The sequence below is a fragment of the Nothobranchius furzeri genome, chromosome 9, assembly GCF_043380555.1.
Source record: "Nothobranchius furzeri strain GRZ-AD chromosome 9, NfurGRZ-RIMD1, whole genome shotgun sequence".
NCBI lineage: Eukaryota > Metazoa > Chordata > Actinopteri > Cyprinodontiformes > Nothobranchiidae > Nothobranchius > Nothobranchius furzeri.
Genome location: NC_091749.1, coordinates 20,074,883 through 20,146,971, shown reverse-complemented (window position 1 = coordinate 20,146,971; position 72,089 = coordinate 20,074,883). Strand labels below are relative to the sequence as shown.

At 42.5% G+C, this 72,089-nt stretch overlaps 2 protein-coding genes and 1 long non-coding RNA gene across 3 annotated transcripts; 2 read left to right on the top strand and 1 right to left on the bottom strand.

Annotated features, from left to right (window-relative positions):
* The first annotated feature begins 15,498 nt into the window (after positions 1-15,498).
* Positions 15,499-16,372, top strand: LOC139071660 (uncharacterized). Its single transcript, XR_011521486.1, has 3 exons — positions 15,499-15,823; positions 15,891-16,222; positions 16,301-16,372. It is a non-coding gene; the product is annotated as an uncharacterized lncRNA (long non-coding RNA).
* Positions 16,373-37,641: 21,269 nt separating this feature from the next.
* Positions 37,642-66,750, top strand: LOC129156188 (cytochrome b-c1 complex subunit Rieske, mitochondrial). Its single transcript, XM_054735795.2, has 2 exons — positions 37,642-37,908; positions 66,361-66,750. The coding sequence occupies exons 1-2, from the start codon at positions 37,698-37,700 to the stop codon at positions 66,429-66,431; spliced, it is 282 nt and encodes a 93-aa protein (XP_054591770.1). The 5' UTR covers positions 37,642-37,697; the 3' UTR covers positions 66,432-66,750.
* On the bottom strand, positions 44,524-48,633 carry LOC139071736 (uncharacterized). Its single transcript, XM_070554704.1, has 2 exons — positions 45,626-48,633; positions 44,524-45,585 (listed from the first exon to the last, which is right to left on the bottom strand). Exon 1 carries the CDS (start codon positions 48,357-48,359, stop codon positions 47,427-47,429), a length of 933 nt encoding a protein of 310 aa, XP_070410805.1. The 5' UTR covers positions 48,360-48,633; the 3' UTR covers positions 44,524-45,585; positions 45,626-47,426.
* Positions 66,751-72,089: the final 5,339 nt, after the last annotated feature.

Here is a 72,089-nt window from a genome sequence, read left to right as displayed (position 1 = left end):
CATCACTGAGATATGACCAAGATACACCCTATGTTGTAGGTGATGCACACATGTGAACAGGTGGGTGTGGTCATCTGCATTACTGAACACCCGGGGTTTGAGCCTGTGGCTCTGAACCCATATGTGCTACAGGCTGTGTACGGCACATACCTGTAGCTCTTTGGACAGATGCAGGACACGATGCTGAACAAGTTAGTTACAGGACTGAAGTAAAAGTGCATGATACACTGTAGTAAACAACAAAACTCATGCACCTCCTATTTTACAGTTGTTACAGACATCTTGCCTACAGGAATGTTCTTAGGTGGTGCTGGGGATATCTGGCCAAACATGTCCGTGTGGCCATACAATCTTGCATGGTCCCCCAGATTAGGCAGGAGTTCCCAGAGGATGGACTTTACCGGGGATTCCTTCCCCCTCTGGATTTTAGTGATTAGGTAACTGTCACGATCTGCCCCTGCCTTCCTGACTGTGTTCCTCTCCTGCCCTGATTAGCCCTTATTGTTCTCACCTGCCCCTTGTTAACCTGCCAATATGGCAAGCCAAATGAGCATTTATTCTGATATCAGGATATCAGCCAGAATTGTCATGAACATGTAAGCCATTTCTGTCCACTAGTTAACTAGTTAGCCATGTTTGTGTTAGCTAGTTAAATAGTGACAGCCTAAATGTCAACTAGTTAACTAGTAAGGCCTAAATTTTCTCTAGTTAACTAGTTAAAATGTTTCATATCTTACTAGTTAACTAGTATTGCTCAGTGTGTTCACTAGTTAACTAGTGGACAAATCAATGTCCACTAGTTAACTAGTTAAAACACATTTAGTTTTTACTAGTCAACTAGTAAGGTACAAAAACTCGTACTAGCTGACTACTGAATGTAAAAATCCCACTTGTTAACTTTGCCCAATTTGGCCAGCCGCTTGAGCATTAATTCTGATATCTTGTCAACAGGTCAACTAGTTAACTAGTGAGGGTCAAAATGTACACACTAGTTAACTACTGAACACATTTTGACCTTCACTAGTTAACTAGTTGACACAAAAATGGCTCATTAGTTAACTAGAAAAGGCCAAAATGCATACCAGTCAGCTAGTTGAAGGTATTTGTGTCTCACTAGTTAACTAGTCAGGGTCAAAATGAGCCCACCAGTTAGCTAGTGGGAGACAGAAATGTTCACTAGTTAACTAGTGAACACATTTTGGCTTCACTAGTTAACTAGGTGACACAAAAATGGCTCACTAGTTAACTAGTAAAGGCCAAAATGCATACCAGTCAGCTAGTTGAAGGTTTTTGTGTCTCACTAGTTAACTAGTGATGGCCAAAATGTGCACACCAGTTAACTAGTGACAGAAGAAATGCCCACTAGTTGACAAGTGAACACATTTTGGCTTCCTAGTTAACTAGGTGACACAAAAATGGCTCACTAGTTAATTAGTAAAGGCTCAAATGCATACCAGTCAGCTAGTTGAAGGTTTTTGTGTCTCACTAGTTAACTAGTGACAGTTCAAAGTGTCCACATGTTCACTAGTGAAGGCATAACTCCTAACTAGTTAACCAGTTGGAGTAGGTCAGTGCCACTAGTTAACTAGTGAACCATTAATGGCTCATTAGCTAGCTAGTTGATTGTAGCAGGCTCACTAGTTACCTAGTTTATGCATCCATTGTCCAAACTAGTTAACTAGTGAGGACATAAATGTATACTAGTAAACTAGTTCAAGCCTACATTCACACTAGCTAGCTAGTTGCACAGAATTCTAATTAGGAGGTGGAGAATTTTTCAAATCGAGGCTTTCTATTGGCTCACTATGTCAAAATAAAATATGACAACCAATCACAGTGCGGAATTTCGCAAAATCCCACCCCAAACATTTTCATGCGGCACACAAGTTAACATGCTGGTCAGAGGAACCTCAGCTAGTGAACTAGTGGCTTCAGTGTGACACTTACATGTAAGCTTGTGAAGGCAGAACTGCTCACTAGTTAACTAATGAGGGTACAAATGTCCACTAGTTAACTAGTGAGGTGCAAAATAAGTGTCACTAGTTCACTAGTAGGCCCCAAACGCCCACAAGTTAACTAGTAAGGTGCGGATATGCTCACTAGTTAACTAGTGAGGTGCAGATTTGCTCACTAGTTAACTAGTGCGCCCTAAAGCGCCCACTAGTTAACTAGTAAGGTGCAAAAAAGCATCACTAGTTAACTTGTAAAGTGCAGATATGCTCACTAGTTAACTAGTGGGCCCCAAAATGCCAACTAGTTAACTAGTAGGGTGCGGATTTGCTCTCTAGTTAACTAGTGAGGTGCAGATATGCTCACTAGTTAACTAGTGAAGTGTGGATTTGCTTACTAGTTAACTAGTGAGGTGAGGATATGCTCACTAATTAACTAGTGAGGTGAGGATATGCTCACTAGTTAACTAGTGAGGTGCTGATTTGCTCACTAGTTAACTAGTGAGGTTCGGATTTGCTCACTAGTTAACTAGTGAGGTGCAGATATGCTCACTAGTTAACTAGTGAGGTGCAGATATGCTCACTAGTTAACTAGTGAGGCGCAGATATGCTCACTAGTTAACTAGTGATGTGCGGATATGCTCACTATTTAACTAGTGAGGCGCGGATTAGCTCACTAGTTAACTAGTTACACCTAAAAACACATACAAGCTGACCATTTTTTCCACTAGTTAAGTAGTGGAACAATTGAAGTTTCACCAGTTTACATGTGTGGCAGTGCAGCAGCTCACTAGTTAACTAGTGCCTGAAACACAAATTATGCATGTTCTAATGAGAAGGTGGGTAGAAGACTCCTATTGGGTATAAGAATTCCACCCAGTCTAAAACGTATGTGCTGTGGCCTCGCAATCACATACTGATGGGTGCCCCTGAGCGCCAAGACTTGCACTCATTAGTCATGGTTTGACACCTACTGGTTGGTTGTTGCGGCGGGTTCCAATCCCGCAGATGGCATTCCGCAATTGCTGTAACATTATTTATTTTCTCTTTGTGTTGTAATGTTCAAAGTTTTATTGTTTTACTGCTTTTATTACCCCCTCCCGAATCAAGTAAAGCACCTCGTTTGGTGTTGTGTAAGGGAGATCAGATGGCGAGTTCAAGTCCCATTGAGGAGAATTGGAATTTAGTGTGCCAGTTATCTATTTTATTGTAGTTCATTTTTGTTTGGTATTGAAGGTTTGGTATTGAAAAAGGCTATATTAAAAATAATTATATATATATATATATATTTTTTGTCAAAATCCTTCAACCCATTCAGGAGATATTGCACACAAAAGCCACATTTTCATATATACGGCCTCACACAACCTTGACGTTTGACCCTATGAGGTTTTGTACCTCAAGAGTTTATTTACCTTTGATAGGGAGTTCTCACCTGCGATTTGGTCAACATATTTCAACCCGTTCAGAAGATATTGCACACAAAAACCAATTTTTCATATATACGGCCTCACATGACCTTTACCTTTGACCCTATGAGGTTGTGACCTGATCAGTTTATCTACCTTTGATAGGGAGCTATCACCTCTGATTTGGTCAAAATCATTCAACCCGTTCAGGCAATTTTTGATATATATGACCTCACACGACCTTGACCTTTGAACCTTTTTCCTTGTGTACCTGAACAAGTTAATCTACCTTTGATAGGGAGTTCTCACCTCTGATTTGTTCAAAATCCTTCGATCCATTCAGGATATATTGCACACACAAGGCAATTTTTGATACACCGTAAATCCTCTAATACAGGCTGGTATTCAGGTAAAGGCCGGGTCTCCAATTTTGGCCGGTGTCGGCGGAGGTGATTAATGGCCGGTCTCTTATTGTGGCCGGGTGGAATGTGGTAACAAGCAAGTACGGGGGTGATTGTGTCATCGTCTCACTTTTGATTTGCGAGTGATAGACCGCGAGGGTAACTTTAACCATGCGGAGACAAAGAGGAGGCGAAAATTTGATATCAAGTTCAAAGAGAATGTGTGCTGCAGAACACTGGGGAGCAATAGGGGTTGTATGAACTAGTCGACTTCACTATAGTGACTTTTTATGCCTGTCGTCGACTAGTCGCTGTCACGTGATAATGACCGGCAAGATGCAGCCCTCGGAAAAGACAGCAGCCTGCTGTCAGCAGGTGACAAGCTCCTGCGCTCGGGGGGTTGGGTGGGGGGGGGCAACGCGCTCTGCCAGAGCGTCGGTACTGACACGCGATCGTTCATGTCGGTTCATTTCCTTTGATGTTTTCTGTCTTTTATTTGTGCCTGATGCGTTTCGCTGCTGTGGAGCGGGGCACATCACCTTGTCCTCCGACGCACTGATCACTGATGCGGCCGCCAAGCAGGGAGCACTCCGCTGTTTTTGCGGTCGGTAATCTGCCTCCTGAGCACGGCCACAGTAACAATCCAGTATTGCCAAATTATTTAACACGCGATCGTTCATGTTGGTTCATTTCCTTTGATGTTTTCTGTCTTTTATTTGCGCCTGATGCATTTTGCTGTGGAGCGGGGCGCATCAACTTGTCATCCGGTGACGCACTGATCACTGATGCGGCCGGCGAGCAGCGAGCACTCCGCTGTTTTTGCGGTCAGTAGATCTGCCTCCTGAGCACGGCCACAGTAACAATCAGGTGTCGCCACCTCAAAAACTAATTTAACACGCGATCGTTCATGTCAGTTCATTTCCTTTAATGTTTTCTGTCTTTTATTTGCGCCTGATGTGTTTCACTGCTGTGGAGCGGGGCACATCACCTTGTCCTCCGACGCACTGATCACTGATGCGGCCGCCAAGCAGGGAGCACTCCGCTGTTTTTGCGGTCGGTAATCTGCCTCCTGAGCACGGCCACAGTAACAATCAGGTGTTGCCAAATTATTTAACACGCAATCGTTCATTTCGGTTCATTTCCTTTGATGTTTTCTGTCTTTTATTTGCGCCTGATGCGTTTTGCTGTGGAGCGGGGCGCATCAACTTGTCATCCGGTGACGCACTGATCACTGATGCGGCCTGAGAGCAGCGAGCACTCCGCTGTTTTTGCGGTCGGTAATCTGCCTCCTGAGCACGGCCACAGTAACATTCAAGTGTTGCTAAATTATTGAACACGCGATCGTTCATGTCGGTTCATTTCCTTTGATGTTTTCTGTCTTTCTGATGCGTTTTGCTGTCGAGCGGGGCGCATCAACTTGTCATCCGGTGACGCACTGATCACTGATGCGGCCGGCAAGCAGCGAGAACTCTGCTGTTTTTGCAGTCGGTAGATCTTTTAGAACTGCAGTTCAAATGTAACTCATGAGGTGAATATATATGAACCCAGGTAGCAGTTTCTCTTTAGGATTGAGAGGAGATGCAGGAAAATAATAAACAGGCAGGACAGAAAAATAGTCAAATAAAAGCAAGTTAGTTTTTGTACCTGCTGGTTGCAACAAACAGACACCATTGAAGGTAATCAGAAGTGAGGAACAGAAAATGAAATAATTATTTTAATGTTTAGAGCAGCAGGAACTCTGAGAGGCTGCAGGCGCATCAGTGAGTTTGCGGCCGCTGCACAGGGGGAGGGGGGAGATGGCTGAAGCAGAAACTACCGTTGTTAAAAGAATTGTGTTTAACTTTGAAAATGTGGGCTCAATATTAATTGTCAAAAACTCCAACGAACCATTAGTTCATTTTGCTCAAATAGAAATAGAGGCCTGCCTCTAATACTGGCCCTCCTTCCAATAAAGGCCTGGAGCTTGATGAGCTTGAGTCAAATACAGGCCCGGGCCTGTATTTGAGGATTTACGGTATATGACCTCACACGACCTTTACCTTTGACCCTATGACCTTGTGTTTCTAATCAGTTCATCTACCCTTCATAGTGAATTAGTAGCTCTGATTTGGTCCAAATCCTCCAAGTCGTTCAGGAGATATCGTGCACACAAGATATCTATCACGCACGTACGTACGGACGTACGGACGCACGCACGCATGCACAGACAACCGAAAAACAGTATGCCTCCGGCCTTGTTGGCGGTGGAGGCATAATGATCCAGACTGCACTACTGTACAATTCTTTGTAATAATCATTCTGTACAATACTTTATTCATTATTCTTTAATTGTACTACTGTTATAACATACATAGTATACCTGTATATCATATTACCGCATAGTTTTTGTATTATTAATAACATATTTCACACTGTGTACGTTATAATAGACCCATTCTGTAATATACTGACATATCAATACTATTGCTAATACATACAGTATTTGCAATATACTTTATCACTGGTTTTTTACTGGTTGGTTCGAAATGGATTGAAATGTTCACATTTCTTCTTTGCTTTACATGCTGATCACTAAAGCATGCTTTAATTAATATTATGTTTTCGTAAAACGTAAGAGCAAACAACGGGGATTATAATTGACAAAAATAATAAAATCAGCACATTTCCAAGCCAACTACGGTTAACATTGGCACGTCTGCTTGAAAAATATCTCCTTTTTGCCGTAAATAACAAACATTTCATAGCTGTTGTGGGTTATTTATGTGTTCATCAGTGCTTGAGAACTGTAACTTTGGGGAGTGGGTCGTAAATGTGGGCTTTTAATGCGGTGCTGTCTGTGGCGAGGAGTTGGTAGGGTCTGATCGGAGCTGCAGCCAGAGCGTTTCTCCCGACCAGCGGCTGCTGGGAGCTGGTCCACAGTGAAGCAGCCCACGCAGCCGAACGAGGGCTTCCCGGCTCTACCTAAGAGCTGACCGGAGCGGCCCCGACGACCGCGGGCCAGCGAACTGAGAAATGACATGGGGAGTGCTGCTGCTGCTCTGATCGTCCGGCTGGGGACCGTAGCAGCAGAGCAGAGAGAGCCTCTTCCCTCCAATGAGTGCGTCATGGGTCTCTGGATAAAAGCTGACCGCGGCCGCTGCCTGGCTGGGGGACCGCCACCAGCCCGGGAGTTTGGGGGATTTAAGGAAGGACCGTGTTGATGCGCTGTGTTGCCCGTCTTAATTCTGAAATGCAATAGTGCTCCTTACAAGGTTAACGACAGAAAATTTCTCCAATCACAATATTTGGGGTTTGTGCCTGCGATTATTTGGGTATATGATGAATATGGAATATAAACATAATAAAAATGTTTTTTTTCCGTAGTAAATCCCTGAAAATGCAGAGACTCAACAGGTCCAATAGAGCCTTTTTTATTATTATAAACTTGTCGCTTCCGTACAAATGTGAAACAATATATCTGACGGAGATTTCTGCGGAGTTTCTGCACTTTCCTGTCAACAGAAACAGACATGCTGTCTGCCGCTGCCTTCCGCCTCCAGGCTTTTTCAGACTAATAACTGAAAACTAAAGACTGTACACGTTAACTGAACAAAGATTACAGCAATACACCACAACTTTCTCGCTACAAATGTCGTCAAAACATATTTATATGCTCAAACGATCTTAGTTTATCAAATTTTCTCTTAGAACAGCCTGAACAGAGTCCGCCATACTTTCTCTGTTTCTCAGTCCTAAATGGACCAATCACATTGCTGTTCTGCATTTCTTCATTTGCATGTAAAGGCCGGATTTGCTCACTAGTTAACTAGTGAGCAGTATGGCGGTCGAACTAGTTAACATGTTACACAGAATGCCAGCAAAGTGTGTATTTATTCAAATTCCACTAATTTACTAGTTTTAGGGGCATTTTTCTGCAGCTAGTTAACTAGTGACAGTGTTTTGTGTTCACTACTTAACATGTAAGGCTCAGTTTGCCCTCTATAAGCTACTGAGAAAAAATTATAATGCAGATATGCTCACTAGTTAACTAGTGAATGCGTCCTGTCCCATTACAAGTGAACTAGAAAGGCCAAATATGTCAACTAGTTAACTAGTGAAGGTAAATTTGTCACTAGTTAACTAGTAAGAACACATTTTTACATAGCAAGTAAACTAGATTGCTCCAAAAACAGCAACTAGTGTGCGTCTTGTGCGCACTAGTTAACTAGTGAGCAAATCAGCACCTCACTAGTTAACTAGTGAGCATATCTGCACCTTACTAGTTAACTAGTGAGCATATCTGCACCTCACTAGTTAACTAGCGAGCATATCTGCACCTCACTAGTTAACTAGTGAGCAAATCCGCACCTCACTAGTTAACTAGTAAACAAATCCGTACCTCACTAGTAAACTAATGAGCATATCTGCACCTTGCTAGTTAACTAGTGAGCAAATCCGAACCTCACTAGTTAACTAGTTGGTGTTTTGGGGCTCACTAGTTAACTAGTGAGCAAATCCGCACCCTACTAGTTAACTAGTTGGCGTTTTGGGGCCCACTAGTTAACTAGTGAGCATATCTGCACTTTACAAGTTAACTAGTGATGCTTTTTAGTCAGCATATCTGCAATTTACAAGTTAACTAGTGATGCTTTTTTGCACCTTACTAGTTAACTAGTGGGCGCTTTAGGGTGCACTAGTTAACTAGTGAGCAAATCTGCACCTCACTAGTTAACTAGTGAGCATATCCGCACCTTACTAGTTAACTTGTGGGCGTTTTGGGGCCCACTAGTGAACTAGTGACACTTATTTTGCACCGCAGATTAGGTGTGTGTGTGTGTGTGTGTGTGTGTGTGTGTGTGTGTGTGTGTGTGTGTGTGTGTGTGTGTGTGTGTGTGTGTGTGTGTGTGTGTGTGTGTGTGTGAACTGAACCACCCCCCACGGGTTTTGGCGCATCCTATTTGTTCCCGGGGTGGTCAAACCCATTCTCCTCTTCTGCTGTTTTGCCCCATCCTGTTTTTTCACTGAAGCTGCTTTTCCTGGAGTTTTTGATGGATGTAAAAACCCCTATGCACGCCAACATTCTCCGGGGTGGTAGGGCTTGTCTTCCTGCTCCATGACTGCTTCCCTTCACCCGAGCCTCCGTCTGTTGGATCCACTCGAGTCACGGTGTGCACCTGCTCAAGACTGTTGCTGAGTACCTGCTACCGCTCCTGGTTTCCTTGCGTCGCTCCTGCTGTTTCGTCCCACTTCCTGGTCCACGCCTGCAGGGTCTATTCCTGCAGGTCCTTCATGCTGCAGTTCCTGCTGGGTCCTATGCCTGCTGCTGCAGTTTGTTTCCTGTCATGTCTTCGTGTTCCAGTCAAGTCTTCGTGTTCCTGGTCAAGTCTTCGTGTTCCTGGTCAAGTCTTCGTGATCCTGGTCAAGGCTTCGTGTTCCTGGTCAAGTCTTCGTGTTCCTGGTCAAGTCTTCGAGTCCGCCCCAGGTCAAGTGTTCGAGTCCGCCCCAGGTCAAGTGTTCGAGTCCGCCCCAAGTCAAGTGTTTGAGTCCCAAGTCTTCCCAGTCCTGTCTCAAGTCGAGTGTTCCCGGTCTCCTGTGTTGTGTGGCCTTGCGGGCGTCTGGTATCCGCCCCTTAAGGGTGGGGTGGGGGGGGGGTACTGTCACGATCTGCCCCTGCCTTCCTCACTGTGTTCCTCTCCTGCCCTGATTAGCCCTTATTGTTCTCACCTGCCCCTTGTTAACCTGCCCATGTGTTCCTGATTTCCCTGTGTATTTATACCTCCCTCCTTGTGCCAGTCTTTGTCAGATCATTGTTGTTTGTGTTGTTCTTGTTCCTGCCGTATCCTGTCATTAAACCCATTTTTACTTTATCCGTGCCTGCATTCCTGCCTCCTGGTCAGCTCCACCACACTTGGTCCATCATCTCCACCATCACAACATGACAGTAACAGCTATTGCACAAATTAGTTTAAAACAAGCAGAATAAATATAGTGATTTGTGTGATGTTCTGCAATAGTACAAGAAAGCCCAGAGACACTTGAAGTAAAAGTTTATTTTCCATCAGTGGGACAAGTACAGTAAGTGTTGGTTGTTCTGCAGGTGAAACCGCAGCAGCAGGATAAGTCCAGCAGGGGGTGAACAAACAGTGGATTCTGAATAAATGATGAAAAATCATTGCGGTTGGTTGTTGCCTGAGTTCATTCAGTAAAATGTAACCACAAGACAGGAGAACATATCACCAGTGACTCATGGGAGCAGGACACGTTGGAACAGTGGCCACTGTGCCTCGCCACCTCCAGCTCAGATACATCCAAGGCTTGTAGAGCATAGTCTCCGCTGCCGGACACCCTCTCATCCCGAGTCTGGGCTGGTATCACTGGAGGATGTCCAAGCCAGACGATCCGTGCTGAATCTGGGTCAGCTGACCCGCTAGCCATAACTCACTCAGAACCACATGGAGGGTCGTCTGAACACAGCAGCTGGACTCTGGCCCATTCTGGTCCCAGATGTCCTCTTCATCCTGTCCTGCTTCAGAAGTAAAGGATGTTTAGGTGCACCCGTCTTCATCCTGGCATACATTGGTTATTACTCCAGACAGATTTCATTTTGCAAACGTGCATGACAAATCGTCTTCATACTCCAGGGTTCCTTGTGGAGTACCACAGGGTTCAGTGCTTGGACCAATTCTTTTTACTATATATATGCTCCCAATTGGTAAAATCATTAGACAGCATGGGATAAACGTCCACTGTTATGCTGACGATACTCAGTTATATTTATCCATTAACCCTGATGAACCTAATCGGTTAGGTAGATTACAGGCTTGTCTTGAGAACATAAAATATTGGATGACTCTAAACTTTTTGCTTTTAAATCAAGACAAGACAGAAGTTCTCATCTTTGGACCAGAAATCCAGAAAAGGAAATTGCTTAGTCAATCACCTGACCTGAATGGCATTACATTAATCTCCGAGAACAAAGTAAGGAACCTTGGTGTTATCTTTGACCAGGACATGTCATTCAAATCCCAGGTTAAACAGGTTTGCAGGATTTTCTTTTTCCACCTTCGGAATATTGCTAAGATTAGAAGCATCCTTTCCAGGAGTGATGCTGAAAAACTAGTTCATGCATTTATTACATCAAGACTGGATTACTGTAATTCATTACTCTCAGGAAGTCCACAGAATGTAGTTAAAAGTCTTCAGCTTGTCCAAAATGCTGCAGCTAGAGTTCTGATGAGAATTAAAAAGAGAGATCATATCTCTCCTGTCTTAGCTTCCCTACATTGGCTACTTGTTAAATTCAGAATAGATTTTAAGATCCTCCTTCTCACATATAAAGCTCTTAATAATCAAGTTCCACCATACATCAGTGATCTGATTGTTCCAAACGTTCCTTACCGAGCACTTCGCTCTCAGACTGCAGGTTTACTGGTGGTTCCCAGAATATCTAAAATTAGGATGGGAGGCAGATCTTTTACTTATCAGGCTCCTCTCCTGTGGAACCAGCTCCCAGCTTTAGTCCGTGAGGCAGACACCTTGTCTACTTTTAAGACTAGACTTAAAACATTTTTATTTGATAGGGCCTATGGTTAAAATCTGATGTTAGCCTAAATCTGGATGTAGCATTCAGTCAGTATTGAGAAGGCCGGAACTGATGGTGAATGATGATTTATTGAGCCGTCCGTATCATCAACCAACCAACGGTTCTGGCCTTCTCAATATTGACTGAATGCTACAGTAAGAGCTTGACCGCCCCCTCTTGCCGAATGGTGTGGTTTCAAGGTTCAACGGCAGTACCCGCAACGTCCAGCAGAGGGCAGAAGTTGGTCAGGAATTGAAACGGATCAAGACAAAGTAAAATGGAAGACTTACAGGCTGCAACAGTAAGTCAAACGGCCCTAACTGAACAGATTACAACTCTGCAAAGGGAAATTCAAGACTTAAAGGACTCACTTCAGGATGAAAGTAATGCGAGACAGGACATTAAAGATTCAATCAAATGCAAAGAACAAATGATAAGTGAACTTCAAGATAAAATTCAAAACACGTCAGATCTGCCAAGACGCTCTGAAAGAGTTAAAGTACAAAAAGAAAAAATGATAATATATCTACGGGAAGAAATGATCAAAAAGGAAAAAATAATGCTTGTTCTTTATGAGCAATGGAAAGCACAGGCTCGTGAAACGAGAGAAAAATTAAAGGAAGATATAACAGTGAAGGAGATGTCAGAACTTGCTGACATAATAGAAGAAAGGAGAGATGATATATTAAAGTTATATTCAGACAATAGAACCCAAATGGCACCATCATCTGACGTAAGGAGAAAGATCGATGCATGTGAAGCAGTAACTAAGGAGATCATAGGGATAATTCTGGAAAGAATAAGTGGTGTTGATGGAGATTTTGATGCAGATCGTGAAAAAGCTCGTTTACGTGAACTTTTAGAGCATGACTACGCCATTTCCATATATGGATCAACTGCAGCATCATATCGCAGCCAGCGATCCTCAGCTTCCCATCTTACAGCAAAACAAGCTGAAGCAGCAGCAGAACTAGCAGCAAAGGAGGTTGAGTATGAGGTCGCCCTGGAGGAACAAAGACAACAAGAAAAAATAAGGGCTCTAGAGGAAGAGCATAAAAAACAGGTGGCAGTTCAAAATGCACAGTTAGAACGCCTGAGAGCACAAAGGGATGTGAAAGCAGCTCGAGCCAGATTTGAAGCATATGACAGGCATTTACTACAAGTGGGTGATGTACAGTCAATTACAGATGAAAAGGTGAGCCCAAACATCACACCTAAACAGCCGTTACCAGCAGTCTCCTTTGGTTCTGTGCAGACAGCCCCCCCCTGCTGTTACTGAGTTGGCACCAGCAGTGCAGAAAGCTCCCCCCAGTGTTACCCAGCTAGCACAGGCAGTTCAAGACAGCATAAGATTACACAAACTTCCTACGCCAGATCCAACAGTTTTTAGTGGCGACCCAATGCATTTTATTGAATGGAAATCCACATTTACATCACTGATTGATCAAAAGGGCATCTCAGCAGCAGATAAACTGTACTATTTGAAGAGATATGTAACAGGGTCAGCTCGCAAATGCATTGAAGGGACTTTCTTTAGGAGTGATGAAGCCGCATATAAGGATGCTTGGGACAAGTTAAACCAAAGATACGGCCAGCCCTTTATTATACAGAAATCATTCCGAGAGAAGCTATCAAACTGGCCAAAGGTGCAGTCCAGAGATGCTAGAGAGAATTATAAGACACCTTTCGTCAAACTTTTTGACAGGTCTATTGTTCTTTGACCTTTTTGACCTTTCAGTCCTATTGTTCATTTGACCCTTGACCTTGCCCCCCTTTCCTATCATTAATCAAATGGACAGGTGTATTGTTCAATCTTTGCCCCCCCTTCCGTATCATTAATCAAATGGACATGTGTATTGTTGATCGTCCAGATGGCCTAGACCCCCCACGCCGCATCATCAATGGCGTATTGTTGAACGTGTCCAGATGTCCATGATCCCCACGTCATAGGCTAATGTGTGTAATGGCGTGTGAAGTTTCTTTTTGTGATAGCCCATCGGTTCCCACAGCCCCCCTCCCTTCTGAGTGTAATCCTATTGTGTATAACTCTTTAAAAGCTCAGATCTGTCCGAATGGTGAAAAGCCGAGCTCTAAGAAAAAATGATGAACCACGAGGAGCTGAATGAAGCACCAAGCCGCGCTGAAGAAGTGTCTACTACATCCGACGCTTCAACTTCAACTCAAAAAGTGCCTTCTGAGTGTAATCCTATTGTGTATAACTCTTTAAAAGCTCAGATCTGTCCGGATGGTGAAAAGCCGAGCTCTAAGAAAAAATGATGAACCACGAGGAGCTGAATGAAGCACCAAGCCACGCTGAAGAAGTGTCTGATATGTTCCTCACCTAAATTCAACACACAGAAAGTTTTTGTCATCTAAATTGTACTGCAAATGCAGAGAAGCAATAAAAAGAAGGCCAGCCTCACCAGTGAGCAGAACCACATCAGTCTGACGCTGCAGCCTCACCAGTGAGCAGAACCACATCAGTCTGACGCTGCAGCCTCACCAGTGAGCAGAACCACCAGTGAGCAGAACCACATCAGTCTGACGCTGCAGCCCTTACATTTACCAGCCCTTACTGGCACACTATATCAGTCTAACCTCGTGGGACTTTTTATATCTCAAATAATGGATGAATCATCAGAGGCTGTAAACACACATACACACAAACTCTTCAGAGTGACACATTGTCTATGTCATTAATACTCTCTTTGAGATGTTCACGTTGGATTTCGTATGTTCAGTCTTAAACTTTGTGTTTAAATGTGTTATTTACATGCAGCTCTCAGACACTTTTTGACCAGAACTAAAACTATTGTGTAAAACTCTCTGTCCAGCAGCACCTCAAATAATGGATGAATCATCAGAGGCTGTAAGCACACACACACACACACACACACACACACACACACACACACACACACACACACACACACACACACACACACACACACACACTTCTCTAAGAAGTAAAAGGATTACATTCAAACATTTGTCTTTGACTAAACCATTCAAACATTTCTCTCACTTCACAAAAGCAATGGTTTACCATCCTAAACCATTTATGGTCCTGTTGTAAACCACCCTGCATACTCAAGCCTATAAGAACAAAAGTTGATCCTTACCTCAGCGTGATGCTTTTAAGATCTGTTGAGCTTTTTTAAAGTTCATTCTAAACAATTTTGCACGGCCAGCGACTTCTGACAAAGCAAATGACTTCTTTTTTTTTTTGCAGGTGGCGGGAAAGTTTTAAAAACAAAGAACTGGTTGAACCAAATCGTCACAGAAACAACACACAAAAAGCAAATTACTTACTTTTTTTGCAGGTGGGCTGTATTGAAAGAGTGGCGGGAAAGTTTTAAAACAAAGTTCTGGTTCATTCTAACCAAGTCGGCATGGTAACAATTCACAAAAGCAAATGACTTGCTATTGTTTCAAAGAGCTATTTAGGTGAACAGCATCTTTGGTTCGTCAGCAGTGAAAGCTTAACCATCGCCTCCTGCCTTTAGTGTCACATTTTGTTTTCAATGTCACACACACACACACACACACACACACACACACACACACACACACACACACACACACACACACACACACACACACACACATTGCTTCCTGCCTCAGAGAAAAGATTTGATCCATTTTGTAGGACCTATAACAGCTGAAATAAATAAAAAGCTGTTTATGAGGTTTGTTTTTTGGGAGGGGTGGATTAGTAAAGTCTCAGAGCAGACGTACCTCTGGTCAAACCTTTAATGTCATACCTCTCAGAATAGTTAAACTAAGGCACATGCATGCCGTAAACGGATTTACACACGAGTGAAAGAGCTGCTACATTTTAACCAAAACATGAGCGAAGAAGAAGAATAAGAAGAACCGATGGATACGTGTTTTGAATATAGCCTTCCTCTGCTAAAAACAACGTTCGAATTGAGACATGATGAGATTTCAGGAAGAAATGTCCGGTACAAAAACGGTACGGTATTATTTTTTGGATCGTAAAGGTTTTTTTATTTCTGCTCCGGGGAGTTTTGATGAAGCAATGGATACAAGCACACACACACACACACACACACACACACACACACACACACACACACACACACACACACACACACACACACACAATTCTAAACACCCATTCATACATTTGTCTACCTATACAACAAAGCAAATTACTATGTATTGTTTATAAACATTTTTTTTTCGACCAATCGCAACCGTTTTCTATTCAAGATTTTTTTTAAACAGCTGTATAAAATGTAAACCCGCATTTTCGGAGTCGTGATTTGAGGTGTAACAAGCTAAGATGACGGGTAAGTTTTTAACTCAAGACGCAAATCTTTTTTTCTCTTTCTGGTTTAACATCTTTATTTTCAGACGCTATTGTCATATCGGACGGCGAGTGGGAAGAAATTCCTATTGAGGAATTAACTTGTAAAACTCCGGTACCTTCCCCCCTGGATGATTTGTCTAAAATTAATCGCGCGGTCGAGAATCTGAGTGAGTGGATTTTATAAATATATACATAACGTTCTTTTCTTCAGCTGAGAAATATCTCATTTTACAGAAAAGGAGGGGGTTCAACCTTACCCCGGAAGTGATAACTTTTACCCAACCACGCCTCCATCCACCAGCCGAACCGTCTTACATCCGTATCAGCCCAGCCATACCGTCAGATCACACGGGAATGCGAACGTGAAAGCTGTTCGTTACAGGATCATCACGCCGCAGACGATCCTCGAAGCTGGTAAGTGATTACAAAATAGCGATTAATAAGTCAGAGATGTGTCGTTCATATTTATCGTTTTTATTCTCCAGAGCAAAGGCCGACGGCCTACGCACCCCCAATATCTCAGCCCCCACCACCACCTCCAACCCCTTCTCATGCGCAGACGGATGGTAACAATAAAAAAAAACAACTGATTAATAAGTCAAAGATGACTCGTTCACATTTACCGTTGTTTTTTATACTTTCAGAACAACATCCGACAGCCGCTTCAATATCTCCGCCCACACCTCCTCCTCCTCCTCCCCCTTCTCCAGCACAGGGTAAGAGATTTATAAAAAGGTGGTTATTTACTTCAAAGATGATTCGTTCATATTTTTCCTTGTTTTTATTCTTTCAGAACAATCCGACAGCGACTCTGAAACCGCTGAACGTGCTCCTGAGCAGCCAGCCGGTAAGCTGTTTCACAAAACCACTCTGCAGAGTATATTAAATTTTTGAAGTAAAAAAGATGATGTTTTTTATCCTTTCAGAACAACCCACGACCGACGAAGAGAACGCCCCACCTCCTGCACCTGTACAGAGTAAGTTAAATTTATATATATAATTTATTAAAAGCTCGTTCATTTTATTTATTTTTATTTATTTTTTCATCAGAAAAACGGTTGAAGAAGAAGAAGCGGGGCAGATTTACGCCATTGCAGAGATTAAACAGGATGAAGCTTGGGTACTTGCTCCTGCAAGTCAATTCCGGCCTGGTCGATGTGATGCAACAAGTTCTGGCTCTGTAAAAGGACGACGCAGATTTTTTTCTTCATTTTTAGTAGGTTTTTAATGTCTTTTGTATCATGAGTGAAAATTGGTTTGATGACCTTTCAGATTTGTTTGAAGTAGATGATGAATTAAACGTAGTTGATGATGAATTAAACGTAGTTGATGATGAAATGTTAGATAGAATTTTAGCCAGCCAAAATCCCTCAGTGGAGGAGGCCGATAATTTGGTGTTAACTGACTGGTTTGATTTAAGCGGACTGAGTGAAGTAGATGAATTAGCTTCAGATAGTGAGATCTTAGACGATATTTTAGCATCCCAAGCCGTTTCAAACGAGGTCGATCAAATACTAGCAAATTCAGATGAGCCTTCATCAGAAGCAATAAACGAAATTTTGAGACAAATAGAACACCAGCAGCGCGTAAACGAGATCGATCAAATACTAGCAAATTCAGATGACCCATCTCCACAAGCTGTAGATGAAATTTTGAGACAAATAGAACACCGACAGATCGGAGGGAGCGTAAACGCAGCTTTTAACCAGCGTGAAATTAGAGAGAGAGTGTCTTTTCAAGCAATCAACGACCCAGCCGAGTTTTATATTAATCTGATGGAAATATTAAACAGGTTTGCTGAAAGAGAAAGCCAGATCGCGCATCCCAACGATAGAGTCCAGTTTGAAATTAATACTTTGCACACGACGCACCACGTTAATTTTAATTATGACGGATCAAATATGTTAAATCAGCTTCAGTATTTACTGGATCTGTTAGTCCAATCAAATGAAGCATTAGAGGCCGACAACGAATTTAATTTCAGACTGCAAGTGATAAATAATCCGTCCGGCGGTGGAAAACGAAAAATCGAAGCCATTCTGGATCACGAATTAGTCAATAAAAAACGAAACCATCTCATTTGCCCTCCAGAGGCCAATCAGCCGTTGTGTTTTGCGCTAAGCATAGCCGGACTGTTAAATCCCTCAGCGAGAGATACAGAATTATTGAATGTGGCTAAAAATATTCATCAACAGGCAGGGCTTCAGGAGCAATCAACCGTTTCATTTAGCGACGTGATTCAATTTGAAAATATTGTTCAAAGAAAAATAATCATTTTTTACAGATCCGACAGAATCATTTCTAAATTTGAAACAGATTTTAGCGATCGGTCAAATCCGTTGTTCATTTTGCTACTGAATCAACATTATTACGGCATAAAAAATATTAAAGGTTTCTTAGGAGCCAAATATTTTTGTTCATGGTGCTTTTCCGCTTATAATAACATGAACGGACATCATTGTAAATGGTTCTGTCGCGTATGTAATTCCGATTTATGCAAACGAACAGAAACGTCTCTCATCACATGTTCTGATTGTAATCGAATATGCCAAAATGTAATATGTTTTCAAACTCACAAAACACCTGTTTTAAGGCCTCAAGCAAACAGGTTAGTTTCTCCTTGCGAAATGTTTAAAAAATGCACCATTTGTAAACAAACTTATTACATCGCCATGGGTGGAAATGGTTCACAGCACGTTTGCTCAGCGACCAAATGCATCGTTTGCAAACAGTCGGTGGTCACGGATGATCATCGCTGTTTTATTCAGCTTGAAAAAAAAGATGACGGTTTAACGGAAAAGGTTATTTATTACGACACTGAAACGTTTACGGATCAGAACGGTGTGCATACACCTTTTTTAATCTGTGCAAAATCCGATTCAGGCGACGTTTGGGAGAAATTTGGTTTAGATTGCATTAAAGATTTTATTATGCAGATGCGTCGTCCTAAATTCAGCAATTATACATTTGTTGCACACAATGCGCGTGGATTTGATGCTTATATAATTTTGAGCGCTATGTGTCAATTAAAAATTGTTCCCAAAAATATACTCATGCAAGGCTGTAAAATACTGAGTTTTCACGATCCAGACTTTGGGCTGAGATTCATTGATTCCTTAAGTTTCCTCATGATGAAATTAGCCAACCTTCCAGCTGCTTTGGGCTTTACAGATAAAACTAAAGGTTATTTTCCTCACAGATTTTCATCGCTTGAACATCTGAATTATAAAGGACCTTACCCAGATGTCAGCCATTATGGGTTTGAACAAATGTCTCCGGAGCATAAAAAAATATTTTTAGAATGGTACACCGATGTGTCTAAACAGCAGCTGTTTGATTTCAGAAAGGAGGCCGTGTTTTATTGTAGAAACGATGTGGAAATTCTGCGTAAAGCATGCGGTATTTTCAGAGAGGAGTTTTTTAATGAAACAGGTATCGACCCGCTGAAATCTGTCACGATCGCTTCAGCTTGCATGCGTGTGTTTAGATCAAAATTCCTAAAACCAGACACATTGGCCATTCCTTGTCCGCTCGGCTATCGACCGCAACAAAAACCATTTTCAAGTTCAAGCATCGTTTGGTTGGAATGGGTTTCACGCAGTCAAAATGTAGACATTCAACACGCTTTAACGCCTTTGGGGGAGTATAAAGTGGGGGATTTTTATCTCGACGGATATGCTGTGATTTCAGGCGTCGAGCAAGGGTTTGAGTATATGGGTTGTTTTTTCCACGGCTGTCCAAAATGTTTCTTACAGTCATCCATATGTCCTCTGAGAAAAATCACTTTTGGTGAAATTTATGACAAAACCGTCGAAAAGCTTCAGTCGTTGGAAACTGTGCATCGATTAAAAATGAATGTCATTTGGGAACATGATTGGCAGGAGATGGTAAAAACTGATCCGGACGTGAAACAGTTTGTCTCAAGATTTGATCCACCGCCGGCTCCTCTCTCACCTCGTGAAGCCCTGTATGGAGGCAGAACTTGTCCGGTTCGGCTGAGGCATTCTGCTCAGAGCGGTGAAAAAATCCACTATGTGGATTTTACGAGTCTGTACCCTTATGTAAACGCCACACAGACTTACCCCATAGGCCATCCCAAAATTCATGTTAAAAATTTCAGAGATCCGAGTCACTATTTTGGTTTGATTAAAGCTGTCGTTTTGCCACCCAGAAAACTGTTTTTCCCTGTTCTGCCTTTTAAAACATCCAAAGGTAAACTCGTTTTTACACTGTGTCGCACATGCGCTGAAATGAATAATCAATCTGATTCTTGTTCACACAGCGCGTCTCAACGTGCTTTGACGGGCGTTTGGGTGAGTGTAGAGTTCAATTACGCTTTGGATTCAGGTTACAGTCTGGTGAAAATGATTGAAGTCTGGGATTTTGAGAAAAGCAGTAAAGATGTGTTCGCAGGTTACATTAACACGTTTTTGAAGCAGAAACAACAAGCGTCTGGTTTTCCTGAAGGATTGATTGACGATGACTCGAAAAGAAAATACATTCAGGACTACCAACTTCGTCAGGGAATACTATTAGATGCGTCTAAGATTCAGCACAATCCTGCTAAGCGTGCCATTTCAAAATTATGTCTCAATTCACTCTGGGGAAAGTTTGGTCAAAGAGATGATCTTGTACAAACCACATTTGTTCAAAAACCTGATGAATTTTTTGACATTCTGTTTTCAGGGAGATACAATGTTAAATTCTTCAGTTTTCTCACTTCAGGAGCCGTTCTGGTGCAACACAGTTTGGCAGAAAAATGCCTAACGACTCCTGGCAGAAGCAACAACATTTTTATCGCTGCATTCACCACAACTTATGCCAGATTGAAATTATTAAATGCGTTGAACAAACTGGGAAATCGCGTCATTTATTACGATACAGATTCTATAATTTATTCTGTCAAAGAGAATGAGTGTGTTTTACCAACAGGACCGCTGCTGGGGGATTTAACCGATGAACTGCACGGCGATTCCATCACAGAATTTGCTTCATCCGGTCCAAAAACGTATGCTTACAAAACCCGGGACCGCCAGCAGGTGGTGCTAAAGGCTAAGGGTATCACACAGTCATTCATTTCATCTGATCACATCAATTTTGACAGCTTAGCGCTGCTGGTTGAGGGGTACGTGGCTGGAGAAAGGGGAAGATTTTTGCAAACTCGGCAGGAGATTGTCAAGAGGGATAAAAAAGGTCTCACTCTCTCGAATGTTTCATTTGTGAAAAGGTTTCGTGTGATTTTTGATAAGCGGAGGTTATTTGCTGACGGCAGTACAGAACCATTTGGGTATTAAAAATGGAAACTGATTTTGACGCTAGACTAAAATTGCCATTCAGTGCACAAATTGCTGGTCCGTCAGGCTGTGGAAAAACCTTTTTTGTAAAAAGTATTTTGGAAAATTGTATGCAATGTTTAACTGAAATGCCAGAAAACATCGTGTGGTTTTTTACATCTTATCAACCTATGTATGATGATCTTTGTAATAAAAGTATTCGATTCGTTCAAGGTCTCCCGCTTTCATTCGAGGATGATGATTTATTTCCATCGGGTCATAACCACTTGGTGATCTTGGATGACATGATGTCTCAAACGTCCAGCCATCCTGGAGTGCTAAAATTATTTACGCAGCTGAGACATCACAGAAATATGAGCGTCATTTTAATCACTCAAAATGTTTTTCATCAAGGAAAACATAGTCGTTCCATCAGCTTAAACACCAATTATTTGATTTTGTTTAAAAACCCTCGAGACAAATTGCAAATTAATGTTTTAGCAAATCAAATATATCCTACCCAAAAAAGATATTTCATGGAGAGTTTTCAAGACGCTACGTCAGAACCGTACGGTTATTTAATTGTGGATTTAAAAGCAGAAACGCCAGAATCTTTCCGTCTCCGTACGGGTTTACTTCCGGATCAGCTCACTGCGGTGTATTTGTCTAAAACAGAGCCATGTCAGCCCGGATAAAACGCAACGCCAAGATTCTACGTGCTTTGTCACGTATGAAGCCTCGCCAACGTCGGGAGTTTTTAAAAGGGTGCTCCGAGGACGTTCTGAAGGCTTTGTGCGAGATAGCTTTAAACGTAATCAAAGGAAATATACGTCTGTCGCCGCGTCAATTTCAAAAGTTGTCTAAAAGCAAAGAATTGCTCAGACAGTTGACTCATAACAAAACTAGCCTTTTTAAAAAAAAGAAGCTTTTAGTCGGCCAGAAAGGCGGATTTCTACCCATACTCTTAGCAGCCGCTGCGCCTCTGATCGGCGAACTGATAGGTGGCTTAATAAGGAAATAAACGATGGCTTCTCAAAAAATGTTTATGGTGACCCCCCAACAATTACGTCAGCTTGTTAAACCTACGATACGGGACGTGGCTGAAGAGAATCTTGACTCTGAAATGAAATTAATTATGCAGGAGACGGGATTAACGCCATATGAGAAAATTAAAAAATACAATGCGCTGCTTCAGCGTTATTTAAAGTTGATGAGAAGCGGATTACACGAAAGCGCACCTCCCACTGAACCGCCCACTGTGACGGCTGAGCCTACGTCAGCTGTAGAAACAGCGGCTGACACACTCATTAATGAAACGCTACAGAATCTTCCTGTACGCGGAAGAAAAAACGCCGAGTACCTGCTGAAAATGACACGATTAAACTGGACTCCGACGGGGGAATTTAAATATAAAGGCGATGTGCAGAAAGGATCGCACATCCTTGACTTGATTAAAAGCATCAGCAACCCGTTAAAAAAACATCCGCAATCAGAACCGACGGGTTGGACTCCTTTCCTAAAAACTCTAGTAGAAAAAAATGTGCCCTTATCTATCGTGTCCAATCCGCTAGCGAAACGTCAGATTACGCAACTCAGGAACGGAGGGATTGTGCTTCCGGATTCTGAAGATAGTGTTTTGAAGAAAAAAAAGAAAAAACCGAGGAGAAATATCATTTTATCACCAAGCTGGAGCGATGTCCCCACTTTGAAGAAATGGATCAGCTTTACACCTTAACTCTCTTGTTTGTTCAATAAAACTTTATTCAAAACAAATTTCACAGTCCGTGACATTCTTTAAACATTTCAAGAGTACAATTCACCTGTGTGAAGTATACATCATAACGTTTGATGCAATTTGAAAATTTTTTAACAAAATGATAAACCATAGCATCATTTTTATCTACATTTTTATGATATTTAGACAGAATTTGTTTCAGAGAAAGTCCACAAGCCTTATGACACAGGAAAAAAACACAATGCTGGCCACAACGGTCGGATGCAAAACTCTGTAGCTGACGATCCTGATATTGTATTCGTGAACAATGTTCTGTTAGAAAATTCAGGATGTTTTCAGGGTAATATTTAAATTCAGGCGATAGACCGTAAGAGTCAAAAAATGTCCCGAGGCCATTTTGTTCCACAGCTAGCGCCAACCAGTGTTCACCGGGTAAATGGACAGGATGAGTGTTTACCACAAAGTAGGCCAGTAGTCGAATGTTTTTTGGGACGGTAGACAGCTGATCAGACGCGTACACGCCACCAAAATAATCTCCCAGCAGGCTCGATAATATGCCGTCCAATTCGTGATTATCCATTAATAATAATCCACCAATACCTCTCTCTTTGAGTTTATCTCCAGAATGGAGTCGTAACACGCATACACAATGAGTGTAGCCGTGGCTCTCAGAGGTTCTCCAAAGCGCATCTCCATCCTCAGGTTGCCGGTGGAAACGGTTGAAAGCGCCTCCGAGTCATCCGCTGTGTTCAGATTAAAGGCAAAGAGTGTATACCCCTGTTGATATTCCAACCTATTAATCGATAGAGGCAAATCTTTCAATTGTCTTGAAGTGGCTGTAAACAGATTATAAAATTCTCTGACCGATGTTCCCTGGTAAAAAGTAGGTTGGAAGGCTTTCGATGGAATCTGTTTTCCGTCTCTGGACAACGCCAGATATTCCACATTCATGTGGCGAAAATTAAAAGGCGAAAGATCTCGACGTCCTGTGTAAGCTTCGTGATCCACTAATCCTAAGACGATATATTTAGGAATGGCGCCGAGAAAGAGGTTCTCCAGATTACATATCCTCGAATTTTGTGGAATGGAATAAGTTTTGACGGTCACGCGTGAGAGCGGGTACATGGCGTTTGCTTTTAGTAAAGCAGACTCGTGACCCAAACGTACGGCGGGTGAAATATTAACTTTCTTCACAAAAAGCGATGCACCTAGCAGTTTCAGCTTGTAGGTGGAATCACGCGCCCCCATCAGGCAAAAAGCATCACACGCGCGTGTCAGTTTAATTCTGAGATCGACGGAATTTAAAAGAAGTCTTTCACAGAAAAATATATCATAATGCAGGGGTCCTATCAGATCCACTTCTCTGGAGTTTTCTGTAAAAGTCGCTCGTTGATTAAGGCCTAAATTGCGTCCGTTAATTACAACGGTGGAATCGTGCGCGCCTGCGGTGTCTTTGAAGAACAATCCCGCGCTGAATTGAGAATTCAAACTCGCTTCAGAAAAGTTCAGCAGGGTTTCGATGATCGCTCTGTAGGGGTGCGTGGCGCTGGATTGTGAAATCAGACGATCGCCGAGAACCACGTCACATTGTGAGAAAATCGTGTTTATCGGGTAATTAATCAGACCGGTGGCAGCACCATCATCTAGCGGGCTGCCGTCATCGTTTGTAATTTTCACCCGCAAAAATAGAAGAGTGTCGTTTAAATCCAAATATTTTTCTCCATCTCCGGGGACAAAAAATTCTACAGGCCCGCCGTCCGTCAGGGCCGCTATGGGTAAAATTTCGCTGTAGATCTTATCTTCGATAGACAACTGCGTCATGGGTACGGTGAAGAGATCCAGTTCACTCAGCGTACATTCTGACGATTTGCTGTGGAGCAGTGACATGATTAAAAAATATCAGAGCCTGTCTGACGAGACTTCTTCCTCTTTTGCTTGCGTTTTGTAACTGGAGCTTTGATGCGTCGGTCGCTTCGTGATGTAGATGTCTTTAAACGCCTGCCGGGGGGTCTTTTGCGAACACGCCTCGACAGAACCATGAGACCTGACCCCTCTTGGGCATTAGGGTCATTGATTTTACCGACGGCTCTCGTCAACACATCTGACACGATTCCTGTAGCGGCCTTTTTGAGATGCGGTTTAGCCAGAGCAAATCCTTTTTTAACAAAAGGTGATATGAATCGAAACAGTCTTGAAAATATCGATCCAAAGCCACGTCCGTACATATAAGGAACACCGCTAAAACCTGGTAAACCATGACCGGCCTGAGTGACGTAATAATTGATAAAACGGTTGGGATCGTTTCTCTGCAGGTGATAAATCATGTCTGCAAGACGTACGAGCGTAACTGACTCTCTCACCCGGTTTCACGAGCGTTATATTATTGTATTTCTCTGATGTGCGGGCCTGAAATGAAGCCTCACCGTTGTTTTTCCGTATAAGAAGTGAATCGGCTCATTCTGATCAGATTTTATTTCGATATGAATGCTTTCTATATGATTCGTAGAAACGCTGATGTAATCCACAGGATTAAACACATGAGTGACCGTGTGACCGAAGGTCCCTTCAACTTTCACCGTACGTAATAAAGGCGCAAAGACGTCCCCGACCAACTGCTCGGTCACGACATCCGTGTAGCAGTAAAACTGATATAGACCGCCTGTTAAATCGGGTGGGTGAGGCGCCGATTTGATCGGTTCATCGAGGCCTGAAGTACCTTCAGGCGTCAACCACTCACCCGCGTTGAAACCTAACAGATAGGCCAGAGGCGCTAAAAATCTAAATTCTATTTCATCACCGATCTGATATTTGAGAATGGGGTCGGGGAATCTGTGAATGAGATAGAAATCAGGATCAATCTTTCTCATAGCAGTCTCGCATTCCATTCTAAGTGTTTGGATAGCTTTATAATATCCGGGAGTAATCGGAGCTCTGTTGATTTTCTTAGGTTCTTTCACTCGTCGCCATTCAACAAACGCACGATCGTTCGGTAAATTAAACCACGAGTGCACGTAAGTGATTTCAGACAGTCCCACTTGCCACCTGCCATTGAGATTGATGTGACGGGCTAGATCGGTTCTGTAACTGCCAATCGTGTTATTTTTAAACACTTCGTTACTGGCGTTAGAGGGCAATGTGATATAAAAACCCTCCTCTTGTCTCAGATCCATTTTTTTATTGTATCTGTTTTTTAAACGTCGTGCAGGTCTGAGGCTTTAATCCAACTGGAAAATTTTTGAGGCCATCCAAGCCATTTAACAAACACTTGCTTCTGGCCTCTGTAAGTTCTGCGCTTTAAAATTTTTTCAACGTGGAAGGATCGTTCGGTCGATAAGTTTACTTTCTGCAATTCGGGTTCATAAAATGACCCTTCAATTTTTCCCCATCAAAATCTTTGAGTTTATAAACCGGCGGTGCTCGATGAAGACACTGGTCTACTGTGAACAGCTCGTGCGTGAAACTCTGCTCATATTTTTTATCAAAAACACCTCTGAGTTTGGAAATTCTCACAACGTCACCCCTGTTAAACTTCATTTTCTTTGCAGGCTTCGGTGCGGTGGTCCCGTAAAGGTTGCGAAACACTTGCCATTGATTTTCCGTGTTAACTTCAAAGGGGGCCATTTTGATAGAAGTGTGGTAGCTATGATTATAACCTTTCACCAAATCTTGAATCACATCTATGTAGCGATGGGTGTTTTTGGCTGTGAAATATCTCCACATTCTACCTTTTAGAGTCCTGTTAAATCTCTCCACAACGCTGGCCTTTACGCTGCTGGCTGTGGCAAAATGCACAATTTCGTGTTTCTTCATGAGGGCTTCAAATTTCTTATTAAAAAATTCTTTACCGGAATCCGTTTGCAATTTTTTAGGGACACCGCTGTCTTTCAAAACTGAAGCAAAAGCTTCTGTAACATCTTTCCCCGATTTGTTTTTCAGGGCTCGTACATAGGCTTTCTTTGAAAATACATCTATGACGGTTAATAGGTAATTGAAGCCGTCGTTTGATTTTGACAAGGCCTGCATGTCGCATAAGTCAGCTTGAAACTGTTTTAGCGGCCCTGAGACAAAAACCTTATTTCTCGGAAAATGAACTCTTGCAGGTTTGTGAAGTGTATAGGCGTCTTGTTCTGAGAGAAAATCGCGAGCCTTATCCGATGAAACTTTCTCCCCAATATCTTGTTGTAAACCGGTTCTAAACCTTTCCACACCACCGTAACTACCCTGATGTTCTGGTGTAAAATAAACCTTTTTCATTACCTCCTCCATCTCTGATGAATGGTTGGCAAAAATGATGCATATTTGTTTTCATTAGTTCTTTTTATTTCATAAATTGTACACACAATCTAATCATACTGTAAAAACAGCAGTCATCAAATATAATCACACAGTCTAATCATACTGTAAAAAACAGCAGTCATCAAATATAATCACACAGTCTAATCATACTGTAAAAAACAGCTGTCAAATATAATCTAAACACTAGTCAGAACTAAAAACTAATCATACTGTCGTCAAATATAATAATAAAGTTGTAGAAGAGACCCTCCGCAGCTCGCTCACTCCATCACCACCCCGGACAGCGCGTCCAGGTCAGCTTTGGACAGGCGATCGTACACCGGAAAAATGTCTTTGTGAATGGGCATCACAGCCCTGAATCCGTGCAGCTGCGTCACAGCCATGGTGAACAGAATCTCAGTGTCCAGAGGCTGGAAGCCGTGCAGACTGAGAAAACTTTGAAGAGCCGGAATCAGTTTAGGTGTTAAAACCCTGCGAATAATGTCCGTAAAGTGAAAATCGTAAAATAATTCATTTTCAGCTACGTAAAGACATTCGTGTTGCCGTTGACTGGGGTGATCGATCTTGCATCCGTGGTTGGTAAGTGAGCTTTGATCGCCATGTTGACCAAGTGAAGAAGACCCATTTTCACACGGTCTACTTTGTCTTCTGAAAACACCCAGTCAGGCAGACGGTGAGGCTCCTCATCGGTGCTCTGGATGTCGAGGGGTTGCACATCCTCCTCCTCCTCATGACCTGGCGGCGGCTCAGGGTTTGATGTCACCAAAGGTGGATCAGCCCCATCGACCCAGGGCCTGAATGGTACGTTCTCCGGAACCTCCATGATGGTGGGGAGTCGTGGTAGGTTATCCTCTGGAAAACACGATGGTGCCGATGCGGGCCTCGGACTGCCGTTGTATCTCGGCGGTGGTGGTGATGGTAGCGATCTGGACCTCGGACTGGTGTTGTATCTCGGTGGTGATGAATCCGTTAGTACCCAGCTCGGTGGTGGGCTCCAAAGGTCTTTAAGGGTCGTCTGATTGTAGAACCCCGTCATGCTGATGCCTAGATCGTCTGGATGAAATGGTTTCTAACTGTAAGCTCTTTATAACTAGTGCTGGGTGGGGGGCGTGGTATGATGATGCAACCTCCTCCTCCTCCTCCTCCTCCTAAGGCAGGTCTTAGAACTCCAGCTTTTTTCGCACTGTCAGAATGTCGTTCCAACAGCGGCTGGTACGAAAAAATGAAGTAATACGATCCTCCACTTCATTTATTTTTTCACACCAGGCTTCGAAAGGTACAACCTGTAGAAGGCGGTAAATTCCGCATACAGAATGCACATTCTCCAGCACAAAAAAGAGCTCAAATCCTCTCACACGGACCGAGGCCTTGAACATCCACTCTCCATCAGCATCCTCTTCCCCCTCCCATGAAGCGCTGAATGCTGTCACAGCGTTCTGGATTTCATCCAACGTTGGAAGAGCTTGCGGCCCACTGCGATTGACAGGCGGACGAGGTCTCTCAGGATCATCTCTGTGCACCTTGCGTGGAACAGCCAGCCTGAGCACAGCCCAATCGTTGTAGGAGAGAACCGCTGGTGAGTTTGATAAATAGGATTTAAGAGGTTCGCCCTCAGCCACATCTTGGATTAAACACAGTTCCTTAGTGTCGTAGCTGAACCGGTACCCAAAACTACCGGTATAGCCGTAAGGTTCCAACTGCCATATTTGCTCCAAGATCTCTTTACCGCCGAAAGGAGGAACCTGCACTCTGCAGATGTAAAATGTAGATTTGCGGGGGGCACCAATTCCAGCCGGCATCTGATGTATAGCGATGGATTTTTCACAAAGCATGGTTTTTGACAGCGGCGTATCCACGCTCTCTTCTTTCACTTTTTGAGTTGAAGTTGAAGCGTCGGATGTAGTAGACACTTCTTCAGCGCGGCTTGGTGCTTCATTCAGCTCCTCGTGGTTCATCATTTTTTCTTAGAGCTCGGCTTTTCACCATTCGGACAGATCTGAGCTTTTAAAGAGTTATACACAATAGGATTACACTCAGAAGGGAGGGGGGCTGTGGGAACCGATGGGCTATCACAAAAAGAAACTTCACACGCCATTACACACATTAGCCTATGACGTGGGGATCATGGACACGTTCAACAATACGCCATTGATGATGCGGCGTGGGGGGTCTAGGCCATCTGGACGATCAACAATACACATGTCCATTTGATTAATGATACGGAAGGGGGGGCAAAGATTGAACAATTTACCTGTCCATTTGATTAATGATAGGAAGGGGGGGCAAGGTCAAGGGTCAAATGAACAATAGGACTGAAAGGTCAAAAAGGTCAAAGAACAATAGACCTGTCAAAAAGTTTGACGAAAGGTGTCTTATAATTCTCTCTGATGCTGATGGATTAAGAACTTTTGCGGACTTCCTAAATGCATGCATGCTCGCTATGCCTCATGTAAAGGGTTTGCAAATACTTAACGACTGTGAGGAAAATCAAAAATTACTGCACAAACTACCAGATTGGATAAATGCAAGATGGAACAGACAGGTAACAAAGACTTTAATGGAAGGTGGTGAGTTTCCAAGTTTTAGTGAGTTTGCATCCTTTCTCTCTGTTGAAGCTGAAGTTGCATGTAACCCATTCACCTCCATTCATGCCCTTCGTTACTCTGAAACTAACAGCGACAAAGGAAACACAAGAGAACAAAAAGGGAACAAAGCAAGTGTTTTTAAGACAAATTCAACGGAACAAAGTAACACACAGTCAATAATAATAACATCAAAGGATTTTTCATGTGTTCTGTGTCAGATTGCACATCCACTCCACAAGTGTCCAGACTTCTTAAAACTGTCTCTAGAAAACAGAAGAAAGTTTGTGAAGGAGAATAAACTTTGTTATGGTTGTCTAAAACAAGGTCACAATGCCAAAGACTGCAAACACCGCTTCAGTTGTGACACCTGCTCAAAGAGGCATCCTACCTGTCTTCATGACGACAATTATTGGAACGGCCTACAAAAAGAGACACATGTGAGTGTAAATAATGGAACTCAAGTTAACTCACCTGCAGCAGCGACGGCTATGTCACTCAATGTTGCCAGACCTGAACACACAATCAGCACATCAATGATAGTTCCAGTGTGGCTGTCAACTGCCAATAACCCACTCAAAGAAAAACTGGTTTATGCGCTATTAGACACGCAGAGTGATGCTGTCTTCATTGATCAGGATGTAACACATGAGCTGCAGGCAGATGTTTGCCCAGTAAAGCAAAAACTTACTACCATGATGGGAAAAAATGCAGTTGTAAGCAGTGAAAGGGTGTCTGATCTCTTGGTGAGAGGCTATAACTCAGCCGCAGTCATAAAGCTTCCTACGGCATATTCAAAGGACTGTATCCCTGCTAACAGAGAACACATACCCACATGTGAAACAGCCAAACAGTGGAGCCACTTGCTGCCCATTGCCGATGAAATCCCTCCACTTCTCAGTTGTGAGATAAGTCTCCTCATAGGTTATACTTGTCCTAGAGCTCTAGCACCTAAACAAGTAATCTTAGGAAAAGATAATGAACCTTATGCTCTTCAGACTGATTTGGGATGGAGCATTGTTGGCAACTCAGACCCTGAAGAGAAAACAGACATGGCAACCAGGCTTTGTCACAGATGCACCGTTAAAGAGGTTCCTCCTTCCACTCCAGCAGACGCAATACGTGTATTGGAAAGAGACTTCAAAGACGCTGAAAGAAATGAAAAGACTGTGTCACAAGAGGATCTATTATTCCTCCAAAAACTTGAGGAAGGCATAGTACAAACGAAAAAGGGAAATTATGAAATGCCATTGCCGTTCCGGAAAAGACCACAAATGCCAACTAACAGACAACTTGCTGAAAGCAGACTAAGTCAACTGAAACGCAAACTCATAAAGGATCAAAAATACAAGGAGGATTACATGAAATTCATGAATGAAATGATCAAAAGAGGTGATGCAGAAGAAACTGACGACCACCTGGTGAGACATGGTATACACCTCACCACGGTGTTTATCATCCAAAGAAACCCTACAGGTTGAGCATAGTTTTTGACTGTTCAGCTAAACACAATGGTACCTGCCTTAATGATCATTTACTAAATGGCCCTGACATGATCAACAGTTTAACTGGTGTTTTGGTGCGCTTCAGACAGCATAAAGTCGCTCTAATGTGCAACATTGAAAAAATGTTCCACCAGTTTCAGGTTAAGGAAGATGATCGCAACTATTTGCGCTTCTTATGGTGGGAAGATGGTGACGTTAACAGCCAGCCACAAGCATACAGGATGACAGTCCACCTTTTTGGTGCTACTTCATCCCCAGGGTGTGCGAACTATGGACTCAAACATCTGGCTAAGGAAAACAGATCTGCATATCCTGTAAGCTCACAGTTCATAACCAGGGACTTCTATGTAGATGACGGAGTCACCAGCGTACAAAAAACTGAAGATGCTATTCAATTAGTAAAGGAAGCACGTGAGCTATGTGCAAAGGGTGGATTAAGGCTGCATAAGTTTGTATCCAACAACACTGATGTTTTAAACAGCATCCCAACATCAGAGCTGGCAACAAATACAAAAACAAAGGACTTGGCATTCAAAGAGGCACAAACAGAAAGAGCCCTTGGCATTTATTGGAATGTAGAGAAAGACTGCTTTACGTTCAACATCATGCTGAAGGACCAACCCCCAACCAGGCGGGGCATCCTATCAGCAGTTGCAGCAATATATGATCCCCTCGGATTTTTAGCTCCTTATGTGCTCAACGGCAAGGGAATTCTCCAAGAAATGTGCCGTCAAGGAACAGACTGGGACGACCCAATACCAGATCACCTTAGGCCACGGTGGGAGTGCTGGAAGGGAGACCTGCAAAATTTAAAAAACGTCCAGATAAACAGATGTTATGCTCCTGCAGGATTTGGAGAAGTGATCAAAAGAGAATTACATCACTTTTCAGATGCAAGCACCACAGGATACGGCCAATGTACCTATCTTAGACACAAACAAAAACAAAGAAGTTCATTGTGCCTTTGTCATGGGCAAAGCACGTGTCTCACCCACAAAGGTCACCACTATACCCAGGTTGGAACTCACCGCAGCCGCAGTATCAGTCACAGTGAGCAACATGTTAAAGGAGAAGCTGCTCTACGATGATGTAGAAGAGTTCTTTTGGACAGATTCAAAGGTCACTTTAGGGTACATAAATAATGAGGCAAGGCGCTTCCACACATTTGTTGCAAATAGAGTACAGAAAATACGGAGCCACACCTCACCGCAACAATGGTTTCATGTACCTACTGATGAAAATCCAGCCGACATGGCTTCCAGGGGCACATCTGTAAAGGAACTGCTTTCATCCAACTGGCTCACCGGCCCTCAGTTTCTGTGGAAAGGAGAAATACAGCTTCCAACAAGAAAGACTATCGAGCTCCCAGTAGGAGACCCAGAGGTGAGAAAGGTGCAGACCCTAAACACTCAAGCTGTAAAACATGCAAGTCTCAGTGACCACCTCACAAAATTCTCCTCCTGGTCCCGTGCAGTTAGTGCTGTAGCACGTCTCAGACGATATCTGCTCAAAGACAAATCAAAAACACTCACCACTGTAGCTAAAAGGAAAATAGCTGAAACTGTGATCATCAAAGATTTGCAAGGACAAGTGTATCAAAATGAAAACTTCAAGTGCTCTGCCTCCAGGCCCGGAGTGGCTAATCGGGAGGGTCTGGAGAATTCCCGGTGGGCCGCGCGATGTTTGGGCCGCATGGGCCGGTGCTCTCGTTTTTGTTTTTTATCATTTTTATTTTTTTGTGCCGGTGTTCAGTCATGGCACTGAGGCCGCCGGGCTGATCTCATACGCTCCTCCCGGCTGTCTCTGGCTGGCTCTACCTGCAGGCTGCCGCTCGTTATTTTTTTTCCCCGTATGCGCCTGTGCGCACCACGTGACCATGCAGTTGACGGAAAGATGGAAAGTAGAAAGAGCAAGGGTGGCGCGGAGAAGGCAAGAATTAAAAAGAGGAAAGCGCTGGAAACAGATGCAGCTAAATGTGCCAAAATGAGCACCTTTTTTCTCAAACAAGCTTGCGGTCTTTAACTTCAAATGAAGATAAAACGGGTAAGACAAGTCAAGATGTTAAACTTTACCAGCTGCAAATCACCATTCAAGTTAATTAAGCATCAATAATGAATTATATGGCATCATGACATAACGTTATGTAATATAATTAACAGTATGATGTGACTGATGCCACCAAACTGTCTTGTAGCCCCTCAGAGTCAAACACAATATCCAGTAGGCCTAATAAGCACCAGGCAGAAGCCCACAGTTCCAGAGCGGGCATGTACAGGTAGGATTACTTATTGAGTCAGTGAACTGAATATTATTAAAATTTATATGATGAAAACTATCCTGGCTCTATATGAAAGTGTTCTAAAATGCTAGATGATTCAGCATTGATCAGAAAGCGTGTAAAAAAGGAAAATGAATGCTGAATTGTGACCATTTTCACACAATGTAGTGTCAGAAGAAGAGCCAGGAGCCAACAGTGAGGGTATTGCTCCTGTTGGGATAGAAGGTGAGCCAACTCATGTGCAAACATCAGTTTCATTATAATAATTTTAATGTCCAAATAATAGTAGTGACCTGTTGTATTTTTATTAGTAAATGCACAAAGCCCACAACAGATCGCTATTAGAATGAAAGTAAAATGAAATAAGCCTGCATATTTTGCCATAGAAATATTTTAATTGGTTACAAAAATGTGTTTTCCATATCAAATGTGCTAAAGCTTTACAGATGATTATTTTAATTGTGTGCAGGTGAGTCTAGGGAAACTGGAAAAAGTGTGAAAGGGAGTGCTGAGTCATTTCATTTTAAAGGTTTGAAAATCTCAGAACAGCTGTTTGAACAGAATGTAGATTGTTATATTGTTAGAGAATGTGTTGTAAAGAACAATGTTGGAGATGTGCACTGATGTTCAAATAAACCTACATTGTAAAGCAACTCTTTCTTGCACTGAATTACAAGGCTTTACCGAGTAGTGTGCTTTTGTAGACTATACACATAAAGTTCTAACATGATTTTAATAATAATTCGTTAAGTGGGCCGGTCTGGGGTCTGAAACTCCAGGGCTGAAAATGTGTCCCACTCCGGCCCTGTCTGCCTCCACCCGGAACATTCATAAAAGAGGACTTGTATGCACGAAAGCGATGGCGCCAAGTTCAGTACCTTCTTTAGCAGTTCTGGAGCAGATAGAGAAAAGATTACCTTCAGAGCCTTATAGTGAGACAAAAATGGCACACACCTAAAAGAAACATGCAAATTGGAGACATAGTGATGGACAAGGATGACATGCTACCACGCTCTCAATGGAAACTTGGTCGAATCTTGGACACTGTGCAGGACACTGATGGACTTGTCAGAAAGGTCAAAATAGCCTCTGCAGACAAAAATCTAAACAATAAGGGCCAACGTGTCAGCAAAATGTCTGTGGTAGAACGCCCTGTTCATAAGTTGGTCTTGTTGTTAGAAGACTGTAATGTTTGAATCTTGTAGGAATCTACAATGCTTTAAAGTGTTGGAAAATGTCTTATTTATTTATTTTTTGTGTTTGAATTTTATGCAAAGTGTCTGTTAAGCTACTGTTATTGTTGTGGAAAATTATTTATGCTTATATGTTCAATAGCACATAATTTGGTGGGAGTGTAAAGGTGAATGTAAAGGTGAACTATTTCTTTATGTTTAACAACGGCAAAGGTATACGGGCTTTTATTTTGATAGCATCATAGCAACCGTTGCCAAGTAGGGAGGCGCAACGGGCGCAACATAGAAGCAAACGGAAATCTATTAGAAGTAAAGACGGCGCAAAGGATAGGCTATTAACAGTTCACGGAGAAGAAGACAAAGAAAGTTTGAAGAATACTTCTGTCTAGCTTCAGTTGATAAGGGGAACAAGGTTTGTAACTATAATTCAGAATGTTGTTATGAAAACGGAACGTGTCTATATGATTGTATTAATTGTGAAAAAGGCTACCAATGTAATCAGTTATGCATTATGGTTTGTTTTATGATTTATTTATTTTTTGTTTATGCCTAGCTCTTACGTTGGTTGGTTGATGATACGGACGGCTCAGTAAATCATCATTCACCATCAGTTCCGGCCTTCTCAATATTGACTGAATGCTACATCAATATTGACTGAATGCTACACTGGACAAGTGGGGGAGTAGAGGGAGGTGGAGTGTACAGTCGGTAAAGACGGCTCTCCCTTGCCCTGCCTCCAACATGCCTCCATCTAAATGGGATAGATTATCCAGAGCTATCTCTGTAGTTATGCTGCTATAGGCTTAGAGTGCTGGAGGATACACTGACCACTTTTCACACTCTACTACTTTCTTCTACAATCTGCTCTTTAACTGTATTATTTCCTGCTATTGCAGATGTTAACTTTATTTTTCTCTGAGTGTTTTTCTCCCCAGAAGAAGCCACGACGATGTTCTGCTGAGCTGTGGTGGCCTCATGGAGGGGGCCATCGTCTAGCACACTGCTGCTAACCACTTAAACATTCTCCCTCTCCTGATAATGGCTTTTTGCTTTCCTTGATGTTGGATGTGCTACTACTAGTTTACCCATTTAATTAGAGATCCACTAGGATAAATACAATAAAGTTTATCTCTCACCAAATAGAATATTTACTAAGAAATCACAATATAACTATACACATTACTTTGCCTTTGTGTGTGTGTGTGTGTGTGTGTGTGTGTGTGTGTGTGTGTGTGTGCGTGTGTGTGTGCGTGTGTGTGTGTGTGTGCGTGCGCTCTGTCTTCTCCACATCCCCAGTGAGTCGTGGAGGATGGCTGCTTATACTGAGCCAGGATTCTCTGGAAGTTTCTTCCTGTTAAAAGGGAGTTTTCCTCTCCACTGTCGCTTTATGCTTGCTTAGTATGAGGATTGCTGTATAGTCACTGACACTAGTCAGTGACTTGATGCAATTTGCTGGGTTCCTTATATAGAAAACATTATTTCTGATTGGCTTAATGAACTGACCTGAATTGGAATGTTTATTATGTGAAGTGCCTTGAGACAACTCTTGTCGTGATTTGGCGCTATATAAATAAAATTGAATTGAATTGAATTGATTATAGTCCTGTAGCAGCTTGTTGTCCCATTCTGTATTATAGATAACACTTTAGACTGTTTTTTCTCTTGTTGGTCTTAGTCTGAAATCATTAAATGTAAACCAAAAAAAGTAAGCACGTATGCCAGTAATTTAAAATGGGGTTTGTATAGTACTCCAGCAACACTCTCTTTTCTTACCTTATATATTAAAAAATTGTGACCTATGTCTGCTCACTGCCTCTTTCTTATCTGGTTTGACAAACTCTGCACAGAGCTTTTGTGGGACAGGAACTTGGTCACAGAAGTCCAAAGAATACATAGCTCCACCCACTCCTGCCATCATACATTAGACCTTGTGCTGACTTATGGCATAGAGTGTGCGGAAATAACGATCTTTCCACATCATCCAGTCCTCTCGGACCACTTTCTGATAACCTTTGAGTTTTTTATAACTGAGTTCTCGAGACATGAAAGTAAATTTCACTATAGTCGGTTTCTATCTGACAACGCAGTTGCATCTTTTAAATCAGCTGTTCCATCTTTACTATCTTCAGCATCTCAGAGGATCGTAGCACTGTGACAAGGTCGTTGAGCAATGCTTTTCTGGTTTGAAGACCAGACAGATAGGACGTGGCACACCACTTCATCTCGTCCTATTGGCACCACGGTGTCAGATTGACCTGTATGGAGAATTAATTCAGGCCTGCAAGTCTTGGATGAAATACTTGGCCTTTTGGCATGCTACACTAATTAGAAAGTAAATCAGAATCACTTTTATTGGCCAAAATTGTAAAACAATGAAGGAATTTGGCTTAAATTTCACATGGTCACAACCCTAAAGACAAAACGGTAAACAAGAAAACCACATGATAATGGAACACGATTGTTTTTATTCAGGAATATACAAAAACTACAGCTAAATCCAAAATAACACTATTTAGGTAAATGTGTTTCAAGCCTGCAGGAGGAGGTCATCAGCCAGCTGGGGACTCAACAATGGACAGGGAGATGGTGTTTTGGTGACTGAGCAATAAAATAAAAAAATAAAAAATAACTTAATCTAACATCTACATGGTGCATGATGCTGGTAACCAGTGCTAATATAGTTAGCTTCTTGACAAAACTAAAGCATGCTGCTCTGCGGCACTTGAAACTGAACTGGCGTCCTTCTTCAGTGCGGCGCGGAGCTTCTGGGTTACACCGCTCCTCCTGTAGCCACTCTCGTTATATTATTATATCATACTATAATGGCTTCTATTTAAAATGAGGGCGTGGCGTGTCTGTCTTTAGTGTGCCCCTAGGGTTTACCCATCTGATAGTCATTCCCAGTCCCTGGCGAACGGCTGGTTACTCCTCAACATCTGAGCTTTAGTTTGAATCGGGTTCAAACATATGAGGTTGAATACCAGACGAATTCTATCTATAAGCCAAAAACAAGTTGTTTATGCTTTTTAGAAGCTCAGAGCAGTTTTAGTTTTAACTGCATTCTTTGTTAGACCCCTGATTCACACTCCGTACCAGTTGGTGGCAGTAGTGTACCATTTAGTTGTGTGCCTGTCGCCAATAAACACCACAGGAAGAAGACAACGAGGTCGTCGCGAATCATGCTGTGTCTGGCTGTCCGCTCGGGGACCTTTTCCCCTTACATGCAGAGTACCGTCCATGCAGTGGCCGGACCCCTGAAGGCCTTGGTGCCAGGGGTCGTTGTGAAGGGGGAAAGTGTTTTGGTGGACACGAAGAAAATGTTCCTGAGTCGAGAGTCGCTGAGAGGTCAGAGCCCAATGACGGGGCCCGCTGTCACAGTTAGCATCAACGGTGAGTCCGGTCACAGACCGTTTCCGGTCATTTACGGTGGCGTTGACCTTCACGCTCGGGTCGGGTGGTCTGTTAGACACGCGGGGGCTGGACGGTAGTTGTGGGCTCGCTTGTTATCATGTGGTGAACTAGTTTGTTTATTATCGTGAGCAAACGCTCCTGCTAGCAGCACGCTACCTTGCTAGCACAGACGACCAATTAGCTGTCCATTAAAGTTGAATAAAGTTGTGTACACTGAACATGTTTAATACAGCTGACAGCTCCACTGGGTCGGACTGCAAGGCATCTGCAAGCAAGTTAATTCACTGGATCAGCGGTGAGCTTCTGGTCTTTAAGCTGAAATCCAAAGCAGTGTCTTCACTGACTTTCAGAGCACGAGAGGTCCCAAGTAGCACCACCAACTAAAAGAAAACGTGAGGCAGATTCAGCCAAAAATGTGATGATCAAGGCTATTGAATATGCACAGTTAAAATGTGCTGAAGAAATAAAAGGACTTTTTAAAAACTGCCTATTTTGCTGTAAAAATGAAATGGCCAAAGCAAAATTTTGCCATCTGGTTAAATTCATGAAAGATATGGAGTGTCCAGCTTTTAAGAATATTTACACCGAAACATCAAGCTATGGTAGTTACATCAAAGGACTGTCAGAAATGCACCAAGCGACTGCAAGTACTCTTGTGGAAGACGTTGACAAGGCTGTGGAAAGATGTAGCTGTGATGACCACTAAAGATTTTAAAACGTTAATAAATTCAGCAATCTGAGGTAAGAATAGCAATGTTAAGGTCTCTCATTAATCTTACAAGTAGTTCCTAAAAATAGCATCAACTTCAGTGGTACTGAGGGAAGAGACCTCGCAGAGATCATAAAATGAAAGGCACAACACGGAGCTACGATTACAACACAGGAGACAAGTGAAAGCAGCATATAAACATGAGATATGATTAGCACAACATAAGACCTGCAGTCATGTTCAATATTAACACCCCCCCACACACAATGTATGTATCCCCCCACAGAGAAACAGGTGAGGGGGGAATTACTCCCTACTTTCTAAAGTGAATTTCAAGCCCTGGTTATTGTATGTTTATACCAGGGCTGCAACAAACGATTATTTGGATAATCGATGAATCGGATGGGTTCTCGACACGATTAATCGGATTACATAGGGACATTTTTAAAAACTGCTAGGGAAACGTTATTTCTCTCCTTCCTTCACTAAACACAACATTATTAGAAAACAGTTCAATAGCAGAAAAACAACATGCCATCACCTAAATTGTCTTATAAGGTGTATAGACAGAGACCCTAAGCTACACCTATCTGTGACCTAAAATGCTTGGTCCAAGTTAAACAGCTTAAAGAGCAAGTCAACCCCTACCAGAGTCTAACTCCACTCCCACTTCATGTTTGAAAAATGCAACACATGCTGTTGCCTGGCAGACCGAGAGGGCAGAGCCGCTAACAAATACACACAAACTCAGGCTCACGACAGCATTGTGACATCATAATGTACCAGTTTACATCATAGCATACTTCTTAGCCAATAGCGGTGGCAGATTTAAATTAAAATACAGTGCAGAGTTTTTACCTGACAACGGCACAACACTGCCAGTTTTAGGCAGAATATTTAAATTTTAACTAAGATGCACTGAAGTGCCAAATTATTGACGACACATGTATGCAGCACAATTAGACACTCGTTTATTTAGTTTATTAGCAAAAAAAGTTTATTTGGGGGTGACTTGCTCTTTAAGGGCAATTCTCATCTGTTTTGTTTGATCTCATCTGTAGACATTTATTATAATTGGGGATGTCAAACAAGTAATTTTTAAATGTAATTAAACATAGGCTGTGAATTAATTAAAATTAATCACTATTTCCAAAAATGACAAATACCAAATAAAACAAAAGTAAATGAATGCTATCCTCCTTGCGATGATGCCCTGGGCAACTGCCATAAAGTCACATCAAGAAATGCTGCTGATCATTCCAATGATCCCAAATAGACTCACATTAGGCCACATGAAAGCAACTGAACCCAAAAATACATTAACCAGTATATAACTGCACTCTCACACAACATGCCTGCAGCAACAGTTAGGACTCCTCCCTCCCTTTTAAAAGCGTTTTCGCTTCTGAGGACATTGTGGCTGTAAAACCACATGCTAGTAGTCTGGCCCCGGTGTGATCAACCAGTTTCTGCGGGAATGTGATGGCGGAACCGGTTCGCAGCAGCGCGAGTGTCGCCGCCCCCCCCCCCCCCCCCCCCCCCCCCCGGTCGCCTATCTAATAGCGTCCCGCTTACGATTTTATAGACTTTTTTTTTACGAGCTTAGGGCATGTCTAGCCTGTGTAATAATCCGGGGCTTGGGTGAATCACTTTTGAAAAGTTTTTAACTTACCCGGACACCGAGCTCTCTCCTTCCTCGCTGATGATTCTGACATGCTTGCGTTTAAGATGCTGCATCATCACTGTAGTACTCCCGTGCCATGCTAAGTCTGACCTACAAACGTTGCAGATAACGAATTTCTTCGCCTGATTTAACTGAAAATGCTCCCAAACTTTAGAAGTTTTTACTTTTTTTGGGTCTCGCTGCTTCTGCCATGTTCCTCTTTCAAACACCTGCCGGCTCTCCGGTCTGCTCGCAACGGTGGGCGGGAGGGGAGGGGGCTTTTGGAAGAGTTGTGCAACACAACGAATCGATGACGCAATTCGTTGCCAGCGCTTTTAGTAATCGATTTTCATCGAATTTATCGATTCGTTGTTGCAGCCCTAGTTTATACACACTTAATTTTTATGACATATATGGGGCGGCGGTGGCACAGGAGTTAAGTGCTCGTCCCGTAATCGGAAGGTTGCAGGTTCGAGCCTCGTTATGTCTTTGGGCAAGACACTTGACCCACGTTGCCTGCTGGTGGTGGTCGGAGGGACCGGTAGCGCCAGTACTCGGCAGCCTCGCCTCTGTCAGTGCGCACCAGGGCAGCTGTGGCTACATTGTAGCTCATCCCCACCAGTGTGTGAATGTGTGTGTGAATGGGTGAATGACTGATTGTGTTGTAAAGCGCCTTGGGGGGTTCCAGGACTCTAGAAGGTGCTATATCAAAGACAGGCCATTTACCATATATAAATGTGTTGGAGATGTGTAAAGATAATGTTATGTTTGGTTTAGAAAATAATAGAAGGCAAACAGCGACATGGCTACAAAAAATAGTGACTTGCCTTGGTTCAATAAGTGTGGCCAAGCTGTACAGGAGCTCATGTTCAATGTTGTTCTCAGAACCGCCTCCCAACTGTGTGGCTTTAGCTGTGCCCACACCACGGTCTGTGCTGGCTGGCTTTTCCAGAAGCCGTTTCATGGCGCTGATGTCTGGGATAACGTCTGCTGCTGCAGCTGTTGATGAGCTGATTTCCTTTGTGAGTTCCTCAAGAGGTGCGAGGATGGAAAGCACTTTGTCTGTTAGTTCCTGTTAGTGATGTGCGGTGAGTGTGGCTGATAACTTCCTTGTCAGCTGCATACACGCCAGTAGTGCGTCTCTGCTCAACAGTGACCGTAACATGTAGACCGTGCTTTTCCACCTCTTTGAAGCATCTTGTTGTAGTCACTTCCTTGGCTGATTTAGCTGTGCCTGCAGTGTTTCCCCTAGGAATTTTTCCAGCTGTGGCAGGGGGGGGGGGGGGGGGGGGATTATGACAGTCTCTAAATAAAGTAAAAATTTCCAGTGCAGATTGGAGACAACCCATAGAAGCACTGATTTGATCTCATTTCAGAGAAAAATAGCACAGGAAAGATGCACCTAATAAATAAAATTACTAACAAACTCGGGAATCTTTCTTTGCTTCACTGTTCTGGTGCTGAGAATATCACTAATGCGGATCAAAGGAGATACACAGATAAATGCACCTCTTATTCATTATTTGGAAACTACATTTACTGCAGCTGGCAGAGGCAGAGATTTTTTCTATTGATACACGGAATTTACAGAATTATTTTAAATTTTAATAGGGGAAAACTGCAGGAGGGAGCGGTAAAATAAAGGGGGTCCCCAGCAAAAACAAGAAACTTAACAAGTCTGATGAAACCCGCTGGTTTTCCATCAGGCAGTCACGGGGCAGCTCCAACGACCCAGTGGCTGTGCTGGGTCAGTTATCGAGCCCAGTCCGGTACCGGCTCGGCCGTGAACGAGCCGAGGCGACGTCGTGCTCTGCTTAAGAAGAAGCGTTATTTTCCCGCTTCAGAAGAAGCGTCCAACGTGTTTTTACGCTTTCTCCGAGACGGGTCACGTCGCTAAGTTGTTAGCGCCGTGTGCTAACATGTCAATAGTGCAGCGTAGCCTGCTGGAGGTTTTAAGGGTTCAGATGAAAACACCCGACCTCTCAGGCTGCTCACTCATCGATCTTGAGTTGTCGCTGTTGCGCTCATGCCCTAATACAGTATTAGATGCGGTTAAAGTCAGACATGAAAAAATAAATAAATTTTACATGAATAAGTGATGCTTAGCCTGGTGGGGGGAGGAGAACCTGGCCTAATAAGCACTGGAGGAAACCCTGTCAAGATCGTCAGCACTCATTTATGTTAATGCTATTGAAACATGTAAACCAAAAAGCATTATATCCACTGCTACCTTTCTAATTTTAAACTCAGTAACTTATGCTGTAACTTCAACTTGCCCTGCCTGCTCCTTTCTTCTTGCTGCCCGCCGGCTGTGATCACAAGCGACAACATAGTAGTTCCCGCTGCTTCTTCGGGAAACAGCGCAAAAAAAAAAATAAATAAATAAATAAATAAAACTTGGGATCTTGTAGGCGTGGCGGTAAGATTTCAGCCGTGGCGGGTCGCCACGACTACGCTAGAGCTGAGGAAAATAATCAAATAATCGATGCATCGGGATGCGGACATGAACGATTCTGCATCGTAGAAGAGTACGCCATAATCGATTATAGTGGAATGTAGTTTTGTTTTTTTAACAGCGGCACCAGCGCAGCATCCAAATCTGTCAGAGTGAGCGTCCTTCACATTTACCTCCGCCTTAATGTGGTAATGCAGGGCTGAGCGCTGGAGTTGTAACCCGAGACCAAACCGGAACCGAATCAGCCTGACCGGTTCTGTTGGATTTGGGCCGTGAATTATGTTAATTGAGCGGGTTGTCGTGCGGCGCGCTCCGCTCGCTCGATCAGCGACCGAGAGAGAGAGAGAGACACTGTCTGCTCAGAGAGAGGATCGGAGGACGCTCCTCCAAACCGCATTATTATTTTCATAATTTAATTATTATTTCTCCTGGAAGCGCTCAGTCAGACTGCTTGTTGTAATGTAGGGAGATCCGGTCTTGGGGAGGGGGCGGGGTCAGTGACGGCGCTGCAGCGTGATCGTCTGTCTCTTTTATTTAGGAACACGGAGAAGTTAAAAGGAGAGAGAAATAGAAGTTCTTGTTCCACTTTATTCTTTTGTTTCATGAAGATAAACTGATGTTAAATTCAGCTTAAAGAGAAACTGGGAGGAAGCTTTGGTTCATTTTAAGTTACAGGAGACTTGTCTCCTATCTGCTCCTCCAGAGACAGCATGGACATGAGGGTTAAAGGGTGAGGGTCACACAGGACAGGTTAGTGGAAAGGTTTGTTAGCTGGTTAGTGAAGGAGATCCATCACCTGGGTAATTTAATCCTAATCCAGCCCACAGCCTTCTGCTGGTGTTATTATCAGAAAGAATAAAACACACATCTTAAATATTATTGGAAGTGCAGAATTTGTTATGTTTTATTATTTTCTGCATCAAACAGAACTTGATTAATTCTCCAACATTTCAGAAATGAACCACTGGGTTCAAATAAAACTAAGTCAAACATTTCATTTGGTGTTATTTCTGACACCCTTCAACTGCGGCATAAATATTTGACTCTAGAGCTGCTCAGAGACATTAAACACTCACATATGAACCCATTATGTATTTTATTATTACATTATGTGTCCTGTAGGTTTTCAGTACCTTTTTTAGATTTTGTGAGTTTTTGCAAAGCATGTTTTCTCAGCCTGAGGCGTGGTGTTGAACGAGGAAACAAATTGTTTTACTTTGTTAAATCTTCTTAAATGTTTAAAATGTTTTGTCCTAACCTGTTGTGAATGGAGAGCTTTTGAGGGATGGCAGGTTGTGTCACTTACGTTTTAGATAAAAAAATAAAAAGCAATTATCTGACATCTTCTATTTATCGATGAAAACAAATCAATATGAAATAATCGTGATGCATCGATATATCGAATCGAATTGAATCGTTGACCCAATAATCGTAATCGAATCGGGAGACAAGTGAAGATTCACACCTCTAGACCACGCTTATGTAAAGGAAACCCTGGCCTGTATATCGTAGAGTTGGAAATATGCAAGCGATGAATGTTTAAAATGCCCAACAATGTTCCTTCCCGTTGCCAGGATACCTGCGATGCTACGCTGTGCTAATTGCTCCTCGTTTATGAGCTGCAGTGTGTGTGCCAAGCACGGCAAACTTTTCAAGTTGGCATCATCCAGTGCTTTGGCCATGTTACGTGCATTGTCCTATATAACAACGTGGACTCTGACGTAGTTAATTTAAGAGGCCGACCAATATGTTTTTTTTAGATAGATACCGATTTTTAAAGAATTTTGTTGCCAATGGCCGATATCTAAAGCCGAGTATTGAGGCTGATATATATACATCACCTTAATTTAGACTAAAAGGTTTTCAAAGGAAACTAAAGAAAGACTCAGCACTAGGGTTGTCACGGTGTGAAAATTTAACCTCACGGTTATTGTGACCAAATTTATCACGGTTTTCGGTATTATCGCGGTATTTTTTAAACGTGTTACTTTTTCAGACAACCAAATAAACCCTGTATATCAGGAAAATATTGTCCTCAGTTTGTGTCTAAATTTAGCCTAAAATGTGTTATTTTGTAATTATGTTGTTTATTTGTTAACATTTTTTCCCTTTACTCTAATATACCAATATTTGCCCATAACTTCTTATTTTTTGTCTGTTTGATGTCATCATTTTAAAAATATTAGATCAGATGATACTCAGTACTCAAGTAGCCTTCTAATCAGATACTTTTTTTTACCCTTACCTGAGTAATAAACCCTATATCAGGAAAATATTGTCCTCGGTATGTGTTCTTCCAGTGAGCTTTGCAGATGTGGGAAAATGTCATCAGGCAGTAATCATTGTTAAATTCATAATTATTCTCAGAGAGAGACCAACTCTCATCTGCCCCTGGGAGCCCCGTAATGCATAGCGTCATTTCAACATGGCGGTGTCCGCGACACGGTTTATATGCAGGTAACGGCCTTGCGGCTGCTTTATATAGTGACTCGTTGCATTCTCCCTCAACCCAAATCCTCGGATCACACATTTTAGCTAAAACGCTAACGTTAGCTTGCCTTGCGTGGACTGTAGAGCAGTGTTAATTTTGACAGGAAATTTTAATTTTATTTTAGTCTTAGTCTTTTGGCTAAAAATTAATTTTTGTCTTAGTCCAATTTTAGTCATTGGATTTATTTTAGTTTTAGTCCCATTTTAGTCGACGAAAATAACAAGTAATTTTAGTCGATAAAATGCATATGTTTTTTCTAATGAAGTAATTTCCTACTTTTGTATAGAGCACGGAAAAACTAGTGTAATTTAATACACAGGGTCCAAACTCTTAACCACCTAGTGTAATTTAATACACAGGGTCCAAACTCTTAACCACCACTGATCAGATATAGCACACACAGCTAAGAACATAGAATATTTGAATAAAAAAAACACTTCACATGTTTAACACTTATGTGTTTAATAAAAAAAACAAAAAGCACACTGGAAATTATCACACTGGAATGTTATCATCAGCCACATTGAGGAGGGTCTGACACACAGTAGGACTGAGAAATCAAGCAGCTGCTACAAGTGAGGAAAACTTGTCATCTGAGGGATCAAGTACCCAGGCAAAACGCTGGTTCACATTCCCTTCCATTTTGCGTGCTAGAGCAGCAACATCTCGACTTGTGTTTTGTTCCACATCTGCCAGATGGCTGAGTAAATCAAAGAGAGCAGGGAGTATTAATGACATAGACATTGTGTCACTCTGAAGTAGGGCTGCAGCTATCGAATATTTTTGTAATCGAGTACTCTATCGAATCTTTTTTTCGATTAATCGAGTGCTCTAATAAATTACCCTTTTGTGTTTGTAAACCTTTATATCATATATTGATGAGCCAAGATGGCGCCGAGTATGGCTGCCTCGTCGCAAGCTCCACCAAGTTCCAACATTGCACGCTCCATACTGTACATTAATGCCACTGTTTTGCACATACCAACCTCTGTACATTTTATATCTCTTATCTTATTGTTTACTTTATTCATTTGTATACGTAGATTAGCCATTTTTATATTTTACTTGTTTTTACATTACTGTATTTTTGCACAGCTCTGTTGCTGTGAAGCTCGCACACAAGAATTTCACTCGCATGTACTGTGTACCTGCACATGTGACGTGACAATAAAAGTGATTTGATTTGATATCAAATAGCATGTTATAATTATGAAAGACCTCTTAAAATGAGCAAGCAATTGCCAGTTATTCAAGTTTTATTCAAAATTAGTTTGCATAACTTCAGCACTTCAACTTTACTTCACAGTAAACAAATGCCTGTGCAAAAAATAAGTAAACCTGAGCCGATTTTCCCCTCGTGCGAGAATCTGCTAGCCTGCAAGCCAGACAAAAACTAGGAGGATAACTGCTGAAGTAGCGCTGCGAGCGGCTGCGGCCCAAACAGAACCAGAACCGCTCACGGCGCAAACAGCTCGCCGGCTGTTTCCCTATTAACACACGTCCGTTTTAATTTCTACACTTTTTGTCTCACACTAACAAGGATTGCCAAAAGCATGTTTGCTGTGGTTTTGTCAAATTATACTGATCACAAAACATTTATTTACTTTCTTTCGTTTTCCTCCGCCACTCATAAATACCTGTGTCCTCCTGCAGAAACCCCGAGGGACAACAGACATCAATAACACAATAAAAAGTCCGACGTGTTGAAAACTGCTATTTTTTAGCACATTTTAAGTCCAACGTGTTGCTACCAGATGTAAGGTGTGAGCTGAAACTGAGCGCTACAAACGAAAAAGTCGCATAGTCCGCAGAATATATAGAAAAACAGGCTAAAATGCATTATCTTGTAGAGGCTCCAAGTCCGCTTGCAGAAGTGACATTTACAGGTGCTGCAGCACGGAGGATGTGGTGTTGTGCTAGGCTAACTCCATTTTACTGTATTTATACTGGACTACGTTTTCCGCCTTACGGCGTGAAAAATGGTCCCACAACTTTGACATTTTCTGTCTTTTTCGCACTCCACTGGGGTTCAAGTTGTCCGCCATGGCTTAAGAGAAAGTTAAGTTATATTCGCTACTCGCGTGTGCATTCAGTCTAGTGGGCATGTGCGTCACTTATTTCGGTCCGGGTGAAACATGACCCCGGGCGATTGCAAAGCCATGAATTAATTAAATATGAATTAAACGAATCCTCGAGGCAGAGAATTTGACTTGAGGATTTTTTGTACTCGAATTATTCGAGGTACTCGAGGAATCGTTTCAGCTCTACTCTGAAGAGTTTGTGTGTGTTCAGCAAAAGGCTGCAAAAGTTCTTGCATTGACTTCAGCTTCTGCCACTCACTTGAGAGCAAGCAGTCCCATCCCATCTCGTTTGCTACTTCACAAACAGATTCTTTAACTTTGAGGAGACGTGCAACCATTTCATAAGTACTTGACCATCGTGTGGGGCAGTCATTCACAACAGTTAGGCCGCACTCATCCAAAATCTTCTGTGTTGCGACTGATGACTTGCGAAAAAGTTTCACGATTGATCGGACTTTGTTCAAGACTTTGTTGATGCTTTCCTCCTTGTTTATCATGTGGACAACAAGCTGCAGCGTATGGACGACACATGGCATCCTGGCCATGCCCATGTCCTGACACTGCAGGTTTTCTGTCACCTTGGAATCACTTTCACTTAGGATGGATGCATCTGGATCATCGGAGCTGGAATCTTCATCTTCTGGAGCACTATGTTTGAATGCTGCCACCATGTTGCTACCGTTGTCTGTTATTACGGTGAGAACTTTCTCATTTAGGATCCCCCATTCTTGCATGCACTTTTCCACACAAGCCTTAATGGACTGGGCAGTGTGTGGATGGTCAAGTTGTTCAAAAGCTAGCAGTAAGTGTTCTGGTTTTTGTTGTTCAACACAGAAAAAGCAGCAACTTATGCCAAGGAATGATGCTGTCAGTCCCTTTTTAGTCCACAGATCAGTCCCAATACATACTTTTCTGGCACTAGACAGTCTTTTCTTAAATGCAGCTTTTTTGTTTTCATAGTGTTTTTCAATTAGATTACTTATCTTGGTTTTCTTTGGCACAGTAAACTTCTTATCCAAACTTTCCATCATCAGAATAAAATCCTCATCTTCTACTGTTGTGACCGGCAATCCTGTACATCCAATCCATGTAGCGATAGCCTCTTCTTTAATTTATTGTTCTTTAGCATCACTCTTGTACTTTGTAGTACTTGTAAATGCGCCCTCAATGTTCTGGTTGGACATTTTTGCCTTTTTGGTAGCCGGTTGGCCACCATCAGCAATGGTTTTCTGCAACTGCAAAAAAATAAAAATACACAATTAAAACATTGACTTTCTAACAATGATTTACCTGTTGCTTTTTGAGATTTCATACATTATATTATATATATATATATATATATATATATATATATATATATATATATATACACACACACACACACATAAACATCTGTGCGGGCTCGGGACTCGGATCATATTAGTGCAAACCAGACATTGTGAAAATTATAAACAGCCAACAGCATGCTTCACTTTACTGGTCTAGTCCTGGCTTAGAGCGCACGTACAGCGAGCGGCTGCAACCCAAAAAGTACCAGAACCGCTCACGGTGCATGCGCAATCCTGCATCAACACTGCTCGCCCGCTATTTCCCTAATAACACACGTTATAGTCATGAAAATACGGTACTTCCGAATTTTTATCCCAACATGACAGTGTTGATACAGTTTTATTTGCCTGTATATTACTTTTCGGGTCATCGCGTGTACATTTATGTGGATTTACCTCGGAGAAAATGGCGAAGTGGCCATTCTGTAGATGCCTCTTCAGATTCGTTGTGTTCTTTCCTCGGAACGACAGTCCACACCAGGGTTCCCACGCGTCCTGGAAAACCTGGAAACCTGGAAAATGATAGTCCAATTTTCCAGTCATGGAAAACACATGGAAAATGGGTGGAATTGCAAAATGTCCTGGAAAATAATTTTCCCTCCTTGTGGATAAACAAACAGATTAAACATTTTGGGCAATATTGGGCTGTACCGCTTCTCCTTTAATTTCTGCATCTAGCTGGCACAGCGCCCCACATGATGCTTCAAACCAATCAGATTGCATATTCCCCTTCAGTTCCAGTTCCACTTCTGTTTTTCCAACTGTCTTTTTGGCTAGATTTACAGATTTTTCACCCATAGATTTATTTCTCTAAAGAAGGGCCAAAAGTAGCGACTCGGTTCAAGAGTATTGCTTTATCGCAGTTTATAGAGTGAGAGGTTTTTCTCCTTCTCTCTGTTTAATGACAAAGGAGCAGCGGAGAGCTTTTGTTTTTTTCACTCATGCGATGAGACGAGCGAACATGACGAGAGCTTCGGGATAGCAACGGATAGCAGGTAGTCTACCGGACCTGCGCTCCACTCAGTAATTCATACTTGTTCTATCATCCGACAGCAGAAACAAAAATATGTGAATGATAGAAATGTCATGAATTCGATTCTATCAAAATACTAAGTACAGTGTTTCCCCTAGGAATTTTTCCAGCTGTGGTGGAGGTGGTCTTGGCGGGGGGGGGGGGGGGGGGGGGGGGGGTTATGACACGTCTCACCTTTATGTTAATATTGTTTTATTTGATGCACTCCACTTTGAACTGCACCAATCCAGCGACTGCTGCATTGTAATAACTAGTATTAAAGGTGAGTACACCAATATTTGCACAATAATAATTTCTGTTTTAAACTCTCAGTGACACACTTTGCAGGGTGGATTTGACATTTAATTTTTCTTTGCGTCTGGAAAGACATCTTCTTTTGCCCCCTTTATTTGACTTTCTGTCCCCTTTATTTTGGTCCAAGATCATTACTGGGCTGGCCCTGTTAAACACGTTCTACACCCCTGTTTAGTAGACTTAATGAAGTATTTTTAAGCCAGTATAAAAATGACTGAAACGCAAATTTACATATTTGGCATTATTGGCCAATATCTTTGATTTAATTTATTTGTTAAGAACATCAAGATGCATTACAGTGAACATTATAATAAGCTGGGCGGACACTGTGCGACTTTTTCACTCGTAACACAGCTTCAGCTCAAACTGTACGACTTCAGCGCAGGGCAGATCTCACGAGTCATGTGCTCACACTGTACGTCTGGTAGCAACACGTCGGACCTAAAAATATGTTAAAAATAGCAGTTTTTACTCAACACGTCAGACTTTTTTGTCTTGTTTTGCCTGTTGTCCTTCGGGAGAGCTGCAGGACACACAGGGATTTATGGGGGTTGGATGAGGAAACGAAATAAAGAAAGTAAATCTGTGTTTTGTGATCAGTTTAATTTGACATGAACACGACAAACACGCTTTCTTGACAATCATTGTGAGTAAAAAAAAACGTGTAGAAATAAAAACAAACAACGTGTGTTATTGGGGAAATAGCGGGTGAGCGGAGTTGATGCAGGATTGCGAATGCGCCGTGAGCGGTTCTGGTACTTTTTGGGTCGCAGCTGCTCGCAGCGCCGCTTTAACCCTCATGAGGAACGAGATAAATATTAAACAGTCCAGAAGTCCGTGCGAGCTCATGATTGCTGATCAGTAGCTGGTCACGTGGTGTTAATCGCCTCTCGTAACCCCCTGTACACTACACGACGCTCAGCGCAAAACTCGCCCCGATCTTGTGGATTCTCGCACGAGTGGAAAATCGGCTCAAAAAAGTGAAAAAGTCGCACAGTGTACGCCCGGCTTACTGTCTGTGTGTGTGCGTTGATGCCTGGACCGAGCTGACAGAGCTCCCGGCTGCAGTTTTGTGTGTAGGGAGGGGCGGGCGCTCTATCTGACTGGCCAATCACAGAGCGTGAAGACAGTCAGTTACCCAATGAGAATTTCATTCAGCACGATTACAGATATTTTCGAGTTTTACACTCGTTTCTTGCTCGTATTCGTCAAAAATGCTTTATCCGTACGCTCATAGCTGAAACCACCCTGCCCTGCCTCCTCCTCCTTGCTACCTGCCAGCTGTGATCACAAGCAACAACACAGTAGTTCCCGCTGCTTCTTTAGGGAAACGGCGCAACAACAAAAAAAAAAACATCAATAAAACTTGGGATGTTGTAGGCGTGGCAGTGGGATTTCAGCCGTGGCGGCCCGCCACGGCTACGCCTATGTAAGGGAAACCCTGAAGTATGTGCTCAGAGGACAGAGCCTCAGCTGTTCATACTGTTTTTAGCTAGCTACACAGACCGCAGCCAGGTGGCAGTGAGAACTGAAGACTAGCATGGTAATTTGAACAAAGTTGTTAACATAATTAAATTGAATTCAACACGGCTAAATTAATAACTAGAATGATTTTAAGTGGTAACTATATATTTATCATAGTAATGCTACGTACAGTCCAGACTAAAATGGTTGCGAACAACTACAAGTACTTATCTCTGAGGTAGGAAAAAAATATTTTTCAGGTCCAATATGTCTGTGGTGGTAGCGGGAGATATTAGCCTAGTCATCTACCCTGAATCTTGTTTCTGAATGACTGGACTAACCTAAAATGACCAATACTGGAACAACAAAATGCAGTTTAACATCCAACTATGTGGAATAAGCAGTAAAGTGTAATGTGGTGTGTACAGTAAGTATAATACATAGAATATGAAAGATATGAAAGAGCTAAGGTTTGAAAAGCAGGCCTAATTTATTGAATAAACAGTCAATATAAACAGTAACAATCTTTCAAAATATGTCTTTGTGTCCTTTAAAGGCAGGAAAGAGTGATGTCAGGAAGACGGTGCAAATTCAAAACTTTTCAAAACTGGCTTTTTGCTAGCCCCAAGACTCTCTGCCTGTGTGCTGGGGTTTACCCTGGTGGACGAGAGCGTAGCTTCCCTGTACCTTCGGGTCGGGGAATGGGTCCTGACTGTAGTTTGCGCTTGGGCTAAATATCGGTTCAGAGTACCCACCCTTTTTGGAATCCCTGGGACGAGTGCTAGATAGTGCTCCATCAGGGGACTCCATTGTTCTGCTGGGGGACTTCAATGTTCACCTGGGCAATGACAGCATGACCTGGAGGGGTGTGATTGGGAGGAACGGCCCGCCTGATCTGAACTCGAGTGGTGTTTCATTATTGGACTTCTGTGCAAGCCACAGTTTGGCCATAACGAACACCATGTTCGAACATAAGGATGCCCATTGGTACACTTGGTACCAGGGTAGCCTAGGTCGCAGGTCGATGATAGACTTTGTAGTCTTATCATCACCTACGGCCGTATGTTTTAGACACCCGAGTGAAGAGAGGAGCGGAGCTGTCAACTGATCACCACCTGGTGGTGAGTTGGATCAGATGGCAGGGGAAGATGCTGCGTAGACCTGGCAGACCCAAAAGCATAGTGAGGGTCTGCTGGGAACGCCTGGCAGAAGAACCTGTCAAGACGGTCTTCAACTCCCGCCTCCGGCAGAGCTTTGACCGTGTCCCGAGAGCAGTGGAGGATGTTGACTCCGAGCGGGCCTTGTTCCACTCTGCGATTGTTGAGGCGGCTGTTGCTAGCTGTGGTCGCAAGGTGACCAGTGCCAGTCGTGGTGGTAACCCCCGTACCCACTGGTGGACACCAGAGGTTCGGGGAGCCGTTAGGCTGAAGACAGGTACCGGATATCCAAGCGGGGTGCAGCAGTGGCAGTTGCCAAGGCAAAATCTCGGGCGTGGGAGGAGTTTGGTTAGGCCATGGAGAAAGACTATCGATCGGCTCCAAAGAGGTTCTGGCAAACTGTCCGGCGCCTCAGGAAAGGAAGGCAGCAACTCGCTCACACTGTTTACAGTGGGGATGGAGAGCTGCTGACGTCAACTGGGGCTATAGTCGGACGGTGGAAGGAATACTTTGAGGAGCTCCTCAATCCCACCTACGCACATTCTGAGGAGGAACCAGAGCCATTAGACATGGGGATGGACTGTCCAATCTCAGGGGCAGAAGTTGCTGAGGTAGTCAAACAACTACACAGCGGCAGAGCCCCAGGGGTGGATGAGATTCATCCTGGGTATCTCAAGGCAATGGATGTTGTAGGGCTGTCGTGGTTGACACGTCTCTGCAACATTGCGTGGTCATCGGGGGCAGTTCCTGTGGAGTGGCAGACTGGGGTGGTGGTCCCCATCTTTTAGAAGGGTGACCAGAGGGTGTGTTCCAACTATAGGGGGATCACACTCCTCAGCCTCCCTGGAAAAGTACTGGAGAGGAGGGCCCGATCGATAGTCGAATCTCAGATTGAGGAGGAGCAATGTGGTTTTCGTCCTGGCCGTGGAACTGTGGACCAGCTCTATACCCTTGCAAGGGTGATGGAGGGGGCATGGGAGTTTGCCCAACCAATCCACATGTGTTTTGTGGATTTGGAGAAGGCTTATGACCGTGTCCCCAGGGGCACCCTGTGGGGGACGCTCCAGGAATATGGGGTGGGTGGCTTTCTGTTAAGGACCATTCAGTCCCTTTACCAGAGGAGCGTGAGTTAGGTCTGCATAGCTGGTAGAAAGTTGGACCTGTTCCCAGTGAGGGTTGGACTCCACCAGGGCTGCCCTTTGTCACCGGTTCTGTTCAAAACCTTTATGGACAGAATTTCTAGGCGCAGCCGTGGTGTGGAGTCTGTCGAGTTTGATGGCAGGAGAATCTTGTCTTTGCTTTTTGCGGATGATGTGGTCCTCCTAGCTTCATCCAGCTCTGACCTTCAGCTCTTGCTGGGTAGGTTCGCGGCCGAGTGTGAAGCGGCTGGGATGAGGATCAGCACCTCCAAATCTGAGACCATGGTTCTCGACTGGGAAAGGGTGGCTTGCCAACTCCGGGTCGGGAGAGAGGTCCTACCTCAAGTGGAGGAGTTTAAGTATTTCAGGGTCTTGTTCACGAGTGAGGGTAGGAGGGATCGGGAGATCGACAGGCGGATTGGTTTGGCGTCTGCAGTGCTGCGGACGTTTAGCCGATCTGTCGTGGTGAAGAGGGAGCTGAGCCAGAAAGCCAGGCTCTCGATTTACCGGTCAATCTACGTCCCAATCCTCACCTATGGTCATGAGCTTTGGGTAATGAACGAAAGAACGAGATCATGGATACAAGCGGCCGAAATGAGTTTCCTCCATAGGGTGGCCGGGCTCAGCCTTAGAGATAGGGTGAGGAGCTTCCTACGGAGGAGTTGCGGGCATGTCCTGCCGGCAGGAGGCCCCCGGGTCGACCCAGGACACGTTGGAGAGGTTGCATCTCCAATCTGGTCCGGGAACGCCTTGGGGTCCTGGTGGAGGTGGCCGGGGAGAGGACGGTCTGGAGCTCCCTAGTTGGGATGCTGCCCCCGCGACCCAGACCCGGATAAGCGGAGGAAGACGACGATGATTTCATTCAGCACAGTGGATTAACCTGGGTCAGTTGCTGAGCAGAACAAAAACAGGACATGGAGATGACTTGATGATGCCACAATGTCACACCTCTGGTATGATCTCAAGTAGAGAATAACTTCTGCTTTAGTTGTGTTGCATTGTAAGTAGAGGAAAGCAGGTGGGCTTGTGAAAGACAAAAATATTTCCACAACTATATTGTCAAAATATAGGTGTAGGTAGGTACAATATCATATCTGTTTCTAAATATATCGGGATATCGGCAAACCGTAGTTATGATAACTTGACGTGTACACTGAAAAAGTCTTGAAAATGTCCTGGAAAAGTCCTGGAAAATAATTTCAAGAAAAGAGTTGGAGCCATGCACACTCTCGGCATGTCGTTTTGGTAGCAATGTTATCATAAGAAAAATGACTCCACACATCTTCTCTTCTTTTTCGCCCAGCAGTTAACATTTTCCTCTACTCCTTCTTCTTATGCCGTCGATATATTCAGTGAGCTATTTTTAGCACACCGCGCATACCTGCCCCTTTATACTATTCAGGGTCTGTCTTCTGTCACGTCGTCCCGCACGTTCACGGCACGCCACGCCCCTTGTCTTCTACTACGTTCACATCTCACAACAACACAATAGTCGCACCGCACCATAGAGCGCCATGTAGAAGAGCGTCATCGTAGATTTTCGTCTCGTCTTTCATTCGTTGACTAAAAGTTTCAATCAATTTAATTATCGTCTTCGTCTTTTTCCAAGCTTTTATTTTGAATTTTTGTTTCATTTTCGTCTGTAAATATATTTTCGTGACGAAAAAAAAGACGAAAATATTTTGTCAACAAAATTAACACTGCTGTAGAGTTGTGGGTGATGGTCACGCAGATGTGTCATGAGATTTGAAGCGTTGCTGCCTTTCACAGACACTTTTTCTGCATGTGCTGCAAACAGGATAGCTGTCTTCTATCAACTGTCCCTCGCCATTCTTCAAATATCCAAAAAATGCCCGTACTTCTCACTTTGTCTTCTTTGAGGGATAATAAATGTCCTCCTGAGCTCTGCCGTCTCCTCCTTTGGCCATTATTTCAGCTTTAGCTTCAAGAAAGTTTTGGTTGTAAACAGCAAAGCGTGCATGTGCCGCCAGCAACTTCAGCAGATGATACGGTGGCTGGTAAGGCTTACCGCGCCTACAACGCAGCCACGGTAATCCACCGAGATCATATAGTTTTTTTTTTTAAAGACGGTTATTATTATTGTCAACTTTTTTTTACCGGGGTTTACTGCTACACCGGTTACCGTGACAACCCTACCTGATCGGTCTGCTTTGATCTATTTTGAAAACTCCGATCGAAACCGATAGGGGGTCTGATGATCATTAATTATACTGCATTTTAGGCTTTTAATACACTTAAACAGAAGAGTGAGAAAAAAATCACCCCCCTCAGAGTTGTCATGAGTGTAAACTAGATCATTTAAACAAAAACATGTTTTGGTACCAGACTGTAAACATGTTTATTTCTGCTGTGAAATTGGTATTTTTAACATGGGAGTCAATGAGGATTTGCTCGCTTCTGACACCAGCCCCTAGTGGATGAGGGTGGAACTGCAATTTTTGGTACTTTTTGGTACTGGGTTGGCGTCAATTTTTGAGCCGCATTGTGGGGGCTTGGTCAGGCCTAATTACTTCCGGACCATGGGTCCCTGGAAAAAAGACTCAATAAGGCTAAAAATGCTATTTTTTATTTTGTTTATGTGCCATGGATTTCATGCATGATGTCCGTGAATTTTAAAGATGCATTTTGATACCAAGGATACCTTATTTTCGAATGGGCGGAAACACAATTTTAGGTTTTGTGTGAAAATAAGTCCAGGTCTACAAATGTGCTTCACTAAAGTGACGTAATTGAACCAGACACGAAGAAAACAGAGGGAAAATGGCTGTAAGTTCAGCAAACCTCAAGTCATTCCTCCAGGAGGAAAGAACCACCAAAAATCTGGACATTTGGTAAGTCGCAGCTACGTTAGAGAAGATTCTGTGGTGACTGTCACATATGCCGATGTCTGATTTCTAGTCATGCTAACGGCAAACTTTTACAAGCTGATAAATCTCAAAGTACGTGACTGGCATGGTCAAAACACCCATCATTAGTTTACATTTAAATATAAGTACAACATATGTGTGATCCAGCGCGTAAGGCAAAGCAGATTAGAAAATAACTCTTTTTGCCCCGTTGACTTGCATTCATTTTTTCGTTCTTCCGGGGACCCATGAGCCGACCGGAAGGGGAGGAGCCTTAGGCTCCCATTTGAGCCTTTTATAACAAGAGTCTGACATTTCAGCCTCATAATTATATAGTTGTTGGGGTAATTAGGATCTAATAATTAGTAAGCTTTACTTACTTTGGATTCTTCAATAAATTCTGTAAATATGGGAATATTTACCGAGTTATTAATTAATTAAGATACAATTAAGTATCTTCGGGGCACCATTTCCCTTTTTAACCGGGGAAAAATTGAATCCAAACCTTATCAGTCTTTCTTGAAGTCGTGGAATCCTAGGAGCAAAGATTTTTCATCGACACAAAGAAATCTACTGGAGACAAATCTGAATTTTATAACATTTAATTAAACAAGGAGATTAATAATGCAAAACAATTTTATATAATTGGAGGTGTGTGTGTGTGTGTGTGTGTGTGTGTGTGTGTGTGTGTGTGTGTGTGTGTGTGTGTGTGTGTGTGTGTGTGTGTGTGTGTGTGTGTGTGTGTGTGTGTGTGTGTGTGTGTGTGTAAATGAAATCAATGAATGCTTTGTTTTCCCGGAGCAGGTGTGCAGGGAGTGAAAGTGTCTTTGAGCTGTGTGTGAGCTGGGGCTGACTCCAGCTCTAATACAAGGAAAAGTTTTTTTTAGCTTAAACTCAGTTTCACAGTAACTTAAACACTTCAGCAAGATTGATAAACAACAAAGGTCACTCGTAAATTAACACCTGACAGTTTAAACAGCCTGGCCACAGCTGGAAACTATTTAAAGATATTAACGATGACAAATAAACAGTTTACCCTTTACCAAATAACCCTGTGAGCGGATTTTGATACGGAAGAAGAGAAAAACCGTCTGATAAATTGAAGCAATAGCACGGTTTAATTGCTTATTGTGAACTATAAGAAACGGGAAAGATAAAAGAGGAGGAGAGGAGATAAAATAAATCAAACTTGCAGGAGAAAACAGCTGTTCCTGAGCGAAGCAAGGCGTCCCTTGTGGTCTTTCGCGTTGCAGGTCAGATGATTTCTCCGTTGTTTCTCTCCATGAGTGTTTCTCCACGGGCTGGACAGAGACAGCAAAGTTTCTTTTGTGCCGAGTTTGTAACTTACTCTCTGTGAGGTTTGATGGGAGCTCCGCTCGTTTCCTTCACTTCAGCTGAAGTTGAGCAGAAGCGAGCAGATCGGCTGGGTTTTCAAATCCTGCTTTCAGCGGTCCGGTGTCTGATCTGCTCACGTTGATTCGAGCGTGCGATGAGCGTCCTTACAGCCAGTGATACTGGACAAAGAACAGTTAAGTTTCGTTTTTCGCTGAAACTTATAGTTTTTGAGCTGGTTGTCGTGGTGACGTCATCACCTTGCTTCCCTATGCAAAGCATCATGGGAAATGAAGTGTCTTGGCGCTGATGTGATTATTTGCTTTTTCAGAGCAATTTAGCACAGTCTTTTGGAGAAAATTACTGCAGCAATTTCTCACGAGGGCATACCCTCAACATAGTTTTATTTCATATTTTTAGCAGCAGACCACAGTCTCGTTTCACTTGAAACATGTAAAATGGAATATTCCATTAATCAGAAGATTCAATAGAATATTCAAATACTAAAATATCCAAAAGCCATACAGTCTATAAAAGTAGACCACGAAAACGCGACTATCATACACAGTAGTGATCTGCTATGTCAATGTCATTGAGGACGGACATCTGTAATGAACAAATCTACACTAATTTAATAAAAGAAAATTATTTTTTTATTACACTGATGAGATATTTCAGAATCAGCTTTATTGTCAAGTACGTGAGTTAGACTCAGCTACCAGGAATTAGCTTTGGTGGTTTGTATAGTGTTTTAATTATATGCACTGGTGTTTGTCAGTGTGTTTAAGTTATTGTAAGAGCTACTTTTGAATTTTAGAGATTGTAACAAACTTTTTATGCTGGTGCTACAACTTTTTTTCTGTACTACTAAACCTGTGACCTTCATAGCACCAGTGCTATAAGCTGAAAAAGTTGATGTACAGCCCTGTGTATGGAGGGGAGTTTGCAGCTAGGGCTGCAACAACGAATCGATAAATTCGATGAAAATCGATTACTAAAAGCGTTGGCAACGAATTGCGTCATCGATTCGTTGTGTCGCACAACTCTTCCAAAAGCGCCCCCCCTTCCCGCCCGCCGTTGCGCGCAGACCAGAGCAAGTCAGATCAGCGCGAGGGAGAGCCGCAGATCAGCGCGAGGGAGAGCCGCAGATCAGCGCGAGGGAGAGCCGGCAGATCAGCGCGAGGGAGAGCCGCAGATCAGCGCGAGGGAGAGCCGCAGATCAGCGCGAGGGAGAGCCGCAGATCAGCGTGAGGGAGAGCCGGCAGACTTGAGCTGCTGCGAACCGGTTCCGCATTGTTGCACAGCGATCCAGGCAGCTGCTTCCAGCGCACGGTCCATTCTCAAAGTGGCGCAACCAAAAAACTATAATTAGCACACGATCGTTCATGTCCGCACATGTTCTCTATTTTCTGTCTTATTTGTGCCTGAAGCGCGCTACTGCGGAGCTCATCACCTGTGCTGTGGTGATGTCACCTCACGCAGCATCGAAAACGCGCTCTGCGCTTTTCGGTCAGGAGATCCCTTTGACCTGCTCAAAAGTAACTGATGAGGTGAAAAGGTAAGAATCCAGGCAACAGATTTTCTGGAGAATTAAGAGGAGATGCAGGAAGATGAGAGACAGACAGGACAGGAAAATAGTTCAATAAAAACAAGAAAACAAAACAAAGTGTTGAAAAGTAAAATGTAGGTAGATTTATCTCCACTACATGTTTTTACCAGTAAAAAACAATAAGTTATACACATGTCATAGTTATACATCTGATACAATTCAGATCACCTTCAAAACTCAGTCACACACCCAGGGCCGTTTCAAGACATTTTGGGGGCCAAGGCAAAATGCCCCCCCCCCCAATAACTGGGCTCCCCAGAAGCCTCTGTGTAATTCATGCCCTCTCCAGTAGTGTTAGTTATATGGTGTTTATAAAAGCCCCTCAGACATTACTGACATGCTCTAATATTATCAGATGAAAAACTAAATTATCAGACATGCTGTCTCATCTGCTTATTTTATAAACTTGCAAAAAGTAACAAAACCATTTGAAAGCCACTATTTGTGGATTCTCTGAAAGTTTCCATGGAGTTTGTGACAACTTATTTTTTCATTGATCCTATCGTCTAATCTCACAGTTGAAACAAGCATCCTTAATAATCTGTGCACAGGAAGCTTACCGATGATGTAGTAAAACAAAAGGTATAATAATTTATTATTAATAAAACCTTGTTGCAGCACTAAAGCAGAAAAATTAGATTTTGCATTAAATATGCAAAATATTTACATATGAATTGTTTTAGAGCCCTTTAATTGGCAGAATCTGATATTAATTTAGTTCTTACAAAAAATGGGTCCCAACATGGTTTGTGTGGCGTTGCCATAGTGTGACGTCATAGGCACAGATCCCCTGTCCTCTTGTTAGGAAATGGAAATATGGTCACCCTACATTAAACAAACTGTCCACCCGGGCTTTTGCACTGCACAGAGACGCTTCGCTGCCTACGACTGAACGTCAGTTGAGAGTCAGTCTCATGCAGACTGACCAATGAAGAGAGGGCCTCAAGTTAAGACCCTCTCCTCATTGGTCAGTCCACACGAGGTGGGTCAAAGGTTACTCTGGGCAGGTTACGTGTTGTCAGGCATTCAAGTATTGAGTATATTTACTGCATATTACAGTAAAATATTCTGTATGTGACCACATTATGGTGATCCTTGGGTCGTGATGATGGAGCCCTTGAATATTGTTGCCCAGGGTACAACAAAGTGTTAATCTGGCCCTGGTTCCGCCGTCACATTCCCGCAGAAACTGGTTGATCACACCGGGGCCAGACTACTAGCATGTGGTTTTACAACCACAATGTCCTCAGAAGCAAAAACGCTTTTAAAAGGGAGGGAGGAGTCCTAACTGTTGCTGCAGGCGTGTTGTGTGAGAGTGCAGTTATATACTGGTTAATATATTTTTGGGTTCAGTTGCTTTCATGTGGCCTAATGTGAGTCTATTTGGGATCATTGGAATGATCAGCAGCATTTCTTGATGTGACTTTATGGCAGTTGCCCAGGGCATCATCGCAAGGAGGATGGCATTCATTTACTTTTGTTTTATTTGGTATTTTTTCAGTCATTTTTGGAAATAGTGATCAATTTTGATAAATTCACAGCCTATGTTTAATTACATTTAAAATAAATGTCAACAGATGAGATCAAACAAAACAGATGAGAATTGCCCTTAAGCTGTTTAACTTGGACCAAGCATTTTAGGTCACAGATAGATGTAGCTTAGGGTCTCTGTCTATACACCTTATAAGACAATTTAGGTGATGGCATGTTGTTTTTCTGCTATTGAACTGTTTTCTAATAATGTTGTGTTAAATAAAGTGAAGGAAGGAGAGAAATAACGTTTCCCTAGCAGTTTTTAAAAAATTCCCCATGTAATCCGATTAATCGATTAATCGTGTCGAGACCCCATCCGATTAATCGATTATCCAAATAATCGTTTGTTGCAGCCCTATTTGCAGCCAATGACCTTCTCAGCAGAGTGCATGGCACCACAACACCACAATATTAAAATGCAAACTGTTGGTGTCGAAGTTTGCTTCAGTTTCATTTGTAGTTTATAATACATGGTCTCATCATAGTTATTCCAGAGGGCTTAGAAGAGGATTAGGAGTGCATGAGCTGGGTTTGTTTTTGTGTCATTTAGAAACTGTTGTTAAAGGTTTTCCTGTTGAAGAAGTTTGTACAACACAATGATGATAAAATACAAACAGTTGTATCTTATTTATCATGAAATTAATCAAATATGGCTACGTAATGGTCAAATAATGTATATTTAATTTAAAAAAAGCTATTTACGTAATAAACACTCAAAAGTATAAAAAATTGGTACTGTTAAGGACCGTTATTGGTTCGTAGGTACCGGGAATTGTTAACGGATCGATTCAAATGTCAAAGGTACCCATCCTGCAGATGAGGTTAGTGACAGTTTGACTTGGAGGAGGTCTGAGAGGATTGTGTTGGAGGCAGAGCTGAAGTCCACTAACAGGATCCTGGCGTAGGTACTCGGGGAGTCCAGATGCTGCAGGACCTATTGGCCCTATAGGCAAACTGCGTGGGGTCCAGGAGGGGGGCTGTGAGGTTCTTGAGGTGGGGGAGAACCAGGTACTCAAAAGACTTCATGACCACAGATGTCAGAGCCACAGGTCTGTTGTCATCGAGTCCAGAGATCCTTGGCTTCTTATAACTCCATTGCCAGGTCTGGAATGGTCTGGTTATTTTTGGACCGGTGTGTTGCTGTATGGGTCAGGAACTTTCAGGTGACCCTTTCGTTTGCAGTTTGTGCCATCACATCGGCAGGCGGGGTTAAACTAACGGTCATGTGCTATTTTCTAAGTTGTGAAACTATTCAGTATTTCTGTGCTGCAATAACTGGTCTACAGCGCAAAAGACAAAAACAAAACACTTACCACAGCCTCCACATGTGACTCCAGAGTGCAGTCGCTAAGTCCAGAAGTCTGCTTCATTGCCTCCGCTATAAATAGCATTCACCGTGTCGTAGCAACTCCGTGTATTTCTCCCATCCGGGAAAAAAAATCTGCTCCAGCTGTTTCTGTCCTTAAGTATTAACTATATTTGGCTTTACTTCCTTCATCTTGACCCGACCTTTAGCAGACGTCCGCTCTGATCCTTCGGCTGCCATCCATGAGAAAACACTACCGATCTGTCTAGCTCCTCCTGTGGACTCTCACGAGGACGATGACAAACGTATGGAACTCTGAAGGTGACCAAAACTTGCTGCTATTTGCTGGCATAATTTCGCATTTATGTACAGCTAACGAAAATACAAACAACGGAACTAGTGTTGGGCATCATTTGATTTGGAACAATTCCGATTCCAATTCCTCGTTTCGATTCCAGTTCCTATTGATTTCCGATTCTTTAAAGACAGGACATGTTTTACATGAGCCAGCTAACCACAGGTCCTACTTGAAGTAATCTTAACATTCAATTCAATTCAATTTTATTTATAAAGCGCCAAATCATGGCAAGAGTCATCTCAAGGCACTTCACATAGTAAACATTCCAATACAGGCTGCAGCAGCATTCAGTCAGAACAGGAAGTGAAACTTAAACGTAGCTGCTGTCAGTAACAATCTAACAGATTTTAAACATTAGAACTCAACAGAAATAGTTCAGAAAGGAAATTAAAATGTTTATTATTATTATTATTATTATTATTATTATTATTATTATTATTATTTATTGTGGCAGAAGCTGGTGTGGTCCACCACAGAGAAGCTGCTCTAGCATGATGACTTTAATTATTCTACAGGTTATTGTTCAGCCTTCACACACACACACACACACACACACACACACACACACACACACACACACACACACACACACACACACACACACACACACGCAAGTGTTGGTGAGCGGCTGCGTCTGACTGCTGACGCTCTGTGTGTGTTTTTATTTCTGCAGTGAGACAAACTCACCTCACACCATCCAGAGTTTGTTCTTTAAGCTTCTATTAAATCCAGGAGCAGATTGTCAGTGGAGGCGGGGATTTGGGTTTGTAGCTGGTGATCATTCCACACAGAGGCTGAGTCGCTCTCAGATATCTGCTGCTGTATATTGTAGGGCTGCAACAAACGATTATTTGGATAATCGATTAATCGGATGGGGTCTCGACACGATTAATCGATTAATCGGATTACATGGGGAAATTTTTAAAAACTGCTAGGGAAACGTTATTTCTCTCCTTCCTTCACTTTATTTAACACAACATTATTAGAAAACAGTTCAATAGCAGAAAAACAACATGCCATCACCTAAATTGTCTTATAAGGTGTATAGACAGAGACCCTAAGCTACATCTATCTGTGACCTAAAATGCTTGGTCCAAGTTAAACAGCTTAAGGGCAATTCTCATCTGTTTTGTTTGATCTCATCTGTTGACATTTATTTTAAATGTAATTAAACATAGGCTGTGAATTAATCAAAATTGATCACTATTTCCAAAAATGACTGAAAAAATACCAAATAAAACAAAAGTAAATGAATGCCATTCTCCTTGCGATGATGCCCTGGGCAACTGCCATAAAGTCACATCAAGAAATGCTGCTGATCATTCCAATGATCCCAAATAGACTCACATTAGGCCACATGAAAGCAACTGAACCCAAAAATATATTAACCAGTATATAACTGCACTCTCACACAACACGCCTGCAGCAACAGTTAGGACTCCTCCCTCCCTTTTAAAAGCGTTTTTGCTTCCGAGGACATTGTGGTTGTAAAACCACACGCTAGTAGTCTGGCCCCGGTGTGATCAACCAGTTTCTGCGGGAATGTGACGGCGGAACCAGGGCCAGATTAACACTTTGTTGTACCCTGGGCAACAATATTCAAGGGCTCCATCATCACGACCCAAGGATCACCATAACGTGGTCACATACAGAATATTTTACTGTAATATGCAGTAAATATACTCAATACTTGAATGCCTGACAACACGTAACCCGCCCAGAGTAACCTTTGACCCACCTCGTGTGGACTGACCAATGAGGAGAGGGTCTTAACTTGAGGCCCTCTCTTCATTGGTCAGTCTGCATGAGACTGACTCTCAACTGACGTTCAGTCGTAGGCAGCGAAGCGTCTCTGTGCAGCGCAAAAGCCCGGGTGGACAGTTTGTGTAATGTAGGGTGACCATATTTCCATTTCCAAACAAGAGGACAGGGGATCTGTGCCTATGACGTCACACTATGGCAACGCCACACAAACCATGTTGGGACCCATTTTTTGTAAGAACTAAATTAATATCAGATTCTGCCAATAAAAGGGCTCTAAAACAATTCATATGTAAATATTTTGCATATTTAATGCAAAATCTCATTTTTATGCTTTAGTGCTGCAACAAGGTTTTATTAATAATAAATTATACCTTTTGTTTTACTACAGCATCGGTAAGCTTCCTGTGCACAGATTATTAAGGATGCTTGTTTCAGCTGTGAGATTAGACGATAGGATCAATGATAAAATAAGTTGTCACACACTCCATGGAAACTTTCAGATAATCCACAAATAGTGGCTTTCAAATGGTTTTGTTACTTTTTGCAAGTTTAGAAAAGCAGCAGATGAGACAGCATGTCTGATAATTTAGTTTTTCATCTGATAATATTAGAACATGTCAGTAGTGTCTGAGGGGCTTTTACAAACACCATATAACTAACACTACTGGAGAGGGCATCAATTACACAGAGGCTTCTGGGGAGCCCAGTTATGGGGGGGGGGGGGGCATTTTGCCTTGGCCCCCAAAATGTCTTGAAACGGCCCTGGGTGTGTGACTGAGTTTTGAAGGTGATCTGAATTGTATCAGATGTATAACTATGACATGTGTATAACTTATTGTTTTTTACTGGTAAAAACATGTAGTGGAGATAAATCTACCTACATTTTACTTTGTTTTCTTGTTTTTATTTAACTATTTTCCTGTCCTGTCTGTCTCTCATCTTCCTGCATCTCCTCATAATTCTCCAGAAAATCTGTTGCCTGGATTCTTACCTTTTCACCTCATCAGTTACTTTTGAGCAGATCAAAGAGATCTCCTGACCGCAAAGCGGAGAACGCGTTTTCGATGCTGCGTGAGGTGAAATCACCACAGCACAGGTGATGAGCTCCGCAGCCGAGCGCTTCAGGCACAAATAAGACAGAAAATAGAGAACATGTGCAGACAAGAACGATCGTGTGCTAATTATAGTTTTTTGGTTGCGCCACTTTGAGAATGGACCGTGCGCTGGAAGCAGCTGCCTGGATCGCTGCGCAACAATGCGGAACCGGTTCGCAGCAGCGCAAGTCTGCAGGCTCTCCCTCGCGCTGATCTGCGGCTCTCCCTCGCGCTGATCTGCGGCTCTCCCTCGCGCTGATCTGACTTGCTCTTGTCTGCGCGCAACGGTGGGCGGGGGGGGGGGGGGGCGCTTTTGGAAGAGTTGTGCGACACAACGAATCGATGACGCAATTCGTTGCCAACGCTTTTAGTAATCGATTTTCATCGAATTCATCGATTCGTTGTTGCAGCCCTAGTATATTGTCATAGTGCTGTTTAGCCATCACCACATCTCTGCTGAACCTTCATGTAGGGTCTCTGTGGAAGTCCTTGCCCCCACATTTAAAAACTTCTCTCTTTTCTAACCACAGCTTTCCAAAGTTATGTTCTCTGATGAAAGTAAATTTTTGCATTTCCTTTGGAAATCGAACTTCCAGAGCCTGGAGGAAGAGAGGAGAGTAGCATAATCCGTGTTGCTTGAGTGTATGATGGTTTGACATGCCTTGTCATCTGCTGGTGTTGGTCCTTTGTGTTTTCATTGTGCCAGGTTTCACTGATATTGTTTCTTAATGATGATGTTGTCTTGTCTTTGCAGGCTGTACAGGAATCCGGTTTTCCCACACAGACATCAGGGTTCCAGTCTTCCCCGACTACAGGCACCCATAGTTGCTGGACCAGTGACCGGAGCAAGTTGTCCCAGGAGAGCAGTCCATGAGTGGAGCCATTTCTTACCTGCTGACCCAATATTCTGTTTGCCAGCAGTACAACTGGATCATAGTTGGTTTAAACTGCATTTGCACTAGCTCATACTTGTTTAGATGACTGTAGAACCAGGTCAGTTTATTTCCATGTTAACATTCGAGCATTGATTTCTGGTATCTTCCTGAATTCATCCATCTGATATGCCGCTATGAAATAAAACAACTGCTTGGTCCATCTAACGATCAGAAATTGTGGTTTCAATAAAAATGCTTATGTAAAGTGACAGCCTGATCTTATTTAAAAAATGTACACTATTGGAACATAATAAAAAATCTGTTGTTTCTGATGGATTAAATGATTTGAATAGTTTTCGTCGGCAGTCAGGTTCTACCTGAAAACACCTTTTGTTATGGGCAGTGCATTTACAGGTGTTCTAATGTTCTTTATTGGTGTGCGTCTGTTGTGTTACGAGTGTGAAAGCGCTCTAGGGCTTTGGAACAGACATAATGAAATGTATTGGGGGAGTGCAATGCTGTCATGTGGTGCGCTTGAACCAAAACTAACTGGACCCATTTGGAAAAAGATGGTAATGAACCAGCAGCTCAAAAGAAAAAGACTGTGTTGTGACAGATTGCGTCTGGAGAAGAAATGGTGAATTGGAAATGTGGACGCACGTGAAGCACAGCAGTGGAGAAGAGAGCCCATTGATCTGCCATCTTTGAACTTTCCTGATATATTGTCGGTATTTGTACCTTTCTGAGGAGTAGACACCATTTAATCAGCTTCAGAATCTTTGAAGGCAAATTGTCAATACATCGTCATTCAAGCGACGGTAAGTCATCTTGAAAATTTTAAAGTAAAAAGCACTTCAAGTTTTATTTAAAAAAAACGCTGACATGGAATTGAAGAGCATTGGCGGGGTTTTTCCCCTCGAAGACATTTGTTTACTGATGCTGCAGAGATAGATTCTCACAACTTGGAGAAATCATTGTACTTATATTTTGTAGCAAAAAGCAGGCAGGTGTCTGTACCAGATCTGCTCAGGCAGCCAGATCGGCTTGAGGTCCTGCGTCTGCAAATTACGTCACAGATGATTGGCTGTATGTAAGACTTGCAGAAGTTACGATACCACGTTAGTAAAAGTTTCGTTATCACGTTTACAATGATGATTATGATTGGTCAGAACGAATTTAGTTGTAGTCTTAGCTGTTGTAGTCCTGTAGTCCAAAAATCACTTCGGAGAAAATGTTTGAAATTTCCAAAGGAAATATAAAATAAAAGCAAAAATGAACTGACCCTCAAAAGCTCTTGATTTTGATGAAATGGGGCAAAATAAAATATAAGAACTTTATTAAGAAGGCACCATTTTGAAGGGATTAATTTACATAACAACTAAAGAAATATACAGACTAATTCCACACGAGTACAAACAGATATGGCTTCACATTTAAGAACTGTGTTTTTGGCAGTCTGGTGTTGGTTTGATGTAGTTTCACATTCTCTACAAAACAATGATAATACGGTGTTTTATTTACAAATTGCAATTATAAAGAAAACATTTAGGTGTTATTGCTGTAATAGCTCAGAATAATAATAATCAAGTCAAAGAGTTATAGTATATTACAATGGCTGTTGGCAGGAAGGATCTCCAGTAGCGGTCAGTGTTGCAGCGAAACTTAAGAAGCCTCTGACTGAAGACACTCTTCCGTTGTAGCACAGTCTTGTGAAGAGAATGCTCGGGGTTGTCCATAATTTTCTTGATTCTCTGCAGAATCCTTCTTTGCATTATCTCCTCCAGCGGTTCCACAGTCATCTCCAGAACAGAACCAGCCAGTATTCTCTCCATCGTGATAATAACTGCGCACTGAGCAAAAGGGAGCGGGTGTCTCATGGTATAACCATCCCTGTGTCACTGAAGGAAATTCAGTTGAGCCACAGAGCTGCATGTGTAAACGGGACGGGACGGGAGTTGAAACTCCCGATGACTACCCAGATAGCAAACGGACTCCAGACTGGATCCGTCCTGGAGGTACCGTAAGCTTTGGAACGGATCAGCAAAACGGACCCGTATCGGAGTCCACTTGCTCTCCGGAAAAGATCCGGAACGGATCATGATACCGGATCCGGATCACATGCGGTGAGGAGTCTGTCCGGATCAACTCCTTTGGCACATCATCCGATCCGGGTCCGTTTTGGACCCGTGCATAAAACTCATCATCCAGTCAGGATCCGTTTTGGATCCGTGCATCAAACTCACCGTCCAGTCAGGATCCGTTTTGGACCCGGGCATCACCAGATTCGCCTTTGTGTGCGCTTTCATAAAGAAAATAATCCAGCCTGTTTTTTTTTTTTTTAATAATTGGAATTTCTTAATGTTTAATTAGTAAATGAAAACATGCAGTAGCTGAGAGGTCTTTACAGAAAATAAGAGCTTTGGAGTAAATGATTTTAAATTATCTGTCACACCACACTTATCCTTTATGTTAAAGGAAATACACACCCAAACCATAAAAGTATTTTGATAAATTTTTATTTGTAGTAATACAAACTGTATAAAAAAACTGTTACATGTGCAAGCAAAGTATAACAATAGTAACACAAACAGTATTAAGAAATTGTGTTACCAGACTGTAATTTTTGTTAAAAAGATGAATGCTGGTCAGCGGGTTGAACTTCTTGTGTACCACTACGTCGCCTTGAGCTGTCTCGATCTGCTGCCAAGTTAAACCAGCGGATAGCATGTTTACAAATGTCGTGGTCAGTGGAAGCGCAGGAGATGGAATTTTTTCTCACAGAATCTGCAATCACAAAAGCAGATTTAAATGTTAATCATCATCCACCACCACAATTTTCTATTGCAACAGGACAATCTCCACTAATATCATCTTTCTGTAAGCAGAAAATAATTTGTCAACTAAAGCTCTCAATACTATTTCTTCTTTTATTAGACCAGCTTTAGAAGTAGCTCTACAAGTTTATATTGACGCTGTGTAGCGTTCATAAGAAGTGAAACGCTGGAAACAATACCTCAGTGTGAATAGAAAAGGTATGAACTGGCTAGTGGCAAGAGCTGTCGTAGTGGAGCACATATTGTTGACCCAGAAAAATGTGTGAACATTTTAAAATGGGTACTTATGCAGGAGCAGTGTTTTTGATGCCATCTGGTTGAAAGACTTCTTCCCATTGACACCTTTCCAGTTAATCTGCTTTCCAACATCATCATGGAAAATGTGTGCCAGGATGTTCCACGTTATACATTTTGTGTCATGGCCCCCAATAGCTGCCAGCGAGGAAATCTAAAATGGAACAAACAAAAAATAATGAAATCATACATTAAAATAAAAAAAAACACTATAAGCCCAGGGTGGATAACCCCAGTCGTCAGGTGACATCAACCGACCCTTTCACAGAGCATAGATTGCATACAGTGCAAACAAACAAAACTCACCAACTTCTGCTTCAGCTGGGAATGTGCAGCATCTTTGAGCCAGTTCTCAAGTGTTCACTTCCTCCACTGAAGTTAATGGCAACTGGACCGGAATCTGCACCTCCATTTCCTGGGGAGTTGCATCCAGCTTGCTGGTTAAATAATTAACCTTGGCTTCTAGTTGCTCCATCTGTTTGTTTAGATGCTCCAGCAAGTCCAAAATCTGGGCTTCTGTGGCTGTTGGGAAGAATAATAGAAAATATACATCCATCAATTTTATCAGATTGGAAAACATTATGTAGCTGATAAACTTTATATTTTATATCATAATTTTTTTTTAAAAGTAATTCAAACCAAAAAAAAACTCACCAGAGCAGGGAAGGGTGCCCGAGTCAAACCTTCTCCCTCGCCAGGCAGGTGTGTGCACCTGGCTTGTAGAGAAGGTTTGTTGTTGGCATGGTGGTGGTTCGACAGCAGGAGATGGTGGTGGCGGGATAGCAGGAGCTGGTGGCTGTATAGATGTTTTGGATTGGCTTCTGGATTTCTTTCTTGGATGTTCGTCTTCACTATCATCAGAATCCCCCAAGAAATGACTATATATTGGACAGGGAAATAACACTCAGTTGTCATGGTACTATCATTTCCATAATCATTAAGTAGTTCTTTAAGTCAGTTTTTTATACTAGGTATTGTCTTCTCGGACATAGAAACTTGGATAAATGTTCCATACACAACATTTGCATGCATGCTTCATTTACAATTCACAGGAAAATACAGAAAGATGCTTACATCGCCTTTGGCTTCCTCTTGGGTCGCACGTCCTCTTCCTCCTCCTCTGTCTGCAGGTCGGAAGTGTGGCATGACAGCGACTTATTTAGTTGTTGTCTTGCCTCGAAGTACTGATCAAAAATTTGGCAAAACAAATTTTTCAGATAATTGAAAGATTGAAGTCATAATTACTATATAAAAAATATATATAATAAGTAGCTTACCACTTGATTTAAGAATTCGGGCATGTTTCCCAGTCAGGTCCCGGCTCCTCTGCGTTTTTTACTGCCCGGTTCACCCTTGCACCACACAGTGGTTTGATTCTACTCCAACTGGTCATCTCAGAACAAAGAGCAGGCAAACAGGCGCCAAAATTAACATTTTCACTCACAACCCCCAACGTCGATCCTGTTTGTGTGTGTGTGTGTGTGTGTGTGTGAAACCTCCCAGCGCCCCACCCCATATCTTATCCTTAAGGCCACCTAAAATAACCTTGATAAAATGATTAATTTGTTTTAGAGCCCTTTATGTGGAATATTTGAGAAGATTGTACACTCGTTAACACGTAGCTAGTGATGTGGAATTGTCATTCAAAGACCCCCCCTAGCTCTAAAAGTTTATCTTAGCACTTTGGTTTAATTCGAATTGTAAACTAATCTCACTTTCAGTAAAAATAATCTAGCAGACATAATTGGTGATTTTAAACAATGCCAAACCATACTAACTTACTTTGGGATTCAAGCTCTAAAAACATAAAATTTTAAATCCTGTTTGAAAGCAAAGTCCGCCAACAGGAACCATGAAATCATCTAAAACTTACCTTAATGCCTTGGTGATAGTTCTTGGTCCACTGTAAAGGGCTGTTATTTCTGACAAAACCTGAAATGAAGAAGAAATGTTTTTTTGTATGTTGTAAGAGACCATGGTTTGATTCTACTCCAACTGGTCATCTCAGAACAAAGAGCAGACAAACAGGCGCCAAAATTAACATTTTCACTCACAACCCCCAACGTCGATCCTGTTTACTTGTGTGTGTGTGTGTGTGTGTGTGTGTGTGTGTGTGTGTGTGTGTGTGTGTGTGTGAAACCTTCCAGCGCCCCACCCCATATCTTATCCTTAAGGCCACCTAAAATATCCTTGATAAAATTATTAATTTGTTTTAGAGCCCTTTATGTGGAATATTGGAGAAAATTGTACACTCGTTAACACGTAGCTAGTGATGTGGAATTGTCATTCACCCCCTAGCTCTAAAGGTTTATCTTAGCACTTTGTTTACTTTGAATAAGATTGATTTTTGTGCGCTTTATAAGGCCTTTATGCTTTCAGCTTTGCATACACAATCGTTAATCGCCTGGAAACCCAAACAAAAGCAAAAGTTCCCGATACAGTACTGCAACTATGGTTAGCATGTTGCTGTAGTTAGCATC

What these genes read in the sequence shown, in the direction of transcription:
- LOC129156188 (XM_054735795.2), top strand. Translation starts at nt 37,698, where the DNA reads ATGCTGTGTCTGGCTGTCCGCTCGGGGACCTTTTCCCCTTACATGCAG. An exon ending in TGTCACAGTTAGCATCAACG is followed by an intron (nt 37,909 to 66,360) that starts GTGAGTCCGGTC and finishes TTGTCTTTGCAG; the next exon opens with GCTGTACAGGAATCCGGTTT.
- LOC139071736 (XM_070554704.1), bottom strand. Translation starts at nt 48,359, where the DNA reads ATGATGGAAAGTTTGGATAAGAAGTTTACTGTGCCAAAGAAAACCAAG.